The sequence below is a fragment of the Henckelia pumila genome, chromosome 4 (assembly GCF_033568475.1).
Source record: "Henckelia pumila isolate YLH828 chromosome 4, ASM3356847v2, whole genome shotgun sequence".
NCBI classification, from domain to species: Eukaryota; Viridiplantae; Streptophyta; class Magnoliopsida; order Lamiales; family Gesneriaceae; genus Henckelia; species Henckelia pumila.
Window position 1 is genome coordinate 24141686 of NC_133123.1, and position 72089 is coordinate 24213774.

Genomic DNA, 72089 nt, shown 5'->3' on the forward strand with positions numbered 1-72089 from the left:
TCCACCTTTACGTTTCTAGAGTCAAATTTATCTTTTCCATGCACCACTTGGGTCTAGGACTTTGGCAATCGAGAAATATTGAATGAAAAGATTTTTCTTTAAAAAAAAAAAAAAACAGATTATGCGCCAATGAATTATTGAATTTTACTGTATATTACGGGGATTGATGCCTGAACTAATGGGGTTACAAGTATTTAATGTTTGGGGCTCAGTCTCACAATCTTTATAAATGTGTATATTTTTTTATTTTTTTTTTAAGTTGGACAAAGAGATTGTTAAAATTGATTCTCAAATTAATGTATATACTTTAGTTGTAACGAAGTATAATAATTTTGACGAGCAACAAGAAAAAAATTAGCTTGTTTTGGGACGGATTGAGATCAATTAAATGATAGATTTAACTCCAAAATTTCAAATTCTTCGAATTATTTGGATAGATAAGTACAAGTGGATCACATATTTGAACCCTACAAGAAAAAAAAACTGATTAGAGAACGAAAACAAATAAATGGTCAAAAAGATCCGTTGGGCGGTTAATGAGATCATGCAATAAGGGATCTGATTATGCCACTGCTCATGTGCTGCATCCAAGAAATCAATTTTGTTGCATTTGAGATGTTCACGTAAACATCTCAAATGCAAAAAAATGTGGGCCGTTAGATCCTCATTCGGGCACTGCCCGAATGGGATAGCATAGAATCATCCGCAATAAAGGTAATACCTGAATCATGCATCCAATGGTTCATGTCTCTACAATGACGTAATTAATATTATATTGTTGAAGTGACAAATCATGAGACATTAAATCTACACAGCTAAGCATGTTGGGTTGTGCGCACCGTACCCTACTAGTCGTTTCTGATATACTTGTGTAATGATAATTGTGATTAATTTGAAATAAGTAGGTTGTGATTGATATCCAAGTAGGTTGTGATTAATGATAATTGTGATTAATATCCTTAAAGGTTGAATTCTACTCAGCTAAGCATGTTGGGCTGTGCGCACCGCACCCTGCTATTTTAAATCAATTTTTGAAATCCCTTTCCAAGTCAAAATTTTCCGACAAATGAAACTCTTTCATCCAAAGCACAATTACTGAATTATAAATCCACTTAATATCGAATTAAAAATTTCCAACAGTAATTAAGTTGCACTTGTATTGAAGGATTCGAAGCTATGAATTTCAAATACATAAGTTTTAAATTCATTTGATCACTTGGATGAATTTATATTTGCTGAATTGCAAATCTATCCATTGCTAATCCATGTAGATGCCGTGGTAATCGTGGTGAATTTGAAATATATTTAAGAGGAGTCGTTGATGAGTATCATTTCAAATTTTTTTACACACACCCAAGATTAATGTTTACAATATAATAAAGTGAGTTTTTTTGCAAGACACTTTTAATGCATATATATATATATATATATATATATATATATATATATATATATATATATATATATATATATATATATAGAGTAAGAGATTTATATCATAAAATTGATTAATTACACTGTTTAATAAGCTTTTTTTGTTTATAATATAATATTAATATTAATATTTAAAATGTATATAGTTGTAATTGATAATAATTTAATAATATAATTAATGTTGTTTTCATTAAAAAAAATTTAGGGAAAATTGCATATATCACCCTTGTGAAATCTCGGGTTTGCTGATAACCCCCTATGAAAAATTTTTAAGCTAATAACCCCCTGTGATTCTAGATTTGTAGCATACACACCCTTTTCAGATAAAAAATGACGAAAATACCCCTACATAAAATAAATGATAAATTAAAAAGTACATAAAAGTCAAGGGTATTTTCGTCTTTTTTTAATCAGAAGGGGAGTTCATGCTATAAATTTAGAATCAGAGTGGGGTTATTAGCTTAAAAATATTTCATAGGGGGTTATCAGCAAACCCAAGATTTCACAAGGATGATATATGCAATTTCCCCAAAAATTTATTAGAAGTAAATTAGAGAGATGAAAACTAACAAACTGTTTTTTTAAACGGAGTTTGAAAAAGAAAAAAAAAAAGTTGATATGCGTGTGGTAGACTCGTAATGGGTGTACTACGTTTCGAAACTCATCCCCACGTCTTCAAAAGTCAACATCAAAACCCATTTATTTTCAAGTCTCCGCTCCGAGTCTCCGACTGGTTTCATGTCCCCCAATATTTTGCCATGATATAGGGCCGGGGCCATTGGCATCTTAATTATTTAATCAGTTTTTTTCTTTGCAGATATATTATTATTATTATTATTAGTTATTGGATTAGAAAGCAAGATTATAATTTTGGGTCAAACTCACTGTTACTCCTGCTGCCCCTGTGGGAGGCGGTAAACAATGCTTAGGAAGGAAAATTAGGGATTTTAGGTAATTAGTATAATTGAGATTAAATAGTTTAAAGGGTAGTTTTAACATATATTAAATTAAAACTTATTTATAAGGTTAGTTTATAAAATAAAATATTAAAAAATTCAAAAATCTAAGCAAAAACTAAAAGAGGATTAATTTTCAAATTGTCCCGAACTATAATGTAAATTTGACATTGAAATAAACGGTGTACGTGGTTCGTTATGTAAAATAGGCAGTGTTGTACTTCGTGTTATAACACCACAGACAACACAGTGCAGCGAAAATTTAAAGCATAAATAAAACACAAGTAATTAATTTTGCACGAGTATAAAAACTCGTGCGGGTGCCTTAGGGTTAAATATCACTAGTAAACGTAAGATCAGTTTTACAAAGATAATCCTAGTGATTTTACAAAAAGTCAGTAAATCCTAAATTTTTCAACAAGTTGAGAAATCAAACTTGCATCCTAAACAAATCAGAGTAAATATAACAGATGCAACTCTCGTAGCCTAAATTTGAAGAGACAGTAAAGATCTTCAACAACACAGTTCTCACAGTGTTTTCTCTGATGTCTTCAACATGAACGGTAACACGGAGATAAGCAACAACGAGGGTTGCAAAAACCTTGCTTCAGATTCTTCAATTCTTCAACAGAATTCTTCAATGGTTATAGAAATGGCAATGAGTCGGGTATGGGTAGGATATCGTGTCTCCATCCCCATACTCATTTATTAAATCCATCCCCATACTCATACCTATACCCATATCCATCGGATATTTAATTTCATCTCCATCCCCATATCCGTCGGATGATCGGATATCCATACCCTACCCATATATCCATTTATTGTATATACTCCATAAAAATAATTTTTTTAAAATTTTAATTATTTGATAAAACTATACTTATTTACTAAATTTTTATATCAAAATTTTTAAGATAATAAAAAAATAAAACACCGAAGAAAATTTACAACCAAAGACTTATATAAAAAATAAAACTTCTAAAAAATAGCATTAGTTTTATATTAATAATTTTCATTATTTCATCCAACTAACATAATTTAACAAAAAAAAATTAAATCAGCATTTATTTAATATAAATTAATATGTGTATGTATGTATATGTATATATATATATATATATATATATATATATATATATATATATATATATATATATATATATAATCGGGTATCGGGTCGGGTATGGGTAGGATACTACTACATCCTCCTCCATCCTCATTTACGAGATTCCCATACCCATTTACCCATTTATTTAATCGGGTCCAAAAAATTCCTCCATACCCTCCTCCGTTCGGGTCGGATATCGGGTTTTCCATCGGGTTCGGAGAAAATTGTCATCCCTAAATGGTTACGCAGCGGTTTGTACGTCTGAAGTCCTCTTTTTTTAATCTTGTGCGTGAAAACTCCATTTTATAGATTAACATCTAAGTTTGGAAGGTTTCTTAGATAGAGTCCAACATTAATAAGGAAACATGTTTTAGTAGGAATAAAACTCTATCAAATCTTGCAAATCAAATCTTGATAATATCGAATAATATTATATCTAATAATCACCTTATCAAGACACGATTTAAGCTTGGCAAATATATATCTTAACATATTCGAGATATACACAAGATATTTACCAAATATTTGATTTTTTCTAGAAAGAAAAATCTTATAATATTCAATTTATTAAGGGCCGAAATATCAAGGAATAAAATTTATTTTAGACATCAATTATCTCACGCGTACTATAATGGCTAGAACAAAATATATATTGTGCATATTAATTAAAATCCAACTAAGCAAAAATAAAGCGAAACAAGAAGTTTTTTCATATATTTTTTGAAATATCAGGTGCCTTTTTGCTTTACTTCTTCCTTTATTAGATGAATTTTAATATGTATTCTTGTCCTATGAGCTACGTGGGAGAGTACTATCAGTGTCAACGGAAATGTTGTAATCCATCGGTAAAAAATTATCTAGTGGACCATTCATTAGGCATGAGACCCACACGAATGCCAATACATGTTAATGTTGCACCGGATGAAAACCATCCGTTATATACTACAGAAAAAATAAGTTTCAAGATTGTTTATTTAAAAACGGATTAAAAACCCATATAATAAATGGTATTATTTAGAACGATTCATAAACTGCTCTAATTATTTAGGCCATCCACAACCCAATCCGTTAATAACACCAATAACACTCTCCACATCATCAAAAATCATGGGTCCCACTGTTAATAACACATTCTTCTTTCCACCCACAATCCTATTAACATTAACACTCATTATTTATGGGTCTCACATTCCACTCAATAATATAAAATTATTTTATATTAAATAAATACATTTTCCTTACATTTTATAAAATATTTTAAATTTATAATAATTTTTTAAAATTATAATATAATTTTTTATAATTAATTTAATTAATTAAAAAAATAAAATTAAAATTAATTTAATATATTTATTCAACACAACGAAATTATGAAATTGAAATGCAACAATAAATTAAAAAAAACAACAAAACAATGAAATTAATAATATAACATGAAATATTAATTCACGGATTGTTGTTGTAATTATCCCAAATATACTCCACTAAGTCCGCGCGAAGTTGGTGATGAACTTGAGTGTCACGTAGCTCTGAATTTGTTCGAAGATAATCTTGAAAGCCTCGGTTGGAGCATTGGATAGGTTGTGCGGGTTCATCCCCTTCATCGTTGTACCAATTTGTCACGTGACCTCCCTCATCCTCAACAATCGTGTTATGCAAAATAATGCATGCTAACATTATTTTTTTTAAATTTTTTCGATACCAATAGCGAGCTGGGCCTCTGACAATTGCCCATCGAGATTGGAGCACCCCAAATACTCTTTCGTCATATTTTATTGCAGATTTCTGTCTTTCCTTGAACAATTTTCTCTTTGGATCCTCCGGGCAAAGAAAAGCCTTAACGAAAGTAGCCCACTCGGGATATATTTCATCTGTTAGATAATAACCTTTCGTATATGTAGTGGCGTTCACCTTTGTTGAAAAAACGTCGAATTATTTTCTAAGGCAGTCACTATGCGGAGGAATAACTCTCTTTGCATTCGAAACCGTCTTCGAAATATTCCGTCGTGATACACCGTGTTTGAAGAGAAAAAATCATTGACGAGCCTCTCATGCCCGGCTTCACGATTTTTTTGGATGAACATTCTTCTTCTGCGTGTTTCTCTCCTCTGATATGCTTCCATAACTTGTTAGTGTTGTTGAAGTACCATTAACATCAGTTCTTCTACCGGATCATAATCTTGCTCATCGATTTGAACATGTACTTCGTCTTCACTTGTCGAGCTGAAACTTGAGCTAAAACTGCCTGTAGAATGAGACATGTTTAGAGGACATACGTTGTATATGTGTTTGCGAAAGATATCTTAGTGGAATACAAATATTGTAGCACAATGTGTCTATATATAAGGGATATCTTGCAACGGCTAGTATCTAACGAATAGTTTGCAACGATTAGTTTCAAACGACTAGTTTCTAACGGCTATTTTGCAACGGTTAGTTTCTAACGGCTAGTTTGCAACGGCTACTTTATAACGACTAGTTTCAAAGTTGATAAAAATTTAAAATCACAATAAAAGCAAATACAATAATTAAACATTACAATCACTCGAAAATAAAATAATTAAAAATTACAATCACTCGGAATCACAATAAATAAAACTTACAAACACTCGAAAATACAATAACTAAACAATACAATCACTCTGAAATGCAATAATTAAGCAATACAGTCAATAAAAAATACAATCTAAATGCGCAAAAAGTTTAGATATTCCAACTAGACCTGGTATCCTTGCACAGACATTCATGAATAATAAGTTGTTTCGTAGTCATCTGCGAGGTGTCTTTGTTCAAGATCTCGTACTCCTTCAACTTCAATCGACGATTCTTAGATTCAGCATTGGACAATGAAAATTTTGCCTTAATCTCCTCAACTTCAAGTTGTTTTTGTTTCAGATCGACTTCAGACTTCTTTACGTTTGTGTACTCATTGAACTTTGAAAAAATACTGTCATAGTTTACTGTCAGATCCTCCATGGTCGATTTGACTTTGTCTTTTCCCTTTCTTTTTGTTGCCTTCCTACCCATTGGACGAGTATCTTCGTCATCTATGTCTATGCTCACATTTTGGTTGGAAGATGTGTTGCTTGCTCCTGACTCAGAGGTCCTCGTCTTCTTTGTGACAACAAAGTGATCATCAGATTGTGGAGTAAACATTGGACGATCTTTAACAATTCTCTACACATTCTCGAGGTTGAACGCAACACCATTGTTTTCTTCGCGATATTTTTCATACACAAACCTCAATTTGTCTTCGTCACTGTGACTACTGCGATATAAACTGTAAATACTATTGTAATTTGCGTTGAATCGATTTACCTTCTTCTGAATTGTGTTGTGCCAATGTGACCGTATAACATTAGCTTTTCTGCTGTTTGAACCTGCAGGACGATTGTCATTGTAGTAGCTTGCGACACGTCCCCAAAATGCATCTGCCTTCTGGTCATTGCCGATTATTGGATCATCGCTGATTGTGACAAAACTTATCGCCAGGACCTCATATTCAACCTTTGTACAAGTCGAACGCTTTCTCGTACCCTCAGCATCCGGAATCATTTTTTCAAAATTCACCACCTCGATTGGGGATTCACGATCGAAAAGTTGAGTCTCTGGGACAAAAGTCGGAGTTGCAGGTTCAGTCGGCATCGAAGATGAAAAATGCGTACCAGTTGTGTATGGGGTATCAAAGCCTTGAAGAACCGGCGACGTGAATTGTGGATGACTCGTGTTTTGCAAATATTCGGCTGAAAGAGGTTGTTGTGGACCTCTGGGGATATAATTCGGATGGCTCATAAAATTTCCAAATCCTTGGAAATTTTGAACGTTTTGTGGAGGAAACTGCATATTTGGAAATGAGTGTGGATATTAATGAGTTGGTGGAATTTGTGGATTTTGAAAAGATGAATTTTCTTGCGAGTTTTGTGTAGAATTCAACAAATATCTAAGATATGCCCTCGTATTTTCATCCATTTCGGATAGAAATAAGATTTCAGAAAAGAGGTTGGAAGATATAGGAGAGAATGAAAGTAGAATTGAAGAGTGTAGGAAGTCGAATGAATTTTGGTGTTAGCATTGGTGTGTATTTATAGATGAGAATTCTAACTAACCGTTAGAATTTTTTTATTTATTAAAATATAAATTAAATTAAATAACAATAAAAAATTTCCGTTAAAAAATGCAGTAGTTGGACACAATCTGATAAATAATTGAATATAGGTAAACAAAAATTAAAAAAAATAAAATAATGCAGGTGTAGACGCGGGCCCCACGCGTCTGCACCTGCACACTCTCTTTCTGGCGCGTGCCCCCATTTTTTTTTTAAAAAAAGATAAATGAAGTTGTGAACGCCTATCTTCTCTCTCTTGTGGGTGGGTGTTATTAACACCCACCCACAACGCTATGAACACCCATTGTTGGTGTTCTTATAACATTCATGAGCGGCTTACAAACCCGTGGACAAATTGACCGTTAATATTCTTATTGTTTCAGGGGATTCCAAAGTCATCCTATCTAATTAACTTAAGGATTTTACGCGCTCAAAATAAAATTTTAAATAATTGCAAAATAAACTTCTCAAAAAAAAAATGCAAAATAAACACATTTTTTAAATCATAGGTATGATCAGGGGCGGTCCTAAAAAAATGAGGCCCTGAGCAAATTTTAAACTATGTGCCCTTTCGTATTAACTTGAAAATTTATATATATATATATATATATATATATATATATATATATATAGTTCTTTTATGGTGCCCAACACTATATGTCCACTTCATACCCACCATGTACAATAGATGAGTTGATCGGTACAATAGATGAGTTGACTTGTACATGGTGGGTATGAAATGGGCATATAATGTTGTGCACCATAAAAGAACTATATATATATATATATATATATATATATTCGAATAACATAATTAAAATAAACCAAAATACATAAATCAATAAAGTACACAAATGAAAGAAGGTTTACATAATTCTTTAAAATAATTTAATCAACAAAAAATATTATTTAAAATTGGCTCTTCTTATGTTTTTTGAAACAAAATCATCAATTATGTCGTCATAAGATATATCTTTCAATATGTTTTTTTTATGTAGAGGATCACCAAATCATTCAGTTTTTCTTGACTCATTGTGGTTCTCAAATAAGATTTTAATAATTTTAAATTGAATTTTTTTTTCTCAACTGATGCTACAGTCACAGAAATAGTCAATAAAATTTGATATGCAACCACGATCATAGGAAAAAAAAATTCATTTTCAGACCTGTAATCCTCGAATTCTCAGAATCTATGTGAAATTACAACAAATATTAACATCTTACCTTAAACCAAAATAATTTGAACAAAAACATTAAATCAAAATAAGATTAAACAATATATCAAAATTCAAAAAAATAAAAATAAAATAAAACAAGAGTCTTTTAATTCATACATTGGATCGTTTTGTTGAATGCGTTTGTGTATTTTCGTAAATTTTGTATTTTTTTATTTTTTGAATTATTAAACTATTGATAGTCAATTCACGTAATCGCACGCAACCACAAACTAACAAAAGAGAAAAATATTATCGAAACTCTCAAAATTAAAAACTCAAACTCTTTTTTTATGTGAATATATTTTGCGTGAGAGCATAATATATAATATTTTGTGTGGTCGGGCCGCCCCTTAAATGCAAAAATGGAAGAAACCTCCACTATTTTTCCTAATCATTTATCCCTGAATTTACCCTTTAATTACAATTGAATTGACCTGGTCTTTCCTCTTTAGCCCCTCCCAACATTTCTCTTTCCCCACTTGCTTTCAAGAATGATATTTTAATATTCAAGTAAGTACTTTATTTATAAATAAAGAAAAATATTATCTACACTGTATTTTATATTAAATACTCTATTTTATGAATACTTTTTTAAAATAAAAATTACAAAATAATCCTTTAAATTAGCGTATTTTGTCTTTGGGTTATGTAACTTGTCTAAATCTAGTATTACTATAATACATTATATCTTTTAAATATTTTGTTTTTAATTTGAATGTTGACATCATATATTACCGATTAACATTGAATAGTTGTGCAATATATGAAGTGACTTGAGAAAAATAACTAAAATTAAAGAAAAAAATTAATTTACTGTTTTAAGACCAAAATAATTCGATGATTCGCATTACCATCAACCGAAAAATCTCAAATTACGTATACATTTTTAAAATTTTCGAATTTTATACAAATGAATGAATAACACACACATATTAATTAGCATGTAAATAATTTGGAACATAGATAAACTATTAAGATTTTTAATGTACGCGCCAATCAACTAAATTATTAAAATAAGACTTTTTATTTTGACTAAAAATAAGACTATTTTTTAAATTTTTTTTTTTTGTAAATAAGACTATTTAACATAGGGTATTATTAAATTAAAGTTCACTCTTCCCTTTATAATAGATTCAATTTCTGTGTAATTTCGCTCCCTCAGACTCAGACCAATATAATAAAAATGTTAATGCTAGTGAACTGCTCCAACTGCCGGACGCCCCTCCAGCTGCCGCCGGGCGCCACCTCCATCCGCTGCGTCATCTGCCAGGCCGTCACCCAAATCGCCGCCGCACCACCTGCTCCGCCGCAACCTAGCTATCTCCAAAACACCCCTTCTTTCAACGGCTACAACAACTACCACCCCCCGCCGCCGTCGCCGTACAACCACGCTCCACCAGGCCCTCCTCCGCCGGCTCATGGCCGGAAGAAAGCGGTGATCATCGGGATCGCGTACAAAAACACCAGCAGCGAGCTTAAGGGATGCATTACCGACGCCAAATGCATGAAACATTTGCTGCTCTCCAAGTTCATGTTCCCCGAATCCTCCATTATCATGCTTACAGGTAATTAATATATATATATTTTCTTTTTGTTTGTTTCATCTTTTGATCTTAATCTGGATCAACTTGGGAATGATCGGTTTGCAATGTGTTGATCGAGTTTCATTAGTTAAGGTTGACTTTCTTCAGGTCAACTTTAGACTAAGCAAACTTTTAATAAGAATCGTATATATACTATTTACTTAAATCCACTTGCCATGAGAAATATTGATCGTTGGAACAAGTACTTATTACATTGAGAAATTATCAACATTTTATTCGAGCTCGAGTTGGGTTTGATAAAGAAGTATGCCAGATGGAAAAACGAATATTGAGCTCGACAAATAACTTTATAATAGCTGAAAATATTAGATTATTTTGGTTCATTGCATCCCTAATCTTTAATCTAATGTGTTTTTTCTTATAAATTTTATTAAAAAAAATGTAATTGAGGCAGACTTGGGATGTTCAAGAATCTTTGATCCATTGGATTATAGCATAAAAATCTTGAAATTATATATGAAATTTGGAGGAAACAATATTTAGAATTATTAAACACAAATTTATATCTATATATAATATTTTTTTCGTATAAATTACTATATATATTGTGGGATATATGGATGAATTTCTCACGTGTACGAGGGCAGACTTGCTCTGTAATGGTCAACTCTTATTGGTGAGGATGGAGAAGCCAAGTTGTGCTTTGGCGATGTGATATTTTTTCTTTGATGATTGGTCAATTCTACTAAATTAGGAGAATTGTTCAATCGTCGTTTTTTAATCGTCCTAGAATGCAGCCAACTAACATTTTTTTTTTAAAAGACTAACATTTTATTTTGAAAAGGGAAACATATATAAACTTTTTTTTTACTTGGGAAAAAAATATTATTATCATGGATGACTAAAAAATATATGTATTGATCACCAAATTTACCTTTTTTTCCTCGGAAATTCGTTTTTGTTGTCGTATATTTGTACAAAAATTATGATAATTCATGATTTTGAGTATTAATAATTAATAGTGCATCTTTTAATTGAAATTGAGGTGTATTGCCCACAAGATGGGCCCCAATTATTTTGAGATGCTCTTTATTTTATTTTATTTTTTTATTCAGAGATGCTCTCTGGTCTCTATTCTGCAAATTGATAAACTCAATCCCATCTAATAAGATAAGAAAATGTATCGAGGATAACTTTCAAATGTAGCGTTGTCAATAGATGCTTCTTTAAATAGCTCGATTAATAATTTTTTCTTTAAGATTATAGGATGGATTAATTTAAAGTGACGACACCTATATATTTTGAGTTTGAGTGAATTTGAAATATACATCATAATTGTTGTGGTAAGTACGCTCAATTCTTCTTAGCAACAACATGGAGGGAATGAACTCCTCTATTGAAATCCATCACGTCTCCATTTACATTGAAGGATATGAATTCTTTACACAAATCCACTCAAATTGCTGGCTAATTTTCAAATCAATAGATTTCATCTTGAATTATAAAAGCATTTATATTCCAAAATAATTTCAAATTTCCAATTGCTGGAGTCATTTCAAATCCATTGTCAAATAAAATTCATCATTTGAAATCCATATGACGCCCACATGTTTTAATTTGTCAAGTAATAATGTTGTGCTTGAATCAAATGATTTCAAATTTATTCTTGTTGTTTAGAGAAGTAATTAGACCATAACTTCAAATCTATTCATTTCATGTTATTTATGATGATCAATTTCCAGTCCAATCAATAATGATATCATGCGAAATCCCTTATATTTTATAAAAGTACTAATATGTAAATAAGTGAAGTATGAATTTAAAGATTTAATTTGTTGTTTCATAGTTACGGATAAAACTATAATCGAATATCATTGATTTGGAGTCCTTCCATCCAAGCACAACCTGAAAGTCGTGTCATTCCATATTGCAGAAGAGGAAACTGATCCAACCAGAATCCCAACAAAACACAACATCAGGATGGCCATGTTTTGGCTGGTCCAAGGCTGCCAACCAGGGGATTCACTAGTGTTCCATTACTCTGGACATGGTGGCCAGCAAAGGAACTACACCGGAGACGAACTCGATGGATACGACGAAACGCTCTGCCCCTTGGATTTCGAAATCCAGGGATCCATTGTCGACAATGAAGTTAATGCAACGCTAGTCCGCCCGCTTCCTCCCGGAGTCAAGCTTCACGCGATCATAGATTCGTGCCACAGCGGGACCGTGCTGGATCTGCCCTATCTTTGTAGAATGGACAGGTTGGTGATTTGAATAGTACTGATGCTGCAGGCCTCTTTTGTCAATTCTTAGGATCACATGTTTATTTATTACCATATATTTTTTGTGTTATGTTATTTAAATTATCATAATTTTTCACAAATATCATATTTTCATAGCTTACCATAAAAAAAAGGGAGTGACTCTGGCACACATGTTAGTGAACTTGATGCTCACAATTGACTGTTCGATAGAATTTGTGTTTGATCAATCGAATCCGAGCTCGAGCAGGCTCACCTTCGAGTCACACCCCCGGATCATGCTATAATAAATCCTCTATATATTCGCGCAGGAACGGGCGTTACACATGGGAAGACCATCGCCCGCGAAATGGGACATGGAAAGGCACCAGCGGGGGCGAAGCCATTTCGTTTAGTGGTTGCGATGATGATCAAACCTCCGCGGATACAGCCGTAAGCTCCCCTGATCACAAGCCGAAATTCTATTGCTTTTCTTCTGATCTTGCATGTGAAACTACATATTATGTTAAAATTAACTCAAGATTGACATGACAAATGTGGAACAATGTGTAGTTACTATCAAAAGTGACCTCTACTGGTGTTATGACATATGCTTTCATCCAAGCAATCGAACGAGGACAAGGTGCTACGTACGGGAGCATTTTAACCGCCATGAGGTCTACTATTCGGAAAACCGACAGCGATTTGGGAGGAGGTTCAGCGAACAGTCTACTTTCCATGCTTTTATCTGGTGCGAGTGCGCCTAGTATTGGACTCACACAGGTGTGTAGTCTTATGTTTACGGGGTTTGATGAATAGCTAGGACGCTTGGTTCGTGGATGAGACGATTTAATTTTGATTGTGTTTGGTTGCAGGAACCACAACTTAGTGCTAATGAACAATTTGACGTCTACGCAAAGTCATTCTCATTGTGAGTTTCATGCTCAGACAGCCTTAATATTTTTACCAATTGTGTCCATTCCTAAAACTTCTCTCCTTTTTCTTTTTTTATTTTCTTGGCACTTCAGTTATCTGGGACCTTTTTCCCCCTAACTTTTGAATTTTTTTGTTTAGTACTTGCCATGAATAACTTAAATCGGCACTCCTTCTGTTTTATTTACTTTTGTTTCATCGATCGTTCTTGAAATGGAATAAACTTCTATATATATTTCTAAATTAAAAGAGTGCAATAGTCTCCATTATTATTCTTAATTTTTTTTTTATTTTTAAGAAAGAAGCAATGGATCAGTACAACTCCTTGCAAACCAGTAGAAAAATCAGAGTTTTGCAGGAGTACAGGATTTGAAAATCGAAGAAGCAAATCTAGCCAGTTTATGAGACACTTTGGTTAGCTTGTCCACTCGTGTGTTATATGACACACATCAATTCATATACTATACAAAATTTAATATAAATTTTCATTTATCAAAATATCATGATAAATTCAATACGAAATCTCACCATATAATTTATGTAAATATCGATGTATGATATATATATATATATATATATATATATATTTAATATCTGTATTTTCCCTCTAGTGAGTTTTCAAAGGTTTCATCACCTTATCCTGTATTTCATGAGTTCATAATTCAAAGTAGAAAAGTGGACAAAATTACAGAAACCCATTACACAAACTTCTCACACCAAAAAAATCCATCCCAACACAATCATGTATTTATTTAGTGGAAAATTGTAATTTTAGTCTTATAAGTTGACCTGTTTTTTGTTTTAATCCTATAAGTTTTCAAATTTTGGTTTTAGTCGCTACTACAACAAAGCAAAAAGACTGCGGTGGAAAAACGTAGTTAATTGGGGGTGTAAAACCGGTGTTAAAAGCCATGTCGCAAAAGACTACGGTTTTAAACCGTAGTCTATGACCGCACTTTTAACTACATGGCTTTGAACATCGGTTTTACACTCCCAATTAACTACGTTTTTCCACCCTTGTCTTTTATCAAATATAAAATATAAAATAATAATAATAAATTAATATACAATTATTCAATATTATAAAGTACACAAAATTCAAAAATAAAATTTATTATAAAATATTTTTGTATTACAATGACTGAAAATTAATAAAATTTGAATCCCTATGTTTTTATGGGAGCGGGCGGATCTTTCAAAGACGAAGAGAGCACCTCTTGAACCATTTCCAAGCCTGAACTTATCATCAATGTATGTGATTTGCAGCTTCACATCACACTCTCACCACCATATTTGAATTTTCATCCTCCAAATTTGAGTTCCGATGGCTCGAACATAACTTGAATCTATTCACCATCCAGGGTTGTCAGTTTTCCTGTTTATCAACCAAAGTTATAGTCAGACGTAATTTTGATGGAGTTCAACAAAGGTGTTCAGTTCAAACTATTCCAGCCGATTCACATACTTACATTCAAGTCAAGTATGACAGAAAAAGTATTTTTCCTGGGCCACAAAATCGAATCATAATTCAAACTTTTTCTTAATTTTTTAGGCTTGAAACTAAAGAACAATAAATGATTAAAAGAAAATTCAGAAACCAATTTTCCAATTTGGAAAAAAAAGTACTTTCCATCGTTATAACTTCCAGAAACCACCTCAATCTTTATACCGATTAAGTAACCTATCTCCACAGTTCATGATGCATGCACATTCAAAAAACACAGAAAACTAATTTAACAGATCGATTTTTAAAAAAAAGACATTTTTCTTGAAGAAATCAAGATGATGCAATTGATCTGTTCAATTAACATAAAAAAATAACTTCGTCCGAGTTAGACAAAACTCCGAGTTAGAAATGTCATCACCTTCGGTTATCATTGCATAAAGTAAGTTGAATTTTTCGTGTTACTTATTTTGTCTTGAATATGCTCCAAGGACAGCTAAACATGAGTTGCGGAATCGAGCAAGAGGGAAAAAACCCAGAAGAACAAACTTAATCATATCTCCTTCAGTCATCATGAAGTAAAGTAGATTTAATTGGTCACACCAGTTCTTTTCTCTTGAACATGTGCCAATGTCAGCAAACCATGAATGCAAAATCATCTACACGATTTCATTAAAAGCCTAAACCAATCCTAAAGGCAGAGAACTAAGTTAGTCGGTGGATGAAACAAGAAGCCTAAACCAATCCTAAAATATCATACTAAAAGCATATCGTCTCTAAACTATTACAGAAACAAAATCATAGGAAGACAATGCAAGGTACTAAAATCATTCAAAAATGCATTGTACCAAAGTTGACTGAAGCTAATATATGAAAATATGAACAGCCTACAGTATAACTTGAATATAACTTGTACCGAAGTCGATATGATTGATCAAGAGAGTGTGCTCAAGAAACAAAAGCTTCAGCTTATCGATTATGATCATAGATAAACACAACACCGAGATGCTACAAAACAAGATCTTGGGAAGGGGACATTGAAAACTTCTAGAAATATAATCCACTTAATTTTTTTAACTTATAAGGACAACAAAGAAACTCATAGCAAACTCAGAAAAAAATCAAATCAAGGCCAATATGAGAGAATTTGCTGAACTGATCCGAGAATTCAACAACATGTATAATAACATGTTTTATGTGTCAGTATTGGTATGAAAGTGTAACTGGAAGACAAAGAAATCATCTATAATAATGGAAGAGTGAGACTACAATACTCGAGAATTGTTTTAATTCAATGGAAAAGGTATAGCATCTTTTCCCCAAAAAAATTAGAGATGCAATAATTTTCATGCTCAAATCACTCCATTTTTTTAAAATTTCAAATTCTGAGTCATTGATTAAGCTAAAAAAATCTACCTTTAAATGTTTCCAACTGATGGCCAGAGATACGACTAGGAAATTTTTTTTAAGCCAGCGCTTATGAAGAATCAGTTCTGATACTTTCTTGGTGCGTTTGTTAGGCAATGCAGCTTCCTTGTTTTGGCCATCAGTGTCATCTTTCTTCTTACTTGAAAGAGAAATAATGTAATCATGATACCACCCTCTCTCAGCAACCAACATTGCATCTGGAAATCCAATAAACTCCATATTCCCAAAATTCTTAAATTTCAGAGCCACACCTCGGTAAGTCATGTATCCCAGTTCTCCACCTTCATTAAAAAATTGGCCAGAAAACGAAGGGCACAAACACAAGGTAAAACAAGTAAACTATCATACATCACCATGCTACAGGAACATTGTGTATTTCTACCAAAATCCGAGCTGTACTATTAATGAAGCCTTTATTGGATTTCAAATTTTTATAGAGGTGATGCCTTCTTGAAAATGAAATGAGTGTTTTTGGAATGAGAAGGATGGAAAGGACTAACAAATAGAAGCACCAGAAGATAGGGAGATACAAGACCTGAATGTATATTTAATAAGCACTCATGAGATATGGCCCATACCTGTTTCTCAAGGGGGCAATGAAACCCGGAGCCTCAGAAGTCATAAATCTATCTATGGGCAGGCCAGTACCAGCTAAAGCGCATGCACCCAGGGGACAGAAATTCATTCTCTCTCGACAATCCAGCAAACGGCCTGCATCTCGTTCAACTGCTTTGATTCGTTCTGCTATTGTTTCCAACTGCATCCACGACCAATTCAACACGACAAAAGAACATTCCAAGGAAAAAAAAACCATAAATCCAGTCTCAAACCATAGAAAGTTAGAAGTGCAAGCTTAATACCTTATCATGATTAAGAAAAACACAAGGGCATCGGAAAATATTCCCCTGTTTGGCAAGTTAACATATATTTCAAAGGATTATGAACCAAAAGAAAAAGATCAAACACCTGGTGCGAGACCCAAACTCGACCCCCTGCGTGTGAAGAACCTCCTTCGCTGACTCAAGCGAGGAGACAACCACATGATTACGCTGACCTATAAAAACACGTGCAATCGAATGAAATAAGAAATCGCTTACGAGATCCGCCATCTTGATGAGACTTTCGAGGCGAGAGTCGTATATAACAAATCGGGAGCAGGAAGGAGGAGGAGGCGACCGGTGAAATCGATGTTAGAAGAAGAAGACACCGGTGGCTAGGGTTTGGTGGTGGTGGAGAATCGATTGTGAGAGTAGAAGTCTGTGCGACGAAGGAGAGATGGAAGAAGAACTACTGTAGCTTGGGTTGGGTGCTCGTTAAAAAAAACCGCTCATCCACTACGGTAGTTTATTTATTTAAAAAAAATGTTCATAGACTATGGTACAAAAAAAACCGTAGTCTATTTATTTAAAAAAAACGTTGATAGTCTAGGGTACAAAATAACTGTAATCTATTTATTAAAAAAAACACGTTTATAGACTACGGTATAAAATAACAGTAGTCTATTTATTAAGAAAAACCGTTCATAAACTACGATTTTTAAAAACCGATGTTGTAGAACACAAACAACAACGGTTTTTACAAAACTGTAGACGTATATTTTAAAAAAACTCTCATTAACTACGATTTCTGTAAAAATCGTAGTTAATTGTAAAAATACTACAGTTTTATTAAAAACCGTAGTCCTTATGGTGTAGTCTATTACCAAATTTTTTGTAGTGAGTCCAATAACTTGAATTTTTTTTTTGGGTTTTAGTCAATTTTTTCAATCGGAAGTCACTAAATCAATCAAATATTACTTATTTGACATCAATACTCTCCTATATGACTCATTTGACAAGAATTAACCATATGTTATACAAATTAAAATCTATTACACAAAATTAAAGAAAAAAATAAAGAAAAAACAACACCCAATATTAACAAATCGGGAGGAAAAACTTGTTGTTTTGTTTTATTTGATAAAATATATTTTAATATGTGTAATATAAGCTTAACCTAACCACACGAGTCTTATAGAAGAACATCGACGTCAAATAAGTAATATTCGATTGATTTAGTGACTTCCGATGAAAAAAATGACTAAAATCCAGAAAGAAAAAAAAATACAATATAGTAGTGAAATCTAGCTATTTCAAAGTTAAAAATTTAAGCAAAAACAAACAAAAAATAAAAATAAAAATTCAATTTTGTATAAATTTTATTTATGATTTTTAATTGAGTTTTTTAAAATTTTATTTTAAGATAAATTATTCAAATGGGGTTTTTAAATACATAATTAAATCAACAAATTATTAAACAAAAAACAGAAACTTAAAAAACATTAAATGAAAAGCATTTGAGAGATTGCATTCGCCTGCATCAATATAATCAATTAGACTATGAAGTTTTTGGACAAATCTGTCACACAAAATTTATCTAGCACAGTTTAACTGACTAGCGTAATTTTCAAACTATTGACCATTGGCTCTAAGGAGAAACAAACCTAGGCAGTTTCCTAGGGTCCCCTCTTGGGGCCTTAATTTTTAAATTTTATTTAATTATCAATAATTTTTTATTTAAAATATTATGTGTGTTTCTCAATATTTTTGTTAAAAATTTAAAATTGTGGTCAATTTTTTGTACTTATTTTTTTTTCTCATTTCTATAGGTTAAAAAAATTATTTCTTGTAAAAAAAACTGTCTTTTTGTCATTAAATTACTTCATTCAGATGAATTAGATTGTTCAAATTGTGTCAATTATTTGTCATTTTTTATTGAAATGTTCTTGTCTATTTGTGTGTTGCTGTTGGTATTTTATTTTTAATTTATTTGGTGTTTTGTATGTAAGATTCTAAAATCTTGTAATTTTTTTATTTGATCGTTGGGCTGACTTTTATTCAAATCGATCATAATTTTTTTTTTATCTATAAATATTTAAATTATAATTTTTATTTATTTTACTATAAAAATAAAGTATTTACACTTTAGTTTGATTATTCTTATTCTACCTATATTATATATTAGTACATATCTGACTCTTGAGATTACAGATTAATTGAATTCATTTTTGGTTTTCATTTTTAATTATTTTTAGTTGGAAGTATTTAGAATTCATATTTAATTAAAAAAAAATTATATAGGATCTTATCTTGAAAATTAACCTAGGGCTTCCAAATTTTTGGAGACGTCACTGACTATTTAATTAGTCCGGATTTATCCAATTTTTACCGAAAGGTAACGGCTGCAGATTCACGTAAAAAAATACTATCAAGTTCACTAAAAAAGTTGGAGATGTTCTTTTTTGGCTTTTTTTATGTTTGTATTTTTGTGATTTTGATACACACTGTTATCATATTTCAATTTTAGTACACTATATTTCGATTTTTAGCAATTTTTGTCTTTGGTTTTTCGACGTATGACTAATGTAACGTTGATGTGATACTGACATGTGTTTTCCCACGTCAACAATTTCAATAAAAAAAAAAAGACTAAAATCACAAAAAATCTGAAGATGCAAAAATAAAACCAAAATTTTATAACATAAATTATCGAAAATCGAAAAAAATAAACATACGATCCAAGACAAAAAAAAAAAATTACCAAAAAATTTATCGAATTATTTCAAATATTAAAAAAAATTAGAAGGTAGGGATTTAGTAAAATACTTGAAAAATGGTATTAGTCATACTGAGTATTTTTAAAAATTATTTTTATAATTTCCTCGGAAAAAAAATTATTTATTGTTGTGAAAAAATAAAAATTTACGGTAAAAAGTAAAAACTCAAAAACTCAAAATTTATCAAATTCTACACTTTATAAAATTTTTCTCTCTTCACAATTGTGTTTTTCTACACAAATGGAGAGACCTATTTATAGATCTCAATTGGAGATTAGTCAAAAATTAATACATCATTAATTACATCATCACACACTAATTTTCAATATTTTACAACTCAATTTTCAACTTTCAACCTTCAACATTCAACAATAAATAATAATATATATTTATATATATTTTCAACACTCCCCCTTGTGATGATGATCATGATAGAATGACTATCTCCATTACGTGTTGTATACTGCCTCGTTAAAAACCTTACTAGGAAAAACCCATTGGGACAAAAACCATAGTAAGGAAAAAAGAGTGCAGCCACGTAAACTCCCCCTGATGTCAACATGAATGATTCTTCACATATTTCGTAGATTGCGCATCCCAATATTATAAATGTGTTTTCTGAATATCGCCGTGGGAAGTGCCTTTGTAAAGAGATCGGATGAGTTCTCACTTGATTGAATGTAACAGATATCATCTTTATTCTTCTCCAGCTCTTGAGTGTATGCAAAGAATTTAGGAGGAATATGTTTAGTTCTGTCACTTTTGATGTATCATTCTTTCATTTGGGCAACACATGCGGCATTATCTTCATACAGTGTGATTGGATTCTTGTCCACTGATAATCCGCAAGAAGTTTGGATATGCCGAGTCATTGATTTAAGCCAGACACATTCACGGCTTGCTTCATGTAGTGCAATAATCTCGGCATGATTTGATGAAGTTGTAACAAGTGTTTGTTTCTGTGATCGCCAAGAGATTGCAGTGCCTCCACGAGTAAATACATATCCGGTTTGGGAACGTGCCTTATGTGGATCAGATAAGTATCCAGCATCAGCATAACCAATTATTCTCTGATTTGTATCTTTTGGATACAAAAGTCCCAAATCCGTCGTTCCTCGTAAATAACGGAATATATGTTTAATTCCGTTCCAGTGCCTCTTCGTTGGACATGAACTGAATCTTGCCAATAAATTTACTGCAAAAGATATGTCTGGTCTAGTGCAATTTGCAAGATACATAAGGGCACCAATGGCACTTAGATATGGTACTTCAGGACCAAGAACAACTTCATCATCTTCACATGGACGAAATGGATCCTTTTCTATATTCAATGATCTGACAACCATTGGAGTACTTAAAGGATTTGATTGATCCATATTGAAACGTTTAAGGACCTTCTCTGTATAATTAGACTGGTGAACAAAAATTCCACATTCTTTTTGTTCAATTTGTAAACCAAGACAATACTTGGTTTTTCCAAGGTCTTTCATTTCAAATTCTTCCTTCAAGTATAACATCACTTCTTGAATTTCTTTATTCGTTCCAATGATGTTTAAATCATCAACATATACAGCAATAATCACGCATCCCGATGTTGTTTTCTTGATGAAAACACAAGGGCATATTGGATCATTTACATATCCCTTTTTCATCAAGTGTTCACTTAGCCGATTATACCACATTCGGCCGGATTGCTTTAACCCATACAATGATCTTTGTAATTTCACAGAATAAAATTCTCTGGGTTCTGAACTTTGTGCTTCTAGCATCTTAAATCCTTCAGGGATTTTCATGTATATATCACTATCAAGTGATCCGTATAAATAAGCTGTAACAACATCCATTAGACGCATGTCCAAGTTTTCAGACACTGCTAAACTGATCAAATACCGAAACGTAATTGCATCCATAACAGGAGAATATGTTTCTTCATAATCAATTCCAGGTCTTTGAGAAAAACCTTGTGCAACAAGTCGAGCTTTATATCTCACTATTTCATTTTTCTCATTTCTCTTTCGAATAAAAACCCATTTGTACCCAACAGGTTTAACACCTTTAGGTGTAAGGACTATAGGTCCAAAAACACTACGTTTATTTAGCGAATTTAATTCAACCTGGATGGCATCTTTCCATTTTGACCAATCCTTTCGAGTTTTGCATTCACCAAAAGATTTTGGTTCATTATCTTCATTTACGATGTCACATGCCACATTGTACGAAAATATCTCATCAATATCTTGTACATTCTTTCGGTTCCATATTTTTCCAGTATTAATATAATTGATAGAGATTTCATGATTCTCGTCAGTTTGTAGTTCTGACAGAATATTTTCATCATCGTGTGTTTCTTCTGGAACACCATTTTCTATTTTCTGATCATCATTTTTCTCTATGTATTTTCTTTTCCGAGGATTTTTATCCTTTGAACCGATTGGCCTTCCACTCTTCAGGCGTTTTATGACATCATGAATGTCTTCATTTTGTTTCTTTGGAATTTCAACTCGAGCAGGGGCATTTACAGCAGGTATATATGATTTTGTTACCCCTTTTGTGTCTACAAATGCATCTGGCATTTGATTTGCTATTCTTTGCAAATGCACAATTTGCTGTACATCTTTATCACATTGTTTAGTTCTAGGATCCAAATGTAATAATGATGGTACATACCATGTGATTTTTTTTTCGATGTGTTTCTTTTCTCCCCCTAACATTGGGAAGTTATTTTCATCAAAATGACAATCAGCAAACCGTGCTGTAAACACATCGCCTGTCTGAGCCTCAAGATATCTAATGATTGATGGACTATCATAGCCGATATAAATACCATTCTTTCTTTGAGGTCCCATTTTTGTTCTTTGAGGTGGTGCAATAGGCACATACACCATACATCCAAAAATTCTCAAATGAGAAATATCTGGTTCTTTGCCAAATACAAGCTGCAATGGGGAGTGTTTATGATATGCACTTGGCCTGATGCGAATCAATGCAGCAGCATGTAAAATTGCATGTCCCCATATAGAAATAGGGAGTTTCGTTCTCATAATCATTGGTCTAGCAATCAACTGCAGACGTTTAATCAATGATTCAGCTAATCCATTTTGTGTATGAACATGAGCTACAGGATGTTCAACAGTAATTCCCATCGACATACAATAGTCGTTAAAAGTCTGGGAAGTAAATTCTCCAGCATTATCAAGTCTTATTTTCTTGATCGTATATTCGGAAAATTGATTCCGCGATTTTATTATTTGAGTCATCAATTTTGCAAATGCCACATTCCGAGTGGACAATAAACATACATGTGACCATCTGCTAGAGGCATCGATCAATACCATAAAGTATCGAAATGGTCCACATGGTGGATGAATTGGCCCACAAATATCACCTTGAATACGTTCAAGAAATATGGGTGATTCCTTTTGGATTTTAGCTGGTGATGGTCTTATAATAAGTTTCCCCAGAGAACATGCCTTACACTGAAACTTATTATTCTGAAAGATCTTCTGGTCTTTCAGTGGATGACCACTTGTATTTTCTATAATCCTTTGCATCATTATTGAACCAGGATGTCCCAATCGATCATGCCAATTTGTTAGTATTGAAGAATTTCCAATAACCATATTTGATTCGATTGGACTTATATGTGTATAATGCAATCCAGTAGGGAGCATTGATAATTTCTCAACTACATATTTCTTTCCTGATTTATATGTAGTAAGACACATATATTTCTCATTTCCTTCGGTTATTGTTTCCGTATCATAATCATGAGAATATATATCATTAAAACTCAACAAATTTCTTTGTGATCGTGGTGAATATAAAGCACTATTTATCAAAAATTTTGTACCATTAGGTAACAAAAATTGTGCTTTGCCACATCCTTCAATCAAGTCTACAGGACCTGATATTGTATTCACCATTGTTTTTGTTGGTTTTAATTCCAAGAAATATTTTTCATTTCTGAGGATAGTGTGCGTTGTACCACTATCTGGTATGCAAACTTCCAGTGCATTATTTCCATCTTTGATCATAACATTTTCCATAATGATCTTCAAAAACAATATGCAATAAAATGAATTAAGAAAGATACATGCAAACAATACATGCAAAATATAATATGTTTTATAAAATAAAAATTACATTGTTACATTCTTTTCCCACCAGTATATTTAATCAATATCTTCGAAATCATTCAAAAAGTAAGCAGCATCTAAATTCATTGAACCACTTGCATGGTCAATGTTTTCAGTAAAATTGGTCTCTTTTTCTTTCCCCTTTATTGAATCTTTATAGAGCTTACACAGATGCTCAGGGGCTCGACAAGTTCTTGACCAATGTCCTGGAGTGCCACATCTATAACAAACACTCTCAGTTCTTTTTGGATGATTTTCATTTTCACCCGTATTATCATGCTGCCTCTTTTGTGGGTGGTTCGTGACGTTCCTTTGAGATGAGTTATTGAAATAACTATCTCTTTTATTTTCAAATCCACGGCCTCGACCACGACCGCGATCATTTCTACGCCCACGTCCTCGTCCACGACCTCGACCAAAATCTTGTCTATATCTTTGATTTTGGTTTTCATTTTTACTTACGACATTTGCTTCAGGAAATGCCGTTGAACCAGTAGGTCTGGACTGATGATTTCTCATGAGCAATTCATTATTCTTTTCCGCCACGAGTAAACATGCGATGAGTTCTGAGTATCTTGAAAATCCACGCACTCTATATTGCTGTTGTAGAGTTATATTTGATACGTGGAATGTGGAAAATGTCTTTTCAAGCATTTCCATCTCAGTAATATTATGCCCACAAAATTTCAGCTGTGAGACAATTCGATACATCGCAGAATTATAATCACTCACCTTTTTAAAATCTTGGAATCTTAAAGTATTCCATTCATCTCGTGCGGTCGGAAGTATAACTTCCCGTATATGCTCAAAACGTTCTTTTAACCCTTTCCACAAAATCATTGGGTCTTTTTCGGTCAAATATTCACATTTCAACCCCTCATCAAGATGTCTGCGTAAAAATATCATCGCTTTTGCTTTATCTTGTGAGGATGATATGTTATTTTCTTTGATAGTTTCGTTAAGACCCAATGACTCGAGATGCATTTCTACATCGAGGGTCCATGGCATATAATTCTTTCCGGTTATATCAAGTGCAATGAATTCGAGTTTCGCCAAGTTCGACATGGTGGTACTAGAAAATAACAATGCATTTTATTAGTTAATTTCCATAAATATGACAATACAAAATAATGGAAGAACGTAAATTACAAGTGCGTATACAAATAGAGAAAAAATATGTGTTGGAAAATCGCTGGTGAGTAAAAGACTCGTGAGCATGATGATCATAGTCGTTATGAAAAATATCCTTATAAATGTCGTCATCTCCATCTTCGAAAAAAACGAGGATAAAATATTTTGAGAGAAAGAATGAATTTGGTGTGATTGAAAATGAGTTTGAGTGAACATATTTATAGGGCAAAAACTAGCCGTTTTGTTACCGTTTGTGACCGTTGGGGGTAAAGAAAAAATTGAGTATGTGTTGAATAAAAATTCGTGATAATCATGTAATGCATATAATGATAATCATAATTAAATAATTATGTATATCATATCACATTATTATAAGGTCAGTGTCGTAGACAGCTTTTTATATAATGTTGTGAAATTATACCAATATAGTTAGTATAAAGTCAGGTATAGTATATCATATCACATTATTATAAGATCGGTGTCGTAGACAACCTTTTATATAATAACATGAGATTATACAAATATGGTTAGTATATAAATACACAATAATATATATCATATCACGTTATTATAAGGTCAGTGTCATAGACAACCTTTTATATAATAACATGAAATTATATATTAATATAGTTAATATATATATACATAATAAATATATATCACGTTATTGTTTAAAAACCTTAGAGGCTTTTATACTTGTCGTATCCCTTACCGGGAGTGTGGGATGTCGTCTTAACATCCTCCCAGGATTTATAACAAGTTTTGAAAAAAACTTATTTTTTCATAACATGATATTATATATTAATATATACACAATAAAAATATATAAACAGTAAAATAAAAATTCTTATTTGTTGAATATTTTTGACTTCTTCTTGTATTTTGGAGCGTCGGAAAATATAGAGAACCTTCGAGCGATCGTGCTGATAACGTGTTGTGAAAAAGTAAAAATTTACGGTAAAAAGTAAAAACTCAAAAACTCAAAATTTATCAAATTCTACACTTTATAAAATTTTTCTCTCTTCACAATTGTGTTTTTCTACACAAATGGAGAGACCTATTTATAGATCTCAATTGGAGATTAGTCAAAAATTAATACATCATTAATTACATCATCACACACTAATTTTCAATATTTTACAACTCAATTTTCAACTTTCAACCTTCAACATTCAACAATAAATAATAATATATATTTATATATATTTTCAACATTTATAATATTAATTTCCCCAATTTAAAAACTCGAAAACCATATCCTATCCCCTTTCCTTTCCGAAAATCCTGCGACTATGAACTCCACTCTTTCTCCAATGGCTTCCACTCATCGCACACTCTTGTATCCCCTTCTTCATCTTCCTACGAAGCCACTGAACTACCCCCAAAAATTTATCCCTTTCATCAAATCTCCATGTCCATTCAAAATTCAAGCAGCAGGATCAGATTTATTGGGTGATTTTGGAGCGAGGGACCCGTTTCCGCAAGAATTGGAGAGCAAATTCGGGGATAAAGTGCTTGGGTTCTCCAGCACAGAGCACAAGATTTTGATCCCAAATGCTTCGGCTCTGTCTTTGGCTCAGCAAGACTGCATCCCAGTTTCTCAAATTCACCAGCCCTTATCAGAAGTTGAGGCCAAGCAGCTGCTGTTCAAGGTTCTTAGTTAGCCCTTTACCGATATCAGAATCTAGTTTGGCTGCAGATTTTGGGTCAAATTTTAATTTTTTTTGGGATCAATTATGCATGAACTTTGATTTCTTGTACTCTGAGCTAGTCGAATTTTAACAGTTATTAGTCAGATGGGCTCTGCAGTTTGCCAAGATTATGCTTTTCTTGATCTGTGCCTATCTGAAATCTGAATATGTTTTTTAGTTTTCTAATTCGAATTTGTATGATGCATTTTCAAGACCTCCCGTTAGTTTTGAAGTCTCAATATTCTTAAATTGGTCATATCCCATTTATTTTGGAAATTAGTTCATGTAGTAAAGGTATATTTGGGAAATGAAAATCTAAAAGTTCAATTTTTTTTTTCTGAAACTCTTTCATGCAGGTTGTTGGTTGGAGACTTGTACATGAAGAAGGGTCCTTAAGGCTACAATGCTTGTGGAAAGTGAAAGATACAAACTGTGCAGAAGTACTCATCAACCGGATTAACGGTGCTGTAGAATCCACAGGGCACGTTCCTACACTTCGTATAGAGGAGCCTAATCAAGTTAGAGCGGAGCTGTGGACTTCGTCTATTGGTATGAGCTTGAAACGATCCGAAAAAACCAATAGATCAATTGCTTGGTTAAATTTACAACTTTGTTACATTTAAAAATTGGACCTGTTTTTGATGGTGAAGTTCCTATAACTTGCAGGAGGTCTAAGCATGAATGATTTCATTGTTGCTGCTAAAATAGATGCGATAAAAACATCCGATCTCATTCCCCGAAAGAGAGTTTGGGCTTAACTCCGGATCTTTATCCCTATGGGTGGACATTAATCCGGCTCTTACTCATAGACGACACGCAATTAGTTCTATATAATGTTTTTTCTCTCCAAGAAAATATTTTTTGAAGAATTAGCAAATTTTTCTTTATATGTTGTAATGTTTATCCATAACCCGGCAGAAGGGTTTGGTTTTACGCGTGATTCACTTTTAGTGAAATATATATATACACCTTTGTGATTGGATTTGTTTCTTGGTTCTGCCTTGTTCTTATTTCCGTGTTTTTTTTGAGTTATTTATTTAGGGATATGCATAGAGCGCAGCATGGTAAAGCTTAATAATAATGTCTGTCTATATTTAGCAGAAAAACAAGAACTTGGCTTAAGGTTTAATGAATAATAATATAAATGATCTTTTTGAAGAAATAGAATCCTTCCTATTCTAGAGGGAGATTAACTTTCACACTTGTAGTTTTGATTGACCGGCAAAAAGGGCATGATTTGGTGACAGCATCGCAGCCCGAGCAGAGGCAAATGTGGCGACAAGGCCATATCATCACTGTTGCTATCTCCTTCTCACAGACCATGCAGCCGAGCCTGACCAGCCTTGGCCTTTCTGTATCCACAAATGACGACTCAGCATCTTCCTGCACATTCTCTTCATACCGACGTGCTGACGTGGCATTCTCCAAGCCCTCTCTAAGAGACATAGCCACTTGCTCCAGGTGCATCACTCTTCTGTGCAGCCTTTGTGCCTCGGTCTTGTAATGCTCAGCTTTCTTCTCCAACTCCGCGTTTTCCCTCAACTTTTTACGTATATCGGATTCTACCTCTTTAAGTTTCTTGGCTGTTTTTTCCTCAACTGCATAATGGATCGAGTGTTGGTTCTTCTCCATTACAGCCTCAATTTGTCCCCTCAGAATTTCACCCTACAACGCAAAAATCAAGTTACAATCTTGACAAATCTGATGATGAAAGTGATCAAGAAAAATCATTTCATACATGGGATTTGATTATTAGATCCAGTTCTTTGCTCTGGTGTTTTGAATCAGACGAACTAGAGGTACCGCTGTCCTCTAACGCAAAGGCTAACATAGATGTGAAGGATTTGAATGGCGCGGCTGCATTTAGAATAGATGGAGCATGCAAATTGCTGCCACTGATGAAATGTGGAGCATTGGGGAAGGGATCTTGAGTAGCAAAGTTTTGGCCTGGAAGATTGAAGGGGTTTGTTTGATGGGCTGGTTCCGCAGATTCTACTGCAACTCCTTTCATCTTCCTCTTGCGCGCATCCTTCGACTCTGCACATCGGATGGAAAATTGAAATCAATATCAACTGAGGAAAACAAATAGAGTCGAGTTCGAAAGATAGGAAAGAGTGGAAACCTTCATTGTTGTTCATTTCTGATTTCCGTTATCGAACACTCCAGGAAAATGTATGCAGGCCCTTTCCTATTTCTACAAATTCAGAAGCAAAACCAGAGTTCATCAAATCATAATCAAACAAGAAATTCCATTGTTTGTGTGCGTGAGAAAGAAACGACGAGGGGACAATAAACCTGTTGAAGGAGCGGAAGATACAGCGGCAGCGGTCAAATGGCCACAGAAGGCTGATAAAGGAAGTGAAACGACGGCTGCACCATTGCTCCGCTCCAACAGACGCATGCTTTCATGAAATGGCCTCTGCGAAAAATGGCGTCACTCGATTTGAACGCATGCCTTTTAATTTTTCAAGACACCGATTCAGAACATGACTATTTTTTTTTAATAATGGTATGTAAAATTTGTGCCATAAAATCTTGAAGATTGTCATCATCATCAGCCATCAAAAGTTCGGGGTGAAAAACATCAAATAAAACATCGTTGGTGTTGACTCTATTTTCTACAGCACTTCATTTCAAATACAAGCGATATAAAATATTAAAATTATTATTTGAATATATTCATTTCTCGGAATCCAATATAACTTAGATAATTTTAAAATATTTTCAGAGTTCACTGAAGTTCGAAGATTTATGCACTTTCAATTGAAGAATTCGACAAGACACATATGACCTTTCAATGCAAGACTTAATTTATTCCCAACAACATGGAACAATCAAAACATATATAAATTTCAAACAACATTTAAAAATCAAGCGCTAAACCACTTTTTCATGCTACAAACACATTCAATAATATGTGAAATATAGAGTGTATTTGAGGACAGAGATTCCACGAGCATCCCTTGGTAGAAAATTAGCCCCTATGGCAACTCCACTCGCCATCCGGAAATGTCCCGTGCCACCAACAATAGAGAACTCACTCGAATAATCCAACACTTGGTTTCTTCCAGAAATAGACAGTGTGCTCCCATTGTACTCACCACTTGTGAACACAAGATTCCAGCTATAAAACAGAGCTGGCACTTCCAAGTCCGAAAACGCGCCGAACCCCTGAGCCCGTCCTAGTCTCGTGGATTCGAACTTGGGCGTGGTGGTTAGTATATTGTCCGCAAGATAGACCTGCCCGAAAAACGTCGGTGAAGTGGCACTGATGTTGGATTCTGCCACCAACCACACTGTTTGGTTGGCGACTCCTCGAATATCTTGGATGTATATCTCGATGAACTTGAACTTCGGGACAAACGATTTCTTTAGTCCTGCGAACCACTTATCTACGGGTTCCGGGCCTTTGGATGCGTCGGTTTTGGCGAAGGCACCGGAGATTGCCGCTGCATAGATAAGTGAGTAGATCAAGAAACTCTTGCTGCCTTCAAAAAAGAAACTCTTGCTCATGTCAAGCTTTCCCATTGCTCAGCTTTTGCTTAGTATCACTTAATTGTTAAGTGAGTATAAATGTACGTATCTATCGAGAATAGCTTGTTGATACTTGATAAATGAAGGGTGTTACTGGTTATTTATAGATGCAATTAGTTGGGAAATTTTGATGAAAAAAATTGTTGGACTTAACATTCTACGGGTACCTATACTATGTTTAAGAAATGCAAGTCAAGAACACCGAGGTTGACTATATATGTGTTTTTATGCTTTATTAGTTTTTATACAATTAGAATTAGACTCCGTAGTAGACTGGAAATTGGAACTTCTTTCATGAACATGAACGGATACACCCGGTCCCAACAAACTAAAACGTGTCTTATAAAATATTTACCTTGAAACTGACCAAATGCTGAGGAAAAATGAATTTTTGGTCGGTATGTTTTTCTCTCTAAGATTTTGTTCACGTATGTTTTAAAGAGTTATTTGCACCAAACACCTCTGTGAAATATTGAAAAAGCACACTTTTTCCCTGTGAAATTTTAATAGGCATCTTCAACCCTGACCTTTTAAAAAATTAGCACACTCGCCCCTTCAAATGAGTAATTGTTGCGCACGCGCCCCTCATGCGACTGAGCAAAGATTTTGATATTTTTTTTGCACCAAATACCCCTGTGAAATATTAAAAATGCATATTTAACCCATGTAAAAATAATTTTTAAATCTATTCAACCCATAATACACAATTTTTATTAAAATCCAATTATAAAATATTTAGCAAACATTTTTCGTTTTATTAATTTTATTTTTAATTTTAAATTTATTATGATTATATAATTGTTTTCTAAAAAATATTATTATTTTATCTTGTAATAATTATTTTATTAAACTTTCTTCTTGTTTCCAACATCTCCATTAAAAATGCATTCATAAACGAGATTTAAATACCTAAAATATCAAAATATTAAATCAAAATGATAAGTGCATGATAAGTACCAAAATTTTTTAATTTTATTTGTTTTTATTTTTTATTTTAAATTTATAATTTATAATTAATTTATTTCTAAAAAAATTTATTACTTTATCTCGTTATCATTATTTTATCAAATCACTTCGTGTTTTCAACTTCTCCATTAAACATGATTCATAAATAAGGATTTAAATATCTAAAAATATTAAAATATTGAACCAAATGATAAGTTCATGAATGTTACTTTTTCAATTTAGAATTATATAAGCATGTTATTTTTTATTATTTATTACAAATTGTGCAATGCATATTCTCAAAAAATTTAAATTTTGATTCAATAATATATAATCCTTAATCGAAAAAGCAATATGTTTGAACTTATCAGTTTAGTTCAATATTTTGGTACTTGAAATTATTTGAATACTTGTTTATGAATGCATCTTTAATGAAAAAGTTGAAAATACGAAGTGAGTTTAATAAAATAATGATAACATGATAAACTAATAATATTTTTTAGAAAATAATTAATTAATGATAATATATTTAAAATAAAAAATAAAAATTAATAAAACAAAAAATGTTTGCTAAACATTTATAATTGGATTTTATTAAAAATTGTGTATTATGGATAAAATAGATTTAAAAATTATTTTCACAGGGGTCAAATATGCATTTTTAATATTTCACATGGGTATTTGGTGCAAAAAAATATCAAAATTTTTGCCCAGTCGCATGAGGGGCGCGTGCGTAACAATCACGTATTTGAAGGGGCGAGTGTGCTAATTTTTTAAAAGGCCAGGGTTGAAGATGCCTATTAAAATTTCACATGGGAGAAATGTGCATTTTCAATATTTTACAGGGGTGGTTGGTGCAAATAACTCCTGTTTTAAATATCAGTCTTATTCTTTTTTTTCCCTTTTTTTTTCTTTTCAATTTCAATTTTAATGTTTTACAGTGTCACATCAGCACTCTCGATAAAAAAAAACTAAGATGATAACAAATTAGAAGACAAAGACGACCAAGACTGAAATTTGATAACATAGATGGTCAAAATTGAAAAAAAAAACAAAAATACATGTATTTTTCGCTTTAAAAGTTTGAAATAAACTCGAATTATTATTAGTATTATATATATATATATATTACAATTTTAAGGGTTTTTTTTATTTTTACCGTAAATTAAATAATAAATGTCAAAAATAATGTAAAATTAAAAAAATTTTACAAATACCGTAAAACTCCAAATCTGACAGCGGATACTCAGTACACGTGGGCAGAGTCCGCTAACATTTGGAGCGGATGCTGCGTCGTGGCGTGGGGGTGTGCCACGCCAGCAGCATCCGCTGCCACTAGGAGCGGATGCTGCCAATGTGGCAGCATCCGCTCCTAGTGGCAGCGGATGCTGCTGGCGTGGCACACCCCCACGCCACGACGCAGCATCCGCTCCATTATTGATAATATCAATGGACTGCCCCCACCCACATTATCAGTTTTTTTTTCTCAAATCCTCCATTGTCTACGGCACTCTTCTCTCCTTATCAATTTTTGTTTCTTTAACATTAGATTTCTCCATCATCGTTCCTCCAATTACAAATCCGAGAGTAGTTTCGGAATCCTTACAACGAGAGGTTTTTTTTTACACCAATTTTTTGAGTTTTCTTCGCCGTATCGAAAACATCGTCCGACCACAGGTGGAGCATTTTCACATCTTCCATCACCGCCGATCGTTGTTCAAACTAGCAAGAAGATATTTTGGTTGGTTGGAGCTCTATTTCAAAATTAAGGTAAATTCGAGATTAGGGTTTTTTAATTTGGGTGTTTTGGTTTAATTGAGTTACTATAATTGAAATATGTTTAATTGTTGGTTGCAGGTACTAAAAAAATCCATTTGAAGGTATGGATTGTTTTTCAGAATTTTTTTAAGCATTATTTTGATTTTTTGAGTTTATTTTAATAATATGTTTTAGTATTTATTTCAAATTTCTTCTTTTTTATAATTAACTATATTATATTAATATAATAAAAATTAAATGTATTAATAATAAAAATAGTTATGTTACGTTAAGTGTTGTTATTATTATTATTTTAATCTTATAATATATATAAATATAGAATTATATATATATATATATATATTAAAATACTAAAAAATATATATATAAACTTTATTATTGTTATTGTTATTATATTAGATATATACGCATGTGATATTACCTTATTATTGATATACTATATAATATAGATTATTAGATTGAAATATACGTATATATATATATATATATATATATATATATATAAAATTTATTGTTATCGTTATTATATTAAAAATGTGCAATATATAGACATATATTGTTATATGCATAGATTAAAATTTATTTTATTTTATTTTTATGTTTTGTTATTTTGTAATTTTATAATATGTGTTTATTGGTTTGCATTATATAATTGTTAGTATATTTGTCAGGATGACAACAAATCGAGGGCCAATAGATTCCAGTGTGCTATATTTACAAGCCACACATATGTCGTCAGAAGTTTCCACAATAACAATTGATGACATAGTTCGAGTCAAACGATCCGATAATTTGATTTGGCAGTTATTTAATGATCATGGTCTGCACAGTCGTGTGATTGCATATTTAAATAATATGGGGTTTTATGGTGTTTTGTTGTGTGGATCTCGGCAATATGATAATCATTTAATTACTGCTTTGGTTGAACGATGGCGACGTGAAACACATACCTTTCATTTTAGATGTGGTGAATCAACCATCACTTTACAGGATATTTCCATTATTTGGGGTCTACCTATTGATGGTGAGCCTGTAATTGGTATAGATGTTTCACGCAAAGTTGAAGAGTGGCAGCATATATGTTTGGATTTATTGGGATTTACGCCACTGACGTCGCATTTCAAAGGTGGCCACTTATCGATGACCGCTTTATATGGGCATTGCATGGCTGCACATATCGATGATAATAGTCCAGAAATAGATGTCGTAAAATATACCCGTTGTGTAGCATTAATAATTATTGGAGGAATCATGGTTCCAGATTATCAAGGAGGATCTGTTAAATTGATTTTTTTGCAACTACTTCGGGATATTGAACGCATCAGATCTTATAATTGGGGAAGTGCAGTTCTAGCATTCCTATATCGTGAGTTATGCAATGCAACACGGATAAGAAAAGCTATAATATCCGGGCCTCTATTTATCCTACAGGTATAAATTTTTAAGTTCACCTAATATCACATTATAATAATTTATAATTTAATTTATTACTGATGGCAGGTATGGGCATGGAGCAGGATTACATTTGTTAATCCTGATATAAATGGATTATCTCTGACTGTGCCTCAAAATGAATTCGAGGAAGATATTCCATATGCTCCTTATGGTGCACGGTAATATTTGAAAAATATTAGCTTTTTATAAATTACAAATTCATTTTGTAATAATTTTAATAATCTTTTTTTATTGTAGGTGGTCAAATGTGTTTAGTTACACTCATTCACCAACGCACGCTGTTAGAATTATAAGGGATTGCTTCGATCGTATGACTAATGCCGAGGTGTGTTATTGGATTATTGAAATTTTACAGCAATTATATTAATTTATATTTATTAATTAAAAATAATTTTATTATTATTATTATGCAGTTTAATTGGATAGTTTACAACAAGAAAGATGTTGATGTTAAAGCGATCATTAGTACATACGATAATAGAATCTGGAGATGTGTTTGTCCTCTGATTTGTTTTGATATTGTGGAGATGCATCGTCCTGATCGGGTCTTGAGGCAGTTCAAAATGCGACAATCTATTCCTAGGCCTGCACTTGACAACGATAACCTACACAATGTTAATAGAACAGGTCATCGCAACACAGATTGGAGAGAGTATCATAAAGATGCAATTATTCTTTGGAATGGAAAATTGAGTAATGTTGCCCGAGGAGAACGCTACAGAAGATCTAGGGAAATCGATGATGATTACTTTCCATGGTATGATCGCATTACTGTACGATTTATATCGCCTGCAGTAACTGGGCTTGGTTTTAGGCCATATCAACCGAATTTAGATATTGGCAGACACAGTAATATTCCACAAAATTTTAGTGTGTCATCCTCTGATTCGCATCAGTCATCATCAGGGTTTGTTCCTCCTCGTCCATCTGGTGAGTTCTACAACGCGGGTCCATCTGGTGGGTTCTACAACGCGGGTCCATCTGGTGGGTTCTACAACACGGGTCCATCTGGTGGGTTCGACAACGCAGGGCCATCTAGTGGGTTGTACAATACCGGACCATTCGGTGGATTTTACGGTGCAGGACCATCTGGTTCATATGTTGATGCCGGTTATCATACTCCATTTTGTGAAAATATCCAAAGTTTTACAGATCTGCTTAATACTGGTCAACGCAATATTCTGGCTCCTGAAAGAAACGTTCCGTCACCTGTAATATTCCCTAGTTATTCAGATGAGCAACAAGAGAGAAGTGAAGAAATTGTTGATGCTCCTGTTGTGCGTAGAGGACAACGTAGACGTAGACCACCTGCTTGTGGTACCGGTGGTCATTTGTATAACTGCAATTGTCATGAACAATAATGATATTTTTTTTTTTTGTGTTATATTAATTGATAATTAGTTATGCATGTGATTTTTTTTTTCTTTCCGTATGAGTTTTTTTTTATTACACCACAATTATTTTAAATACTTTATTAAGTTGATTCAAACAAATATGAAGAAAAATGCTAGTAGTGTAATAGATCAATGCATTTAACCAATATCAAATACATATCTTATTCAATGCATACATTATATGACACAATTATAAAAACGCATATGCTACCAACAAACATTTATTTGTTATACATTTTTCGTCAAGCAATCAATTGTCCACGTTCATCTGATGCTCCTGAAAAAAAAAATAGACATATACAAATTAAAATATATTACAAGACATATTTTTAGGAACAAATTAAATTTTCAAAGTTTATACCTGTTAGTTCTTCGTTGTTGTCTCTCTCTCGCTACCGGCATGTCCATCTCGTTTCTTAGTCGAGTCGTTGTATCCCTACCTGCTCTTCTTCTTTCACGTCTAACTGGGTTGTGTTGCAACTCAAAGGTAGGACGATCCCAATATCTTTCATCTGCAAGAGGTTCAAATCTTTCTTCATACGTTGCGAGGTACTCCGATATATTGTACCATGGCTGCACAAGTGTCGTGGGATCTAACGAGTGCCATTTAGCGGTGCAAATAGCATGAGAACACGGGATGCCGAAAATTGTCCATTTACCACATGAACAATCTGTTGTTGATATTCTCACCACTTGCATGTGTTGGCCGCGACTTGGCCTTCCTCCGGTCGCAACCTGAGCAGTTTGTGATCGTACATCATATTTAACAACACGATGTTCACTAGATTTCTTTGCCCATTCCTCATACTTTCGCCGTGCATAATCCGACCACAATTGATTTTCTTGAACCATATGTTGACCTTTTGTCACACGTTCAATGAAATATTGGACACATCTCAGAAGGGTCAAGTGTACTATTGCAGATATAGGCAGTCTACGAGCTCCCTTTAACACACTGTTTAAGCACTCGGACATGTTGGTCGTCATCACTCCACGACGCCAACCTCCGTCATGGGCCATACTCCATTTTTCCTTTGATATTCCATCCAAATATCTGTGTGCCAAAATATTTTTGTTCTTAATTGCCTCCATTGTTGCATCAAATTTACAAATTTGATGTTGACTACCTGCTTCCCAGCACAAATCTTTCAAATGCACATCTTTGAACCTGGAATTAAAATTTGAGCACACGTGCCGCAAACAAAAACGGTGCACACCTTGTGGAGGTTTGAAATAGGGTAGATCTTCAACGGCTCGCACGATTCCCTTGTGCCTATCAGATATTAGACACACACCATTTTCGCCACATACAACATGCCGTCCAACATTTTCCAAAAACCACTTCCAGGAATCAGACGTTTCTTCATCGACAATTGCAAAAGCCAATGGTAGAACTTGATTGTTAGCATCGAGAGTGACAGCGATCAACATTTTGTGTTTGTACTTTGTGTACAAATGTGTACCGTCGACACTAATGATTTTTCGACAGTGTCGAAATCCATTAGTACACGGCTTGAACGCCCAAAAACAATAGTTCAATGTTTTTATTTCTTCATTGTTTCTGAGATGCTTCCAGTCGACAATTGTTCCAATATTGTATTTGCAAAGAGCACACATATATTTTGGCAGTAATTGAACAGAGCTCTCCCAAGTTCCATAAACAATTTCCACTGCACGTTTCAGACTCCGCCACGCCTTCGTATACGAGATTTGATATCCATATTTATCTTTCACACTCTCTATTATATATTTAATCTCGTACGAAGGATCACATCGTACAATGCCCATTAGTGTATGTGCAACCATATCACTATTCAAGTTATGATGATCTATGCCGACGTTGGTTGATATACATGTATGAGGCCCACCATATCTGATTATTTTCCAATAACCTGTTTTCTCCTTGAAAGATGCGCGAAGACCCCAACGACATCTGACGGTGGAAGAATCATTTTTGCATTGAATTTTCCACAAAATGCGTGTGCTCTCAATAACAAGATATTCACGCCTAGAAACTCTGACCGAATAATCCTTCACAGATGCAATCAGATCTTTTTTATCCCTGAAAACCATGTTTACACATAGTTCTCCTCTCTCCTCATTATAGTATCTTGTCCGCATGTCATGAGGTACGCCAATAGAATCAGGAATCTCTTTTTCAAAATATGTATTAAAGAAAGATGGCATATCAGAAGTGGTAGAAAAGAAAGGAACATCTTGCCTCTGTAATTTCTGACGAGGTGGTGGACGAGATGATGTTCCCTCATCAGTATTTGCATGGATATTCACATGTACATCATCATTCACATCTTCAACATCGTCATCATCTTCTTCCTCAGACTCCCCGTATGACATCTTTGGCTCTGTATCGCTTATCTGGACATCTTCGTTTTCACTCCTAGGATCATCAACACGTGGCACAAAGTTTTGAATTTCTGAATTCCAATTTGCTTCACCATAATTTTGTTCCCAAATACGTGTACTTTGCGGCCAACTTGCAGGATCAGGTTCTGATGTGCCGACGATATATTGATCCCACGATCCACTTTCAGGATAAAGATACATGTTGTCCATTCCTTCGGTGACGTGTAAAATATCCGATTCTTGGTCTACATGACCAACGTGATGGTCAATTTGGTTTGCTTCCACGTACAAATGCAATATACGTATATTGGGAGATTGCATCATAAACTCTAAAGCGTTGTCATCGATAAGATTGACTTGAATTTCATGCCAAGATGAATTTTTCATGAAAGAATATTTCGTTGACAATTTGAGAGTAAAAGTAGTTGGATCAATCCTCAATATTTGATGCACAGCTTCAACCAAATCGGACAAAGTAATGGTACGTAGAACTCGCATCGGTCTAGTATAAGGAATATTATACACAATCGATCCACTATCCACAATAATATGACCACCAAAATATAAAAATATATCAATGTTTTCCATTCTCGATATATTTTTTTGAAATAAAAATGAAAAACGGATAAAAAAAAAGAGAAAATTTTAAAGAGTTTAATATTTGTATGAGTGATATCCGAATAACATTTGTGAACATATATATATAGTAATAAAATTACGCGTAGAATTAATTGTTTACGCGTTAAATTAATTCTTTGCGCGTTATATAATATATTTAAAATTTATTATGCGTTCAATACGCGTTTTTTTTAATAATTAAGTCAGTGTTAGATGATTTAAAATAAATTTAATTCTCCACCTAGGCATAGCGTCCGCGCCCCGTGGCGTAGGACGCTGCCAACTAGGCAGTGTCCGCGCCCCGTGGCGGAGGACGCTGCCTAGTAGGCAGCGTCCTCTGCCACGGGGCGCGGACGCTGCCTATTTGGCAGCGTCGTGGCGCGGACGCTGCCAAATAAGCAGCGTCCGCGCCTCGTGGCGGAGGACGATGCCTACGTGTAAATGAAAGTCCACTGTCAAATTTGGAGTTTTACAGTATTTGTAAATTTTTTTTAATTTTACATTATTTTTGAAATTTATTATTTAATTTACGGTAAAAATAAAAAAAACCTCAATTTTAATATTTTTTTCGACATAACATTGATATGTGTGGTGCCACACATCAGAATTCCAAATAAGAAAAACTAAAATCACAAAAAATAGTTAGATAGTATAGAGAACCAACATCCCAAAAAAAAAAAAAAAACATACATGACAAAACATGTAATTCAAAATATTAAAATAAACTTGAATATTTTTATGGTAACAACTAGTACTGGAATTTGGTCGCATCTGGTGCCATTTCTTAATTGGCCGACGACAAAGTCAATATCGGTATCCTTCCCTTAAGTATGATTTCTTTGAACAAAATTAATCACGAGTGTAATGGACTTGGCAACGAATTCAAGAATATAAAAGTTTTAAGTTTTTAAAACAGTTATTTGTTTGTTTTTTTTTTATGTTTTTTGTTTTTTCAAATTTTGGTCATCCATATTTCAAATTACAAAAACTCTCGTGAGACGGTTTTACGGATAAATTTTGTGAGAAGAATTTTCTAATTGGATCATTCATGATATTGTATTAATTTTTATACCAAAAATATAAATCTTTATTGTAAATATTAGTGAATTTAACCCTGTCTTACAAATAAAGATCCGTGAGACCGTCTCACAGATAAAAACCAAAGTTGCCAAAAATCGAAATACACAATACCGAAATTTGATGACTTAAAAGACCGAAATTGTAAAAAAGTAAATGAACATATAACCAAATTTTTTTAAAAAAATTAAAAATAAACTTGAAAATTTTAAGGTAGTGACTAATAGTCTAATACTAGTGGAAGTTTGTTGCCATGCCAACGAAGTCAATGTCCTGCCGTGAGCATGATTTATTTGAACATAATTGGACTTTGTTGAAAAATGGATATATTTATTCATTTATATATTTTTGTACTATATGAAAATTGTATTTTATTTAGTCTCAAAAAAAAATTTGTATTTTATTTACTTTTTTTACGGTACTATTTTATTTACTTTTTTTAATCATCAAAGATAAAATTTCTTAATAAACGAGAGAAATTCTGAAGAACAAAATTTATCAATGTAATGGTAAATTGTAAAATTGGTCTCGTATGAAGCGATTCCAAATTTTCGAGATATTGCTACTGTAAAGACTATGAGTCTGTTGGGTTGTGAAACACAAGCAACTTTGATTTTGATGATAACAAAACTTGTAATTGTGTTTCTAACATATTTATTCTAGTGTAAAGTTGTTAAACTCAAGATGGAAGCCAAAACTGAAATTTAGCCAAACTGAATTTCTGACGAACACTAGTGTTTTGATGATATCTCACTACTCATTGTTGAAAATGATTAGTCTCTAAGACGACTGCATAGAAAACTCAATTTGAAACATATCGTATTCACGTCAGTTGAGCAAAAACGGATGTTATCTAGATCAAACTGACGTTGCAAGACCAAAATGAATTAGATCAGTTGAGCAGAAAACAGAATCAGTTTACCTCGAGCAGTTATGGTATTTTGGTTCTTGCAACTCGGTTATCCAAATTAAACGATTAAGTATATGTTACGAAGCTAAGACAATGATCGACAAATCATATGTACAAGTCGAAGTTTGAATATGAGAATAAGGAAATGCTAAACTGCATTGAAATTGCTGGTTTGAAACTAAAATTCTGCAGAGCTGAATTTCTAGCACAATCTGGTATTTCGAGTTTAAATCTCTCATATGAAATCCAAATTGAGTGATTCTTAATGCGTTGGAAAGACAAGACAAAGAGCTATAACTTTCGTGTTCATCACTTTGCCCAGATATCAACGGATCATGCCAAACTTGATCTATTTAACAAAATTTATTTATTAATGGTATCCGATACACTTTTTTTTCTAACCAAAATCTTGAAGCATTATTTGAAATATATCTGGAATATTTTAATATTATATGTTTTAAGTTTTTTTTGAAGCATGGTTTAAGTTGAATATTTATTTTTTATTATAAATATAAGTTTCTAATAACATTTTTTTTATAAAATAATTACATTTTTTTTTCGAACGAAATCTCGAATATGGAAAAAACTTTCGGGATTTCCTCTCCCTACCCGACGGGATCCCGAACATTCGGGTCCCGACATGTGTCGGGTACATGATCGGGAGATAAAAATTTTTCTAATTCTTTTCGGAACTGAAGTTGGGTAGGAGGATTACGGGACGGGTCCCGACCCTATTCCACCTCTAATAACAGCAGCCACCCAACATAAACATAATATTTTAATTAATCGATTGAACAAATTTCTAATGAGTGACAAAAAAATTAATTGGAAAAAGTGGCGTGACGCAATTAATATTATTACAATTTTCTTTTAAGATAAGATAATATCACCCATTCCATTAATATTGCATTCTACTAATTATTTCCTTTTCCTTTGACACATCCATATTTATAGTTTTTTTGACTCAAAAAAAAAAACAATTATAGCTTTTTGGATGCAGTTGGTTTTCAGTCTTAGTTCCTTATTTTTTTTTGTTTTTTTAAATATATTTTCCCCCCGCAATTTGGTCCTTTTTCTATAGTTTCCTTATTTTTGTTTTTTGTTTTTTTTGTTTTTTTCAATATATTTTTTCCCCACAATTTAGTCCTTTTTTCTATTGTAAAAAAAAAAAACAAATATTGTCTTTTATGCCGTTAGTTTTCAGTCTTCGTTACTTATTTTTGTTATTTTTTTTTCAATATATTTTTTCCCCGAATTTTTTTCCTTTTTCTGTTGTGACATTTACATGCGCATTGCCACATCATTTGTCTCGATAAAAAAAACTAAAATTGTCAGAAAATTTTAAAAATACTTGGGTAAGACCTTTTTTTTTTCCTTAATATTAATATTGCTTTAATAACGAAGAATTCACTTTTGTCACAGCTAAAATCTACACATCAAATGAGCTAAATTTTAGCCAGACAATATACATATATATAACCTTAAATTCAATAAATGCTTTATTCCGACAAACATCAATTTCTCAAATTAAACTTATTTTCAAACAACATTTCAAGAACCAATTATAATAAAGGTGAATGATCTGCAGATTCAATAATATGTGAAATACAAAGTATATTTGAGGACAGAGATACCACGAGCATCCCTTGGTAGAAAATTAGCCCCTATGGCAACTCCACTCGCCATCCTGAAATGTCCCGTGCCACCAACAATAGAGAACTCACTCGAATAATCCAACACTTGGTTTCTTCCAGAAATAGACAGTGTGCTCCCATTGTACTCACCACTTGTGAACACAAGATTCCAGCTATAAAACAGAGCTGGCACTTCCAAGTCCGAAAACGCACCGAACCCCTGAGCCCGTCCTAGTCTCGTGGATTCGAACTTGGGCGTGGTGGTTAGTATATTGTCCGCAAGATAAACCTGGCCGAAAAACGTCGGTGAAGTGGCACTGATGTTGGATTCTGCCACCAACCACACTGTTTGGTTGGCGACTCCTCGAATATCTTGGATGTATATCTCGATGAACTTGAACTTCGGGACAAACGATTTCTTTAGTCCTGCGAACCACTTATCTACGGGTTCGGGGCCTTTGGATTCGCCGGATTTGGCAAAGGCACCGGAGATCGCTGCGACGTAGATAAGTGAGTAGATCAAGAAACTCTTGCTCATGTCAAGCTTTCCCATTGCTCAACTTTTGATTAGTATCGATCAATTGTTAAATGAGTATGAGTTAATGTATTTAGTGGGAATTGCTTATGGAGACTTCATGTATGTGTGGTTATTTATAATGGCAATTTTTTTTGTGAAAATTATGAGATAATGTTATTGCTGGATTTTACATTCTACGGCTACCAATTTTTAAAAATGCTAGTCAAGAACACCGAAGTGGACTATGTTTACTAGTTTTTTTACTTCTTTTTTTTTTATGTAGAAGATCACGTAGGAGACTGGGAATTGGAATTAAATGAAATTTCAAGCCGTCACATATTATTTTTCCAATAAAATAGATGTGTGATTGGGAAAGCTGCAATAGAATATTAATCCGTCACGTTCCTAAATCTCTGACTCTATGCTGTCAAGACTCAAAATTTGATTTCTCTTGTTATTTTTGAAATTTTTAGCTTTTTTTTAAATAGCGTGAAGCTGATCATTAGGATATGACGTTTATGTGTGCAGTGTTACATCCGTACTTACGATGTAAAACACTAAAATTACAAAAAATTAAAAGTTAGATGATTATTAAGATTGGAACTGAACAACAAATGCCCAAATTAAAATTGCAAAAAACCATTGAGCAAAATTGTAGTTTTCCCAAATTAAAAATATTTCACATAGAACTGACTGACCAAGTTTTTTTCGATATTTAAAATAAGTATGAATTTATTTAATTTTGAATGATTAACATTAAATTAATTTTCATAAACACGTCGTTTATGTGCGTCGTATATATCGATCGTTGTTGTGAGTCGTGACCCGTAAGCCGTAACATCACTCTCTCGTTCAAGTTATCTTATAAGGCGGCCTAAATTTCGAAATTTTGCCTTTGGCCAAAGATAGTCATCCTACTCTTGCCCATGATTTTTTAAGTACAATTGAATTTGGATTGCAAATATTTACGCTGCCAGTGTTAAGATAGCGATCCATAGGTAACATTTAGACTATCGTTCGATTTAAAAGATTTGAGTAACACCAATATTAATAATTATAAAGTCTTTTAAGTTTTAACCTACGACCAAGCGCTCGATCGATTATATATACTATTGAATTCTATCTACAGATATATTATATATGAATTAACTGATGTAATTTTATATTTCTTTTTGATGTGTTGAAAGTGACAACGAGATTTATTAGTGAAAACTAGAAGTAAGTAAAGATTGTAAAATACGATCTTCAATTTTTGATTTGGTTTTATATCCCATTTAATTTCATTACGAGTGATGAAATATACTTGTACTCGATTTTTTGTTGGAACCATTTTTAACATAAATTGAAATGTAAATGACATCTTATTTAATTTTGAAGGCCATATATATTTGTATATTCAATAGTCAATACAATAATAAGTAGATATTCGAGTAGTGTTGCTTCCCTTTATAAAATAATTACTGAATAAAAACATTAATTAATTATAAATATGTCATGTCATATTTAATTTTCCCGAATTCAGGAAATGTACTCTCAGTGGGATACTTTACTTTCTTTCAACACAATGGTAAAATATATTATTGGAGAATTTATTACACAGCTTGAATATCTGGATCACAAACGTACTAACACATGATCACACGAATGCACGGAACTAAAAATGGGTAAAATACAGAGTGTATTTGAAACAAGTATAGCCAGTGGGACTATAAGGTGTGCAATTGGTTATCCAAGTCACTCCACGTGCCGATCGAAAAGCACCGGTACCACCAGTTATAGATAGCTCGCGCGAATTCACCAACATCGGATCTCGTCCCAATACGTCGATTGAGCTCCCCTTGTACTTCCCTTCGGTGAAGTAAAAAATGACGTTCAGGTACAACACCCTGTCATTCAAATCCGCCAAGGCGGCCATCCCTTGCCCTCTGGCGAGATCCGGGGACTTGGGATTACGTCCGACGGTCGCACGATCATCCGCAACCACTACTATGCCGAAATTTGTGGGCGAAGTGTAAGAAATGTTGGCTTTCCCTACCGGAAACACGGTTTGTCCTTCGCCGCTCACTATGTCCTGAACGTAGAACTCGACGATTTTGAATTTTGGTGTGGTCGATTTCTTTAGCTTTTTGAACCACTTCTCTACTGGCTCAGCGGTTTTGCCGTAGACATATGAATTATATGTCAAAAGCAGTAATAATGAGCAAAGAATAGAAATGGTGTGTAGCTTAAACTTTCCCATCACGTACACTTGTTTGTTTTTGAAATTAGCTGTGTATTGTGTGTTGTGATGGATGAGAAATCATGCGTAAAGAATATTATATATATATAGGTATTTGCCACCCCAAAAGCAAAACAAAAACAAAACAGAACAAAACAAATGCATTTAAAGTAAGTAGTCAAGATTGGTTTGCTTGAAAATACTAATTAAGACGAATGGGACCGATAACATAATTTACTTCAACAAAATAACACATGGTGTCTAACTAACATAGCGTTGAAATTCAAATATTGAATTTAATTTTTTTTATGGAAAATATTGAATTAGTTTTATTTCTAACTTCTGTTCTATCTTCAAGAGTTATCTATAAATAGAAAATTTGTATATTCATGTGATGAAGAAAGAGACACGTATCAAGAACTATTTGGTGTAACAGACATTGTTACACCAATTTGTTACAGAAGATTTTCTATCGTTTCATAGTGCAGAACTTGCATTAATATCAAATAATGATAACCTTCTCAAAAGGAAATCATAATGTAATTTTCAGAAAGGGAAAAGTGCATTTTTTCCCCATAATTTTGTCCATTTGTAATTTTGGTTTTTTATGTTTTTAAATTTCAATTTAGTCATGCATATTCAAATTTTTGGTAATTTTTTATTTTTTATCGAGAATGCTGATGTGACACGATATACATTGGTTCCACATTAGCGCTGCACTGGTGCCATGTAGCGACCCTATCCAGAATCACCTACAAATCAGATTCTTAAGCATGCAATTAACTTAACAGAAAAACGCAATGAGAGTAAACTACGAAAAACTTAAAAAAATGCTAACCCGACAGGCAGTGTCGTACCCAGGATTTTTAACCAGGAGGAGCAAACTCAATAAATTTAAAAACTAATACAACACAAAATATATAATAAATGTCATATATAATTAACTTCATATGTTTTTATAATAACACTTACCAAGATTTCATAATTTGAAAATGATGAATAATAATCAATAAAAAAAATGATGAATAATACATATATTATCAAATGTCTCATACACACATCGCTCATTAATATATGACATCAAACAATAATTTAAGAACATTTCATCTCCCAACCTATTACGAATTGATGTTTTTATGATTTTTATTGGTGAAAACACTCTTTACAGTTACAACAGTAATAATAATGCTAAATTTAAAAGTAAATCTATGTACCAAATGATATAATTGATTTTTTTAATGAACCATTCTTTTAGCCAAGCTCGCTAATCCCAAAAACTTTAGATAACTAATTGCTATTTTTAAATGTAAAAACTAAAGCTATCAAGTTAGTACTAAGATACCTTTAACTTGATGAAATCAAATGGATAAACTTGAGTAAATTACAACAATTTTCCCTTATAACATTAAAGTCAAAAGACTTTTCGTTTTCTTTAAAAAGATATCGGACAATAAAAAACATAATTCCAAATTTATTATAGACTAAAATAAATTTATTCTTATCTTATTCATCAAAAATCATCTTAATCAATGTAAAATTAAATTAATATTTTAGATATATATATATATATATATATATATAATACTAAGTTTTTATTAAAAAATAATTTCAAAGAGGCGGTATCACAATTAAATTTGTATTTAAAAGTGATATTATTTATATAGTACTAATTTTTTTTTAAAATTTTAGGAGGGACGATCGCACCCTTTCGAGACCATGTAGGTCCGCCATTGCCGACAAAAAACAACCAGAACAATTAACAAGGAACCCAAGATAAATAATATAAAACACAATCGAATGAATAAATAATACCGAAAAAACTTAAACTAGAATTCACCGGCGACCCCTGCTACCAAGTCCTGGTCACCTGACCAACCACTGATCTCGCTTCTAGTCCAACTGCAAACCTGCCCCGTCGAATAGGATGTCCGAGATAAAAGCAGGGACGTGAGTGCTAATACCCAATACGTAAATATGAGTACACAAGTCTAGTGGGTGTCACACATATTGAACCCGATCTTGAACTATCACCGTCCTGGGTAAACCGCACACGCTGCCCCGTCGGTCTCGTGAATGTCACACGGTACCCGATCATACAAGAAAACACTAGGGTTGAGCGACCCTAGAATAACTGGCTATCTCTAAAGGATAACAGAATCAACATGATATGTCAATTCCGCATACAAATCATGAACAATATAATCATGCATTATATATCAGATAATAATGCAACACATAAACATTCATACTCTGCTGCTTATCTTAGTCTGTCTGTACTTATGTACATCAACTACTGGTCTTGTTGTACAGCTGTCTACAATCCAGTCCTACAAGTCAAGTAAATATCATATCAATATAACTTATCTAAAAGCTTTAACTAGACTAATAGCTACTCTCAAAAGCTACAAAAAGTCTAGAATTATAGACGTGCCTATGGTCAGTCCACTGGTGTCGAAGGCCCTGACCCAAGCACAGCTCCGCTACAAACCCTGTAGCACCTCGCTAGTGCCCAACCCTCGATGGCATGACCCAAAACACTTAAATATAGACTAATGGTTCGAAAAACCCTTTAATATACACTGGAATCGGAACTCACACACCCAAACACATGCACTACTATGAGAAGTCTACTTATAGAGCATGATCGAAAACTCCGATATCGAGTTCAGACCTTTCGAACTTGCGCACACCGAACACGTGTAATAGTGATTGGACAACTCAGGCTGTAGACAAGTTCGGACGTTCCGATCTGGTGGTTCGGAGCTTCCGAACTGTACCCCAATATCAAATCACCAATCAGAAGCCCATGCCCTATCTGTCCAAGAGAGTTCGGACCTTAATTCCGATCTGAGTTCGGACCTTCCAAACTGTCTCGGTGCCTCCGAACTACACCATCTACCTCCGAACTGTTCGAACCCTCCAAACTATCCTAGCGACCTAGCCCAAGTTCGGACCTTCCGAACTACTCGGACCCTTGATGCCTTTTGGATTATTTTCGAACGTCTTAAAACCGATTTTCTACTTATTTTTCCCAAATAAAGACTTCTTAATTATGTTTTAATACTTTAAACATGCTTAGACATTTTAATTATTTAAACAGGAGTCGGGTTAATTACTACATACTATATATATCGTAAAAAGGACTAAATTACTAAAAAAACAAAGATAGCAGACAAAACTGAAATCTGACAACATAAAAGACTGAAATCGCAAATAAAGGGACAAACATGTAGGATAAAAAAAAAATATTTTTTCCATTAAAAATAACATAATTTACTATATACAAGTGAAATACATCTTGCAATATGATCACAAATGTTTATCTCACGCATGTGAATATTATCATGTACATCTAATAGGTGACGTCACTCAAATACATTTTTGGGAGGATTATGTTTCAGAATTAAGAAATAAAGTTTGACCGATCACGCCAATGATGTGTGCGATTATTATTTAATAAATTAATGAGACGTAAGCAGTTCTTTTATATACACCCTTTAAGCCCAGCAACCTGTTAATTTAATCTATTGGTATATAATATTGTCTACAACAAATTTATTTTGTTAGTAATAAATCCTCCTAAGTCCTAACATCTAAATTTGACAGTTTCAAAAAAAATATCTAACATTTGACATTAGACGTGTTCAACCGTGGCATTGGATTTTAGTTAAATACTATATATTTTCGAACCAATTAGACAGGTCTGTTTCTTTTTTCATAAGGATTTAAAAAATTCATTAAAATATCAATTAACAATAAACTTTCCATTTTCTTTAGTTCAAATCATCTTATACTTGAGACTTTGATATCAGAGACTTAGATGAGTTACACGAACTCAACACAACTTTATAATTTTATCCTTATTTAATGAGTGCTTATATAAATGATTTATTATCTTTCCAACAATTATTTAATTACAAGATATCAAATTAAATAGGAGGACGTTGGATAATAATAATTGTTTTTTATGGGTAGATCAATCGAAACATGGATGTTATACGGTTTAAAAGATTTGAATTGCACCTATACCACCAACTATAATTTTTGGTAAAACGATAAATGTTCGGTCCTACGGAATATATCAGTGAAAGGGTAACATATATTGTTAAATATGATATACGTCTATATTTGTGACAAACAAAAAAACAAAACATGACTTTATTTAATTGCAAAGGAGAGATTAGTAATCTTAAATTTAAATTTCACGATCCATTCATTAAGAAGATATATAGAGTAAAATTCATGTTAGTACACAAACTATTGATAAAATGACAAATTGATATACATGTGCTATTGTAATGACTTAATTGGTATATATATATATGATCAAATTAAAAAGTTAAGTTTGCTCTTAATCTAAATTGCTTTTAAGTCCAACTACCATTATTAAAATCAATGGAGTGCATAATTTTATGTTCAAGGTTATTTTATTGATTAATTTTAAAAATATTATGTTTATTTAAAATTAATTATATTATGATAAGTGATTATCAACTTAAATTAACAAAAAATATTTCAATTTTTAAATAGATATACATTTATTTTTACACTTACAATCAATAAAATAACTTTGAAAAGTAAAATGTGTATTTAGTCTAATTTACTAAAAATAATTAGATTTAAAAACTATTTTATTAAGGGGTCGTATGAAGCCATTTATAATAATTTATTATATACTAAAATGAGTATACTTACCACAAGCTAAGAGTCAAAAAAGGAAACTATTGTTCTCGCGTACTTTATTGAATGCCGGAATCCAATATACATTTAATAAGGGCTGACTCATATATTTGTACAAAAAAATGGTTAATGATTGCCATATTTTATTTATTTATTATTATTATTTATTATTTTGAGAATTCGTTATCGAGAATTGATAAAATGAAAGCTGGTTGGTTACTCAACGATGTCCTTTCATGGGAAATTTTGGAGTAACATTGTTGACTCAAACTTATTTTATTATTATATCGTGTTTTTTTAAAATGTGGGTTTGAATTTATCTGTGGAAAGGAATTTATGTCACTACTCTTACCGACTCTCCTATTACCCAAATTAAAGACCATTCAAGAACACCGAAGTGGACAAAATATTTATTAAAACTTGATCAGATATATGACTAATAAAACGAATTTATTTAAGCATAAAAAACTTTAAAAGATTATGTATGTGTTAATTAATTCGGCTGGTCGAAATTGGCGCCTTTCTTTGAAGGTTGAAAATTGAAATTTTATTTAGAAACTGATAAACTTATTTATAATTTAATTTTGTGTGTGAGACTCGTGATTATTATAGTTTTTGTATATGCTTGTATGAAACTTACCGGTTACCATTATGACATAGTCTGGCGACTAATATTGAAGGCGCAATAATTATTTTTGATGGATAGAACAATCGAAACATGAGAATATTTGAGCTGTAACATTTTTTTATTAAATTTGAGTCGCACAAAAAATACTACCAACTATATATAAATTGGTATTCGAGCTAAGATATCAACTTCGATTCTCATTAATTATAAGAGCAATTAATGTAATAATTCAGAGAAAAATTGGTGTATGAAATAATTGTCTATGCTCGATCGAAAAATTGAACGAATATCAAATTACATCTCCAATCCCTACATATAAAATCTTACACTGTTATCATTAGTTATAGATGTTGGAAAGCGGCAAGCACTCAATAGATGTTTATTTTTTTCTCCATTTATATTATTCAAACTCGAGACTTTGTTCGATTTATATATATATATATATAATAAAAACCAGACTTTGCTTATTAATATGCTATGACATTGTTTGGTTTGATGTATTATTAATCTATGTATAACTTATCACAATAAATTTCGCCTTATTTTCGTCATATTATTTATTTATTTATTAATTAATAATTTTACATCAATTAAATCAAATAAATTATAATATATCCATCAAATCAAATAATGTATTAACTATTTTTTCTTATTTATTTTTAATTTACATTATATTACTTATCTATGGATTACTTATCCTATCACTCAAACCAAAAGATTTACCATTTTGATTTAATACACGCGTTCAAATCAACTAAATCAGATTGATTTGTTTCGTGAAGGTTATTTAGGCCCCGTTTGGTTTCAAAAGCCAGGCCAAAAAATCACTTTTTTAAGTGCTTTTCATTTAATAAAGTGTTTGGTTGACCATAAAAGTGCTTAAATAAACACGTTTTTAAGTCAAAATTAGAGCTTTTTCAAAAGCAAAAAATTATAGCTTAAAAAAATGCTTTTTTTTTAAAAAAATGTCTACCAAATCCAAACGGGGCCTTAGAGTTGGTTCGGGTCGAAGCCTCGGTCGGTTAAATCTCTCTTGAGGTTTATTTTTCTATCTTTTTGGTATGGGTTGGTATGAGCCGGGTTTCGAATTCGATACTTTGCTTAAACGTGAAAATAAATAAATCTAAAAGTCCTATGTATTGACATTTTACATCGTTATTCCAAACTATAAATTTTAATAAAGCGAAAAACGCTCAATTTTCTGACCAGTACATGGCATGCCTAGTGTATCTGTGCATGAAATTGCGTTGATTTCGGCTGCTTAAGCTTTAATTTTAGCAAAATTTTCCATGTGTAAATCAGTAGATTAAATTCGTAAAGACTAAAGAATAACTTCTTTTAAATCAATTTAATTTTTTTTATACTAGCATAATTTTAATTGAAGGTGTCAAAATATGTTAGGTTTGTTGGGCCAGTTCGTCTCGTCTCGTCCTGTCTAATTGTGAGTTATAGGTCGGCCTATCCCAACCTATTAAATTAACAAAAGCCTGTTGTGTTGGTTCGAACCGCAATCTAAAATAAATGGATTAGTATTTTTAACCCCCTTAAAAGATAAACTTCCTGCTTAATGTGGGTTGCAATGGGTTTTAGACAACTGTACCCATCAAATCATTTTGACACCTCCAGTTTTTTCTTTATAGGGGTTCAGAAGTTTACATTGTTCATTATTTTAATTTCCAGGTCACGACTAAAATAACTCGTCCTTTAAATGTTTGGTCATAGAGGTGTTTAGGGATTTTTGATGTAGACTTGGGCAAAGATAGTTTTGGGCTTGGGTTTTATTTGAAATTTTTTAATAAATGTGCTATACTTGTTAGTTATATATTTTTTATGGGGTTTTTTATTATTAATTTTAAAAAAATTCAAATTTAATTTAAATAAGCCTGCTAGCACTTTTGACGTGGCCTCCTGCAACATGCAGGACCACGTGTACAATTTTTTTTTAATTTTTTAATTAATTATATAATTAATAATTATAAAATTATTTATTTATTTATTTATTTATTATTATGATAATTTTGTTTCTCAAAAAATCATAATTTTAATTTTAAATTTCGAATTTGATGACCAACTAAAAAATTATTAAGGAGACAAAATAAAAAAATTAAACTGTTAAAAAATTAAACTGATTAAATAAATTTTTTTGTGATCAATTATATTTATAAAAATATTGGTTAACCTAAATAAACATAATTTGATTACATTTATTTTATATTATATTTTTTAATATAAATTTTATTTTTAATTACAAATTTGGTTAGCGCAGATGCTGGCTTATTTTAATTTGTATTCGAGCTAAGATATGGGGTTCGATTTGTAAGGAATGCAATAATCGAGAGGAAAAATGATGTATGCAATAATTGTACCCTTCCTTGATCGAGAAATCAAATGAGATGTGAAAATTATTACATCTCCAAGCCCTATGTACGCAATGGCGGAGCCAGAAGTATCAATTTACCCGAGCTAGATTTTTAGGCCCTCCAATAATTTAATTTTTTGAATCGAGATACCCGAGCTAATATCAAATTAATCCAAAATTATTGAAAATTAATTTATTAAAAATTTCAAAAAAAATTTGTGCCACCCGCTCAGTAGATCAATCCAATGAAACATGAAAATAAGTAAATCTATAAGTTACGTATTAACATTTTACATCGTTATCTCAAACTATAGTTTTTTGTAAAACAAAAAACGCTCAGTCTTCTGGCCAATACAGGGCATGCTGAAGTTTTTTTTTTTTTTTCTTTGAAATTTTTTTAGGTGTAAATCCGTAGATCTAATCCATAAAGAATAACCCCTTTCCAATCAATGTAAGTTCTTTTTATGCTAGCATAAATTTTAGTAGATATGTCAAAATGGGTTAGGCCTATTGGGCAGCTCGTCCCATCCAATCTAATTGTGGGTTGCGGTGGATTTTGGATCGGCGTGCCCCAAGTCCCGTCGGATTGGTCCATCCCGTTACCTAAAATAAATGGGTTGAGTTGGATAGGTGTTTTTTCAATCCACCTGAAAAATGAGCCACCCACCTAATACTGGGTTGCAATGGGTTGTGAGTCACCTTACCCATCACAAAATTTTGACACCTCTAGTTTATATTTTTTTTAGGGGTTCACAAGTTTACATCGTTCATTATTTTATTTCCAAGTCACGAATAAAATTACTCCCTTTAAAGATTTGGGCCTTTTGGTCATGGAGGTGTTTCACTGTTTTGGGCCTTTTGCTTTTGACTTGGGCAAAGATAGTTTTGGGCTTGGGTTTTATTTGTATTTTTTTAATAAATGTGCTGCTTGTTAGATATATTTTTTATGACGTTAAAGTCAATAACCGCTCTCTTTGTCAGAATTAGATAAACTTCTCAACCAACGTAATAGTATGAAAACTACACTAATTAGATAAATCGTAATGGGTAAATCCAAATAAAGTTTTTGGTAAATAATTTCTTTTATATCTACGAGAGAGTCCAATTATTTAGTATTTAATTTAATAACCCACTTTTAGTTGCAATAATATATTCAAATACACAGTAATTGGAGTCATTAAATATAAACCAATAGTTTTATCCAAACACAATCTTATTTAGTTGCTAGGTCATTGATGCCAAAAAAGAAAGGCTAAAAATGAGAGGGATTATAACTCGAATTTACCAGCTGAAACACGGACACCGGTTGCTTCCTGCTCCGGATTCGTTTCGACTTTCGAGTATTTGATTGAAATAACCCTATTTTGTATTATTTCCGACATAAACTTACGGGTCATTTCATTATTGTTTTTATGATATAGCCGTATGTTAACATATTATTTATGTGTTACCTGACTCAATTATGATTTGTTTAATTGTTCGATTAAATTGAATGATTATTGATGCCCCTAAAGTATAAGTGTGTTCCGATCGAATCGATCCTAATTAGGAATCCTTAATCCTTATCTCAGAACAACTCCCCAAGAAAAGCTGAGAAATGTGTAAATATACTCGACCCGAGTAGATTGAAGGGTGGCAACAAAACAATCTAAACTTTACAAAAGGTGGTATATTACGCCGAAAATCGTATATCGTATCGAATATTACGGCATAATAAAATTTTATATAGATATTGTACCAAAACTTTTGAACTAGAATATCGATTACACAAAAATTTTATGGTATACCGATATTTTGGTATGATATATACCGTTTTATTAAAGAAAAAACTTTATATTTTTCAGTTTAAAAATATTATATATTATTTCAGTATTTTGATATCGCGGTATCAAAAATTTCAAATTCTATGCAGTTACCATACCAAAAAATTCGGTATTCTGGTACATCTCTCGCACCTCTAACCCATACCAAAAAATTCGGTATTCTGGTACATCTCTCGCACCTCTAACCTCACTTTGGCTATGCAGGTAGCTAGAGCTGTCAGACGGGTCAATCTATGGTGGACCGATCCACCGAAAGCCCACCGTTTAGCCAGTTGAGGGCGGGCCGATCCACCATCATGGTGGGCTGAAAATCGTCAACTCAACCCAAACCAAGTGGGTTGCGGGTTGGCGGGCTGGCCAGCGGGTTGACTCACTACAAATAAAAATAAATAAATAAAAATAAAAAATGATTATAATTAATTGTAAATTTTATTTCATAAATAAATATTATTATAAACATATTAATAAAATTTCTAATTATTGATTTCAAATATGTAAATTTTATATAAAATAATTAATACAAAAAAATCACAAAATTTCATAAAAAGTACATATATCACCATAAAATTAAAAAAGAATTAAAAAAATTTTCTCCAGGCCAGGGAGCCAACGCAAGCCCACACCGGGTTGGCCTGCCTAAGCCTGCAACCCGCGCAAGTTGATCCACTTAGAGGATACCTTTAGTTGAGTTGAAAAAAATTTTCAACTCATCCTACTAAATTTGTGTGACGAGCAGTCGACCCAACAAACTTAATCCAAATTGATGGTTCTATTTGCAGGCCTGACCCAATTCATTGATGCCGACCCAAACGTTGAAAAATTGAAGATTGGCAGTTGGCTCACTAGATCGAACACCCGAGGTGACATTTTTTTGTTACACCAATTATATTTGTTTATGACATTATTAACATCAATAGTTTTCTCTTAAGGGCCATAGATTTTTAATCCCACCGTATTAGGCTATAACATCGGTTCACCCACCAAATAAAAGAACTGAAAATCTCAGAACGACCCAATTTAATTGTTTAGCCCATAAAATTGAGCTCAATCATATTTAACTACTATTTAAATATTATTTATTGAGACGTGTATCAAGACTCATAAAATTCTTTAAAAATCTATGAATATGTCAAGTCATCTTTTATGATATTTTCTCAATTATCGGTCAAAAACTCTAGTTCTCTAGAACTTTGAGAGTCGGACAATGTTAATACCCATTTATTTGGTTTTTTGTTTTTTGTTTTTTTTTTTTCTGAAAAACTGTCTAAGTTTTGAGGACTGAATTCTCATAATGATGAGGGATGTTAAGACATTGTTTAGGAAAGCTTATAGGAAGCACATCTCAGATTTTTGTTAATAAAATTTCATAATTTTGTAAAATTTTGTTAACGAAAGGCTGAGAAGTACTTCTTAAAAGTTTTCCCAAACATTGTGAAATTTTGTTAACGAAAGACTGAAAAGTATTTCCTAGAAGCTCTCCCAAACATTACCAAAATCACTTTTCGTGTTTCTGATTACCATTATCTTGATTTCTAAGTGCGCGCAACGAGAATAAATCTTGGTTAGAAAATCATATTATAATAATAATTTACACTCTTAAGAAAATCATATTTTTCTCCTTGCATCTCAAAGAAATAAACTTGTTTATTTTTCACATAGATTAAGTAGATCATTAGAAAAACAAATAAATTTACATACAAACTTAACATTTCATCCATATTTAATTTATTAAAAAAAATAATTGTACGTTTTTAAAAACTTAATTAATAGGAGTATATTAGTAAAAAATAAAAATAAAACTGAAAGAAACGGTCTACGTAGTTGGTTATGTAAAATAGACAGTGTTGTCGTTTGTGTTGTAACATCACAGACAACACAGTGCAGCGGAAATTTAAAGCGTAAATAAAACAAAGTAATTAATTTTGCACGAGTATAAAACTCGTGCGGGTGCCTTAGGGCTAAATATTACTAGTAAACGTAAGATCAGTCTTACAAAGTAATCCTAGTAATTTTACGAAAAATCATTAAATCCTAAATTTCTCAACAGGTTAAAAAATCAAACTTGCATTCTAAAATACAACAGAGTATAAAAGAAATTGGATGCAACTCCCGTAGCCTAAATTGAAGAGACAAAAAAGATATTCAACAACACAGTTCCCACAGTGTTGTTTCTGATGTCTTCAACACGAAAGGCAACACGGGGACATGCAACAACGATGGTTGCAAACCTTGCTTCAGAGTTCTTAAAATTCTTCAACAGAATTCTTCAGAGTATGCGCAGTGTATTATCGTCTGAAGTCACTTTTCATCTTGTGCGTGAAATCCCCTTTTATAGATTAACATTCAAATCTTGAAGATTTTCTTAGATAGAGTGCTACAAGAATAAGCAACTATCTTTTAGTAGGAAATAAACTCTATCAAATCTTGCAAATAAAATCTTGATAATATCGAATTGTATTATATCAAATAATCACCTTATCAAGACAATATTTAACTTTGGAAAATATATCTTTAACATATACGAGATAGACACAGAATATTTACCAAATATTTTATCTTGTCTAGAAAGAAAAATCTTATAATATCCAATTAATTAAGGGCCGAAAATATCAAGGAATAAAATTCCTTTCAATCTCCCCCTTTTTGATTTCTGGATAAAACATTGCACAAGTATGAGATAATCATAAACTCCCCCTGAGTTTAAAAATCTTCTCCCCCTGAATTTTAAAGTCTTTCCCTGAAGTGTTGTCCCCCCGTGTCGTAACACGGTGGATAACATAGACAATAACACATGAGATTCTTTAATTCATATATCAGAGCATAAGTGGGGTAGAAGATGTTAGTCTAGTTAACACATATCTGAGAAATTAAGGCACGTAACTAGAGCAAAAGAAAATAGTTATATTAAGATCAAAATTAAACAAATAAGCAAAGATGAGAGAAGAAGCAAAATCTAAATTTGATCACTATCGGATCCCTCTTGATCAGTAGATTCATCCTCATCATCTTTAGTCCCAGATGGACCAGCTTCAGCTTGTGCACTATTATATCCCCCTGTTTGGCCAGAAATGCCATGTTGTCTCCGACAATCAACCAAGACCATGCTGTAGAAGGCAATATCTTCCCGTTCTTGAGCAATCTTTTCTTCAGCACGAGTCATCAGCAGCTGAATAGTTGCAGTGGTGAATTCCAAAGAAGTAGGAGTACGCACTGTTTCTTCAGTGTTGTCACCCGTGTTGGCAACACCGGGTGCAACACCAGCAGCTTCAGCAGCAGGGGTAGAAGTAGCAGTCCAGGGCAAATCCAGAACACGATTTCCCTTGAGAAGTCCAGCTGCTAACTTCAAAATCTCAGGTTGATCAGTGAGATCTTCTGTGATATTGTGGATGAAAGCCTGAGATTCCAAAATGCCATAAATTAAAGATGGAAAAGGCAGCTTAGTAGATTTGAGTCCTCCATCAGCAAACTGGAGTATAGTCTTGAATACCAGCTTTCCAAAATTGAAAAGACTCCCAGTCCATATCACATACAGAATGAACGCCTGTGGCCGTGTGATTACTGTAGAGTTTGAGGAAGGCGTCCAATTCCTCACAGCAATCTTGTGAAGGACCGAATAAAATGAAATCAACTTGGCTGCAGAAAAATGGTCAGAGAATTTCTTGACCAACCCACCAGTAAATACAGAGATAACTTCATTAACATCTGGATGGGGTCCTTCATCAACATTGGGGGTGGAATAGAGTGAATTGATCACGGTTGGAGTAAACTCGAACAGCCGACCCCGAAGGTAAACCAAACCATACTTTGCAGACTCTGGATCTTCAATGCTTGTGGTCAGGTTGGCATAGAATTCCAGAATTACCCTCTTACAGTAGGGTATCACAACAACAACAGTAGAGTAAAGCTGTCTAAGCTTCAAAAAATCAATCAAATTATACCTATCATAAGAGAGTACATCAATGTTCCTCTCATCCAGTAGACCTCTATGAGCGAAGAGAGGCCAAACAGCAGCAGCATCACCAGAGTAAAACATGATGGAATGAGAAGCATCCATGTCATAGTCCTCATCAACAGTATTGTACGTGGTGTTGTCAACACCAACAGCAACACGGGCATCATCAGTAGACACAACCTCTTGGTCCAGAGGGTTTTCATCAGCATCCATGGTGAAAATATCTTCAGAGTCTTCTTCATCTCCAATATCAGCACTCTTATCAGAAGAGACAACATCAGACTTGGCAGAGGAGGAAGAGGAGGAAGAATAATTAGCTTGATGGGCTTTGTTTGCAGCAAACTCCTCCATTATCTCAGTGTCAGGTTCATCATCAGAGAGATAAACAGAAGGAGGAACAGACGAGGAGGCCTTTCCTTGCTTAAGGCTTTCCAAAATTTGTGCCAAGGTGGCATCTTCATCAAAAACAGCACTTTCTTAGGGAACAGTAGCTGCAAGAGTGTCCTTAGGAGGAACACCATCAGAAGAGTTTGAATCATCGCTTTCAGAAGCAGATTCAATGATCGGAGCGGAGGCAGAGGCAACAGCAGAACCAGAGGGTTTCTTCATTGCCACAAATTCATAGTTGGCATCATCAGAATCATCACCAGAGCTGCGATCTTCTTCAGCCATAGATATGCGAGGACCCTTGTAAAACCTTTTAGATTGGGTAAAATCAGGGTTATACCCAGCTTGCCTCTTCGATCGGCGAGCCATCGGTGGATGAGGGTTTACACGATTCAAGACAGAAAAATCCGGTGGATTCTCGAGATCAATGGCGTTCCCAGGTTCGCCCGACATAAGAACAGCAAGTGGAACGGGTTCCATGGGAACTGGAACAATCGGCAGAGAAGACGCCGTGGATGGGATTTCCGGTGTTGTAACACCGGCAGCAACATTGGGTTCTTTATGACCCATCTCGCTTCGAATGTCTTGAGGATCAAAGCCTGCCATTGCAATAAAATTTGAGAGTGAGAGAAGGGTAGGGTTTGTAGAAAACTCAATCGGGTAATGAGAAAATCAGGAAGAAGATAACACCCGATAAAAAGAAAACCAAATATATAAGAATCCTATCACAAAACGGTAACATTTTCCCTCTAACAACCTCATAATTATCCTGATCCCTTATCTCCCCAAGTTACTAACGGTAAATTTCCTAAATGGCCAGAACTTTAAAAGCCGAGATTTAAGAGATAAAATCCCATAAATAAGGCAATAATCCAAGATATATATTTCATCCCAAATCTTTCAGAATTAACTCCACATCGGCAGAACTCCACTGAAACAAAAATAAATCACAAAAATTTAAGTTTTAGTAAATAGGGTAAATCATCAAAATTCGTCTATTGAGAACCTTACCCAAAAATAGAACCCTTTTAAAAAAAATACATATGCATGACCTATTTTATGCCTAAACAGAGTGTAACATAAAATAAAAATGCAATCACAAGCAAACAATATGTTGACAAGTGTAGTGTTGCCTCTCATGTTGCCAACATCATCAACACCATAGTTTTTCAAAAAGCATTTGAGACTTACACACTTGATTACCCTTGATTTAGAAACAATTCCAGAAGTGGTAGCCTGCACACTAAAAGAACAGTCTTCATTGGACTCAAATAGGTAGCTTTTTCCATTTTCTTCCGATTATTTATAAAGCTTGTACATATGACATTGGTCATCAAATTTTATTAAAAAGCTGAACACTGAATTTTCAAAACCACCGTTCACATGGGACAAGAACATGGAATACACGTACATCCCTCAACTACTTAGTGGTTTAGTCAGAGTCCGATTTGCAAGGGCCAGTGTATTTCAAAAATTTTTTTGCAGAAAAACTTGGCATTGATTGAATCAATGAAACAGAGATTTAAACACTACACATAACAGAGTGAGTGCAAAATGCTTAAAATCCTAAAAATGCATGACAAGAAAAAACAACAGTGTTGTCGGTAGTGTTGTAACACCGCGGACAACACACGTAAAGGATTATAATTCACACATGATGAGAGACCTCCAAAGAGTTGAGAATCTCTCATGATCTAATGCTTTAGTAAAAATGTCTGCCAATTGGTTATTGGTTCCAAAAAACTCCATTCGAATCATATCTTTTTCTACCAAATCTCGAATAAAGTGATGACGAATGTCAATGTGTTTTGTGCGTGAGTGTTGAATTGGATTATTTGATATATCAATAGTACTCGAATTATCACAATAAACAATTGGGGGTTCACTCTTAAAACCATAATCTTCAATCATTTGGTTCATCCAAAGAAGTTGTGAACAACAACTTCCGGTTGCCACATATTCAGATTCAGCAGTCGAAAGTGACACACAGTTTTGCTTACGACTATACCATGAAACCAAATTATTGCCAAGGTAAAAACACTCACCCGTAGTGCTCTTTCTATCGTTCACATCACCAGCCCAATCAGCATCACTAAAACCTACAAGGTTAGTGTTAGTTTCCCTCGTATACCACAATTCCAAATCCAATGTAGCCGAAACATATTTTAAAATTCTCATAACAGCTTTTAAATGGGTTACTTTTGGATCAGATTGGTACCTAGCACATAAACATACACTGAACATGATATCAGGACGACTAGCAATCAAGTACAAAAGACTCCCTATCATGCTGCGATACATGGTGTTGTCAACACCAGCCGCAACATTGTCTTTTCTCAATTTTTCACTCGAACCCATTGGATTTTTCATGTTCTTAACATTCTCTTTGCAAAACATTTTTATCAAATTCTTTGCATACTTACTTTGACAAAGAAAAATCCCATCATTTGATTGCTTAACTTGCAGTCCAAGGAAAAAAGTTAACTCTCCTACCATGCTCATTTCAAAAGTAGAAGACATGCATCCAACAAAACTATCAACATGCTTTTGAGAAGAGGCACCAAAGATAATGTCATCCACATAGACTTGACAAATAAGAATTTCACCTTTGGCCTTTTGAATAAAAAGGGTTTTGTCAACCTCACCTCGTTTGAAGCCAATTTCGAGCAAATACTCGGTCAACCTACCATACCATGCTCGTTGAGCTTGCTTCAAGCCATAGAGTGCCTTCTTCAACTTGTAAACATGATCCAAGTGGTGTGGATCCTCAAAGCCTTTGGGTTGCTTCACATACACTTCCTCATTTAAAATACCATTTAAAAACGCATTCTTCACATCCATTTGGTAAAGTTTTATATCCATATGACATGCAATTGCTAGCAATAGTCAGACTGACTCAATGCGGGCAACAGGAGCGAAGGTCTCATCAAAATCAACCCCCTCAACCTGCGTATGCCCTTGAGCAACCAACCTTGCTTTTTTCCTAATGATGTTTCCTGATTCATCGGTTTTATTTTTGAAAATCCATTTTGTACCAATGACATTACCATGATCAGGAGGTGAAACTAAAAACCAGACATCATTTCGGACAAATTGATCAAGTTCTTCATGCATGGCATTTACCCAAAATTCATCATTCAAAGCATCATTGACATTCTTGGGTTCAATATTGGAAACAAAACAGGAATGCATTACCTGTGAGTACACGAAACTCTGCATACTAACCTAACCATCTTGCGGTAGTCAACTTTGTCCTTAGCTCGGGTTTGCCTTGTTCCATGAACATCTCCAATAATCTGTGATGATGTATGATTCTTCTGTATCTTGCTTAGTATTTCCTTTTCAGTAATCATCTCAGCTTCCTCATTATTTTGGGAATTTTCCACATGGACAGTTTCTGAAGGAACCAGTGTTGTGTTTGGTGTTGTAACATCCGAGACAACACTGTGTTCTTCGGGAGAAATTTCCAGCAAGCCTTCAATATCATCTTCAGCAGTTTTTCCTTTGAGATCTGCACCATCATCAAAAACAACATTAATAGATTCCATAATTGTTCTGGTTCTAAGGTTATACATCCTATATGCACGACTATTTGTAGAATAACCTAGGAACAAACACTTATCACTTTTGGAATCAAATTTTACTAGGTGATTTCTATCATTCAAAACATAACAAACACAACCAAAGATATGAAAATAAGTGAGATTTGGTCTCTTTCCCATGAGGATTTCATAGGAAGTCATCAAAGAACCGCTTCTCAAATACACACGATTAGAAATATGACATGCTGTGTTTAATGCTTCTGCCCAAAATCTCATGGAGATATTTTTTGAGCTCATCATCACCCTAGTCATCTCCTGTAACATCCTATTCTTCCTTTCATCAATTCCATTCTGTTGAGGAGTTTTTGGGGTAGAGAACTCCTGTGAGATGCCCTTCTTATCACACAAAAAAGAAAAAGATGAGTTCTCAAATTCCAGTTCTGATCCTTGCTACAGTCAAAGTATGTAGGTTAGTAATCTTGGTAAACAACTTCTTAAAAACATCAAAAGTATCTGATTTTTCTCTAAGAAACCTTACCCATGTAAAACGAGAAAAATCATCAAAACATACCAAAGAATACCTTTTACCTCCATAGCTTTCGACTTCCATGAGACCCATCAAATCCATGTGCAAAAGTTCAAGACATCGTGTTGTCCCACAGTGTTGTAACACGGGATGCGCAACACGGGTTTGTTTACCTTTTTGGCATGCACCACAAACATATGGAACACCAGAATTTAGATTTGGAAGACCTCTGATAGCTTCAAACTTACTCAGATTCTTTAAGGTCTTGAAATTCACATGGCCAAGTTTTTGGTGCCATAGACTAAACTCATAACCTTTGAGTGTCTACATGCCAATTCTTCACCGAGTTGGTAGCAATTATCAACTGATCTTGTACCTGTGATAACGCAACGATTAGAATTATCAAAAACTTCACAAGTATTCTTATCAAACTTCACATGCAAGTCATCATCACACAGTTGACTAATTGAAATTAAGTTTGTATTAAGTTCTTCAACGTGTAAGACGTTATGAAGCTTTGGAAACCCTTCCATATTGAGTGTTCCTTTGCCAACAATTCTTCCTTTTACACCACCTCCATAGGTCACTCTACCACCATTTTGTTCAATGTAGTTCGTGAGGTGATCTTTCAAGCCTGTCATGTGTCGTGAGCTTCCACTATCAAAATACCAATTACCTGCAGAGTTAGCTTTCAAGGAAATATAAATAACAAAACATCTAACATCAGAATTTTGTATCCAAACTTTCTTCATAGTGGGCCTCTTTCTGCCAGTGTTGGTCTTGGTGTTGGGCAACACGGGGGGGAAACACTTGCTTAGATTCCCACAACACATAGTCATTCTTCAGCTTTCGATAAAAAGGCCTGATATGACCAGATTTGAGACAATAGTGACATACAAAAGGACGCTTCCATTGTTTTGGCTTAGGAACAGAAACATTCTTTTCAACAATGGGTTTCTTACCTTTCGAAGCAGTTGAAGGATGGTTCAAGGAATCATTACCTTCCTTCACAAATACTGGTGTTTTGGAAGATTCACCAGTTTCAAAAACACTTTCTTTAAAACCAAGACCAAACTTATCATTCTTACCCATAGTCAAAATGGAATCAAGTTTGCTTGAACTGGAATTAAATTTATCAAGTGTTGTTTTTGCTCTTTCAAGTTCAGAATTCAGCAACCCTAATTCCAGATCTTTCTTACTCATGAGAATTTCCAATCTAGCCACAACAGCTTTTAATTCAGTATTCTCTTTTGTAAGGGTTGTGTTCAACTGATTCCTCTTGTTCCAATCACAGTACAACTCTTCATAGAGTTTTTGAATACCTTCCAGAGTATAAGGATCAGCTACCTGTTCTTCATGATTACTGGAATTATCAAGGTTAGAAGCAACAAAACAAACAGATTTTTGAACTGTGTTGCATCCAGGTGTTGCAACACCGGAGCCAACACCGAGTAGATTGATCTGAAAATTTTTCTTACTTTCCAGTAAAGCAGTAAAAGATATGAGATCTGCCTGTTCAACCTTTTCTTGTTCTTCTTTCGAATCATCATCACTCAGAGAAACATTCATACCTTTCCGAAGGCGATTTGCGCATTCATAAGCATAGTGGCCATATCCCTTACATTCCCTGCATTGAACATTATCAAAATTTTTACTTGAGGACTGAACCTTACCTTCATACCTTTGTCGAGATCCCCGAGTAGCAGCAAGTTTTTGAGGCATCTCTGAAGTAGGTAGTTTAGGGAATTTTGGAGTTTGTGCACCTTTCACATCCTTCTTTTCTTTCATTACCTTGAGATAATCAGTGAACCTTCGAGATCAAAGAAATCGAATTCTCTTCAAGATCATATCCAATTAATTAAGGGCCGAAAATATCAAGAAGTAAAATTCCTTTCAAAAACTAAATATAAAAACTAAACAATATATATATATATATATATATATATATATATATATTAATTTTGATCACTTTTATCCTAGGGTGCAAGTTTTGTGGGCAGCCACAAAAACCTGGCGGTGTCTTTTAAGTCAAGTATTAAAAAATAAATACTTGACATAAAATACATTATTAAGGTTCTATAGTCGCTCACAAAAACCCTGCACCTTAAATTGCGGATGATCAGACTGTGTGAAACTCACATGATCCACTATTTTTTGGTACTCGAGTTATGCATAAAAAATTATTTATTCCATATATAGACTGAGGAGGAGATATAAAAAAAAAAGTGAAGGAACACATGCAATCAACTATATAAAGAGATTGTATATATAATATGCTCGCATGTAACTTCACCATGTATAAGTGACATGATTTTCCTTGTATCGAAGGAAAAAAAACCACATTATTATTTAAAATCCATTATTTTGCTCTCGCTTACATATATATATTTCATATAACAGTGCTACAATCAATGCCGTGTTAAAAAATAAGTAACATAGAAAGTATATTTGAAAATAGCATAACCGGTTGCGTTGATATTCATGTACGTGGTGGCTACAACAATACCTCGCGCCAATCGAAAAACTCCGGCACCTCCAACAATCGATAACTCTCGAGCATTATCCAGCAATGGATCCCGTCCTAACACACTTATCACACCGCCATTATACGGACCTCCGGTGAAGATAAAACTGCCACTCAAGTATAATGATGGTTCATTCAGGTCCGCGTAACCAATCGACCCTTGCGCCCGGCCAACCGCTTGGGAATTCGGATCAGGTCCCGCAGTCAATAAGTCATCCGCCATAAAAAGTTGGCCGAATGATGTCGTTGGTGAAGTCGAAGTGATGCTAGATCTAGCTATTTCATAATCTGTTTGTTTAGGACCGGCGAAAACGTCTTGACCGTACACCTCGATCACCGCGGTTTTGGGCACGTTGTGTAGGTTTCGAAACCATGTATCTACGGGCTGAGGCCTTTGGCATGACACCACAATCGCATGAATAAATGAGTAAAGGATAAACAATTTGCTTACCTTGAACTGTGCCATCACTCCCTCTTTGAGTATCTTTTAGTAGATATAATATTTGAGATTTTATGTAAGATACACTGTGGTCTGTGGAGGATGAAGAATATATATATAGAAGTTCAGTGTGCTTTGGAATAGTCAAATAAAGCAATTAAATTTTGCATTTCGATGTTTCTTTTTTATTTTAAAAAAATTAATGTCTTGATTATTTTTATTTTTAAAATCCATTCGACTTTAAATATGACATAATTAATATTTCATCCGTCATAAATATATATGTGACATGTTTTCTTTTTTCGGTTGTTCCACATACATAGACAACTTTATATACATACACACACATATATATATATACATAATTAATTAATATTTTCTCCGTCTTGTTCCACATATATAGTCAACTTTATTTCTCTATGATACTGTTTGGTTCGTGTGATATGATAAATAATATTTGGATAAATAATAAAATGTAATAAAAAATAAATAAAAAATGATAGTTAATAAAATTTATCCATATATAATGTCAACTTTCTATATTTAGTAAAGAAATTATTATTATTATTTTTATTATCGTCGTCATCGTATTTTTTAATAGTATATTTCTACTGACTAAATTTTAGAAAACGTGAAACTATTTTAAATGAATTAAATAATATGGATAAAATGAAGAGTTTGTTTGTAAATTTTGTTTGTTTCTTCTATTTTTTTTTATATTGATTTTCTTAATCCGAACTAACAAAAAATCTTATATATTTAACACAAGGACGATCATAATGGAAATTGTGACGTTTTCCCGAATGATCATACGTAGTACTTTGCAGTTGAAAAATTGGCACGCAGTGCAACATAGCAAGCTAGCTAGTTGGATCAAAGTTTATATATGGATCATAGGGTGGTGGGATATCGATCCGACTTTGACGAAAATGATTTATTTATTCATTATGCTTTGAGTATAATATACAAAATTTATTAATTCTTTCTTAAAAAATTATTATTTACAATGTTATCATGAATACTTTCCTCCACTCTATGATTAATATTTTATCCGTGAACAATTTTTACATGATATATGTCAATATATAATAAAATATATTTTAAGGAATAATATATTTCCACAAATGTATCTGCAACATCTCAGATTTGTTGAGTGTCCTTATCATATTAACATAAACTTTTTTAACGTGCTTATGTCCTCAAATCCTCTCACAATAAAAAATTTCTCAGCGGATCATCATCTCGTAATTCAACCAAGTCACGCGCACTTAAACAGTATTTGAGAGAGCTTCTAAAAGCTCTTCTAACACTACCTTAATTTTGGAGTTTTTAAGTTATGAGCTTTCGAAAAGATGATGTACTTTGTTAATATGAACATATCAAATCTTTTAATTTTTCCTCAATTGTATAGCTAGTCTCATACTTAATTGCTCAATCTAGTAATCTCTTTCATTCGGGCGTGAGATCAGTTCATTCATGTTCTCCTTTATATAAAAGTCTGTCAGGAACCACTTCTTGTTCATGCTACCTCTTGACACAAGAGATCACTCCCCACCACCTGCCAGCTTTCGCTCGGTTCTGATATCAACTGTAATGTCTCAGTTTTGACTACTGTCTCCAATATATCAATCCGGGATGAACCACACCATACTAGAAGAGGTCGGCTCTGATACTAACTGTACGCTATAGAGTTGATGACTAGACTCCCACTATATCAACAAAAAATTCTCAATGATTTATCCACCCCATAATTGCTCCTCCAAGTCAAGCACCCACACTTAACTTTGGAGTTTTTAAGTTATGATTTCTCGAAAAAAATATGCACTTTGATGATATGAGTAGTACCTATAAAATCTTTTAAGTCTTCATCGAATGTACAGTCTCATACTTGCACAGTTTTGGAATCTTTCTCATCATGGTGCGAGATCAATTCATTCATGTTTCCCTATGCCTAGATATCTGTAAGGAGCCGCTCCTTATCCGTACTAAGGACCAGTTTGGATACCGAAGCTGGAAGCTTAAAAAAGTGCTTAAATAAGTTCAGCTTTTAAAAGTGCTTTTATTTAAATAAGCAGAAGCCATTTTGGTGTTTGGATAAATATTGAAAAAGTGTTTTTATTTAAATTATAGATAGAAGCAAAAGCCCAAAAAGCTAGAAATTCTAGCTTTTAAAAAAGCAATTTTTTATGTATTTTTTTAAATGACTTTTGTAACCAAACGCAACACTTTTAAGAAAAGTGCTTTTATTTTTATTTTTTTTAAAAAAGGTACTTTTGGCCTCTAACTTCTCTAATCAAACTGGCTATAACTCTTGGCACAGACAATCACTCCCCATCCTAGTCGGTCCTGAGAGTCATAATATCCAATATATATATATATATATTGTAAAGAATTATGTATTTAAAATTTCCAACTAATAAATTTTGGAGTCATTTTTGTGCATTTCAAATCAATCAGAATATAGAGTTATTTCAAATCCTTCATCCAAATACTCCTTTAAACTCAAATCCTCAAATACAAACACAACCTATTAAGAACTTACATTAAACTAAAATTACATTTGAATTGATGGATTTGAAGCTAAGAATTTCAAATTCATAATACCAAATTCATTTGAGTTTGTGCAAAAAAAAAAAGTGTTTATTCTTTAGATATTTATTGATATAATAATTCTCACTTTAAACTCTTCTCAATAAAACTCTTCGGAAAAACCTGAAAAAAGGGGACAACAAAAAAAAAACTCAGATGCCTTTTTTTTAATAAATCAGCTACATTATTATTTAACGAATGTATTGGATATCAATATCCTTCGTGTTCGCGTTTGTGTGTGTGTGCATGTGTGTTTGTGTGTGTATGTGTGTGTGTTTTTTTTTTTTGGCAAAATATTTTTTGTTCTATAGCCTTTAAACCTCCTTTAATTTAGCCGATGAGCCCTTAGCCCAAATTGTTAAGATTGAGGCTCTTAGATCAGAAACTGATGGTTTTTTCATAGAAAACAAAAGTTGTGGAAACACATCCCATTCTTGATGTCATTTTCCCATGCAGTTTTCTACCCACTCGCTCTAGAAGTTCAATTTTTATCTGGAATTTTGTGTTTCTCTAAACTAAATTTGGTTGTCTATAAACGGCTTGATTTCATTGACGTAGCAATTGTGGGTTCTTGAAAATAATTGTGAAGTGAACTAATTTCTCATATTTTGTGGAAATGATTTCTTTTAGTTTGTACGATTTTTAAGTCATTTTTGCATTTTCTACATTACAAAATGGAAATCGTGTGTGTTTTCATGTGATTCACTAGTAAGATTTATAAATTTTTCTTGTTGCATTTCAAAGTTATTCTTTTCCGCTTTTGATTATTGGTAATGAGATGTTTTTTTGAGTAGTTTCACATGTGAATTTTTTCATGATGTTCTCCATTATTACTTGAAATATCATATTTTTATTTTTGGGTATATGGTAATGATATGAATATTGAAGGGCAAATTTAATATATTATATATGTGAAACTTATTTTTTATACATACCAAGTTATTTAAGAGTCAACTCATACCTAATTTCCTGCCCATTGCATTCAAAAAGAAGTTAAAAGTAATCTGAGGCTCAGTTATTCTATGTCGTCTAGAGCTGTCAATTCTGGTTGGGTCCATCGGATCAACCCGCACTGCCATTAAAAAATGGTGGGTTGGGTTGTGCTAGTGACAACCCCTTTAGAAGTGGGCCTAAACGGGCTGACCTCTTTGATCATTGGGTCGGCCCGCCCAATTTGTTTTTAATTTTTTTTTAAAATTATTAAATAATTAGTAATTTAAATATTTTATGTATAACTAATAAGTTTTAAATGATTTATATATGTTTATTAAACTATAAAAAAATTTATATGATTTATAATAAATTATGTATAATTGATTAATTTTAAAAATTTATATTATTTATAATGATTTATGTATGGTTAGTGAATTTTTAAACATGTATATCATATATAATTCTTTATATATTATTATAATTCCATGTTTTTTTCAATTTTTTTAAATTTTTTATTTTTTGGCGGATTGAACCACAAGAGAGGTTGGTGGGCCGAGGCGGGCAGGACGGCTCGGACCTAGTTGACAGGTCTAATGTCGTCTTTTAGATTTTCAACTTAAATGTTTCTCGATTATAAATTAGACTTTGAATATAATATTTTAATTTTACGTTATTTTTTTTATGGGGCCAGTCAGCGAGGGTCCAAAAATTTCCTTGCTACGCCTCTTCCGATCATGTATTTGAGAAAAGAAGTGGTTCGAGAACTTGAAATTTGAAGAAGTTTCGATTCCATATTCGAATAAAAATGTACTCAATCACAAAGCTCGAGAGTTTATATATATGTCGTAATTAGAAGAGGCGCAACCATTATCTTCATTTGTTTTAGGGGTGCAAACGAATCAAATCGAGACGAATAATGGAAAATTTTAAGGTTCGAATTTGGCTTGAATTAAGTATATTCGAGTTCGACCTCGATTTGAAGCTCGAAAATTTCAAATATTTTGACTCGAGCTCGGCTCGAAATGAAGTTTGAGTTCGAGTTCGACTCGAAATATTCGAACATATTCGTGAACTATTCAAACTATTGCTCGGATTTTATGGTTCGAAAAGTTCGAAATGTCCGAAAAGGTTCGAAATGTATATATATTTATTATATTAATAAAATATTAAAGTTCGTGAACTATTCACGAACTATCGAACAAAATAATTTTAGCTCGAGCTCGGCTCGAAAAAAAGTTCGAACATGTTCGGATTCGACTCGAGTTCGATAAGTTCGAATACGAATCAAATATTTATCGGGCCGACTAGAAAAGCTCGCGAACCGGTTCGATTTGTTTACAACCCTAATTTGTTTCATGAACATATATATGCCAATTAGTTGAAATAATTTTAATTAGAGACCTATTTATTCCATAGAGGCATAGACTGTTGACGAGATATAAAAAATTAAAGAAAAAAAAGAATTTGCATATTAAATTAGGAACACAATAAAATATATAAAGAGATTGTATATATAAATAACTGTTGGAAATTTATTTAAATTAAAATTTTTGAATGAAAATTATGGATCATGAATGTGAGAGTGTGTAGTGACCCATATCAGAATTAATGATTAAGTGATAATTAATCATGTGATCATGTTTAGATTAAGTAAAACATGATTAAGAGATTTCTTAACGAGACTAAGGAGTTGAAAAATTGTTCAAGAATACTTGAAATAACCAAAAAGGGGTCCCGAGTCTTCGGAGAGATCGAAGGCTCCGCATACAGTTCGAAAGGTCCGAACAAGATCGGAACCATTGTTCCAAGTTCGAAGGCTCTGTCGAGATCGGACGCTCCGATCTCCATCTATATAAGGGGGTGTCGAGCTCATTTTCAAATTGCACTTTTTCCTCTCTTATTTTCTTTAAGTTAGTCTTTTAGCTTTTAAGGACATTCTAGGCGTCCTACTGAAGGGCCGAAAGTGGCAAGGCGTTACGGGAATAGTAGCGGAGCTGTGCCTAAGTTTTGGGGCTGTCGCCATCAGCGGGCTGACATCGGACGCATGCAGGTATAGCTTTGGATTCCTAAAATTATTAGGGAGTATCTATTAGCTTAGTTAAGGCTTTTAAAGCATGTTTAGTGACGGTATTTTGCATTGTAGAGTTGTAGTACTGAATGATAGGCTTGGAACCTAGATGGATGCTTCTAGGAACTGCCTTAGTGAGGTATTTAAGTACTGACTGAGATGACCAACATGATATATGATCTTATATGTTGCATTTGTATTTGCTTTGTTTATACCATGTTTTACT

General features: G+C 33.1%; 6 protein-coding genes and 1 long non-coding RNA gene across 7 annotated transcripts; 2 read left to right on the top strand and 5 right to left on the bottom strand.

Moving 5' to 3' along the window:
- Nucleotides 1–9955: 9955 nt before the first annotated feature.
- LOC140864887 (metacaspase-1-like) lies at nucleotides 9956–13822 on the top strand. The gene is made up of 5 exons (XM_073269288.1): nucleotides 9956–10388; nucleotides 12301–12631; nucleotides 12943–13063; nucleotides 13184–13393; nucleotides 13486–13822. Exons 1-5 carry the CDS (start codon nucleotides 10007–10009, stop codon nucleotides 13543–13545), a joined length of 1104 nt encoding a protein of 367 aa, XP_073125389.1. The 5' UTR covers nucleotides 9956–10006; the 3' UTR covers nucleotides 13546–13822.
- An 870-nt stretch (nucleotides 13823–14692) lies between these two features.
- LOC140865392 (uncharacterized) lies at nucleotides 14693–17731 on the bottom strand. Its single transcript, XR_012144585.1, has 3 exons — nucleotides 16994–17731; nucleotides 16404–16696; nucleotides 14693–14918 (listed from the first exon to the last, which is right to left on the bottom strand). It is a non-coding gene; the product is annotated as an uncharacterized lncRNA (long non-coding RNA).
- An 8798-nt stretch (nucleotides 17732–26529) lies between these two features.
- LOC140866706 (probable pterin-4-alpha-carbinolamine dehydratase, chloroplastic) lies at nucleotides 26530–27954 on the top strand. Its single transcript, XM_073271737.1, has 3 exons — nucleotides 26530–26929; nucleotides 27325–27517; nucleotides 27635–27954. The coding sequence occupies exons 1-3, from the start codon at nucleotides 26570–26572 to the stop codon at nucleotides 27724–27726; spliced, it is 645 nt and encodes a 214-aa protein (XP_073127838.1). The 5' UTR covers nucleotides 26530–26569; the 3' UTR covers nucleotides 27727–27954.
- Nucleotides 27955–28086: 132 nt separating this feature from the next.
- Nucleotides 28087–30636, bottom strand: LOC140865674 (probable BOI-related E3 ubiquitin-protein ligase 3). The gene is made up of 4 exons (XM_073270391.1): nucleotides 29264–30636; nucleotides 29091–29162; nucleotides 28707–29005; nucleotides 28087–28633 (listed from the first exon to the last, which is right to left on the bottom strand). The coding sequence occupies exons 2-4, from the start codon at nucleotides 29104–29106 to the stop codon at nucleotides 28142–28144; spliced, it is 807 nt and encodes a 268-aa protein (XP_073126492.1). The 5' UTR covers nucleotides 29107–29162; nucleotides 29264–30636; the 3' UTR covers nucleotides 28087–28141.
- LOC140860687 (dirigent protein 22-like) lies at nucleotides 29876–30496 on the bottom strand. Its single transcript, XM_073263694.1, has one exon. The coding sequence runs from the start codon at nucleotides 30494–30496 to the stop codon at nucleotides 29876–29878; it is 621 nt and encodes a 206-aa protein (XP_073119795.1).
- Nucleotides 30637–42634: 11998 nt separating the features above from the next.
- LOC140860688 (dirigent protein 22-like) lies at nucleotides 42635–43231 on the bottom strand. The gene has a single exon (XM_073263695.1). It carries the CDS (start codon nucleotides 43229–43231, stop codon nucleotides 42635–42637), a length of 597 nt encoding a protein of 198 aa, XP_073119796.1.
- A 1618-nt stretch (nucleotides 43232–44849) lies between these two features.
- On the bottom strand, nucleotides 44850–45434 carry LOC140860689 (dirigent protein 1-like). Its single transcript, XM_073263696.1, has one exon. It carries the CDS (start codon nucleotides 45432–45434, stop codon nucleotides 44850–44852), a length of 585 nt encoding a protein of 194 aa, XP_073119797.1.
- Between the last annotated feature and the right edge of the window lie 26655 nt (nucleotides 45435–72089).

What these genes read in the sequence shown, in the direction of transcription:
- LOC140860689 (XM_073263696.1), bottom strand. Translation starts at nt 45,434, where the DNA reads ATGGGAAAGTTTAAGCTACACACCATTTCTATTCTTTGCTCATTATTA.
- LOC140866706 (XM_073271737.1), top strand. Translation starts at nt 26,570, where the DNA reads ATGAACTCCACTCTTTCTCCAATGGCTTCCACTCATCGCACACTCTTG. An exon ending in CCAAGCAGCTGCTGTTCAAG is followed by an intron (nt 26,930 to 27,324) that starts GTTCTTAGTTAG and finishes TCTTTCATGCAG; the next exon opens with GTTGTTGGTTGGAGACTTGT. An exon ending in GCTGTGGACTTCGTCTATTG is followed by an intron (nt 27,518 to 27,634) that starts GTATGAGCTTGA and finishes TATAACTTGCAG; the next exon opens with GAGGTCTAAGCATGAATGAT.
- LOC140860687 (XM_073263694.1), bottom strand. Translation starts at nt 30,496, where the DNA reads ATGGGAAAGCTTGACATGAGCAAGAGTTTCTTTTTTGAAGGCAGCAAG.
- LOC140860688 (XM_073263695.1), bottom strand. Translation starts at nt 43,231, where the DNA reads ATGGGAAAGCTTGACATGAGCAAGAGTTTCTTGATCTACTCACTTATC.
- LOC140865674 (XM_073270391.1), bottom strand. An exon ending in ATCTAATAATCAAATCCCAT is followed by an intron (nt 28,634 to 28,706) that starts GTATGAAATGAT and finishes TTTGCGTTGTAG; the next exon opens with GGTGAAATTCTGAGGGGACA.
- LOC140864887 (XM_073269288.1), top strand. Translation starts at nt 10,007, where the DNA reads ATGTTAATGCTAGTGAACTGCTCCAACTGCCGGACGCCCCTCCAGCTG. An exon ending in CTCCATTATCATGCTTACAG is followed by an intron (nt 10,389 to 12,300) that starts GTAATTAATATA and finishes TCCATATTGCAG; the next exon opens with AAGAGGAAACTGATCCAACC. An exon ending in CTAGTATTGGACTCACACAG is followed by an intron (nt 13,394 to 13,485) that starts GTGTGTAGTCTT and finishes GTTTGGTTGCAG; the next exon opens with GAACCACAACTTAGTGCTAA.